The sequence below is a fragment of the Oryza sativa genome, chromosome 12 (genome assembly GCF_034140825.1).
Source record: "Oryza sativa Japonica Group chromosome 12, ASM3414082v1".
NCBI classification, from domain to species: Eukaryota; Viridiplantae; Streptophyta; class Magnoliopsida; order Poales; family Poaceae; genus Oryza; species Oryza sativa.
The window spans coordinates 15,276,056-15,347,416 of record NC_089046.1 but is presented as its reverse complement, the minus strand read 5'-3'; the positions used below and the strand labels follow the sequence as shown (position 1 = coordinate 15,347,416).

General features: G+C 41.0%; 5 protein-coding genes and 1 pseudogene across 10 annotated transcripts; 3 read left to right on the top strand and 3 right to left on the bottom strand.

The window, feature by feature from the left end:
- The first annotated feature begins 2,283 nt into the window (after window positions 1-2,283).
- Window positions 2,284-11,135, top strand: LOC9271031 (ATPase family AAA domain-containing protein FIGL1). 3 transcript variants are annotated; one of them, XR_001541815.3, is made up of 14 exons: window positions 2,284-2,680; window positions 4,332-4,470; window positions 4,773-5,204; window positions 5,953-6,191; window positions 7,722-7,849; window positions 7,918-8,036; window positions 8,116-8,208; window positions 8,665-8,766; window positions 8,847-8,949; window positions 9,231-9,314; window positions 9,384-9,525; window positions 9,610-9,701; window positions 9,888-10,009; window positions 10,604-11,135. XR_001541815.3 is itself a non-coding variant. In XM_066306687.1 (14 exons), the coding sequence occupies exons 1-13, from the start codon at window positions 2,361-2,363 to the stop codon at window positions 9,987-9,989; spliced, it is 2,049 nt and encodes a 682-aa protein (XP_066162784.1). In that variant the 5' UTR covers window positions 2,284-2,360; the 3' UTR covers window positions 9,990-10,009; window positions 10,604-11,135. The 3 variants fall into 3 exon arrangements, 2 of the variants coding, with proteins under 2 accessions (XP_066162784.1, XP_015618545.1); XM_066306687.1 differs by having other exon boundaries at window positions 9,384-9,479; XM_015763059.3 differs by having other exon boundaries at window positions 9,384-9,479; window positions 9,574-9,701.
- A 3,106-nt stretch (window positions 11,136-14,241) lies between these two features.
- LOC4352148 (proline--tRNA ligase, cytoplasmic) lies at window positions 14,242-21,784 on the top strand. Its single transcript, NM_001423494.1, has 13 exons — window positions 14,242-14,511; window positions 14,625-14,679; window positions 14,785-14,867; window positions 15,432-15,524; window positions 15,994-16,110; window positions 16,935-17,122; window positions 17,749-17,815; window positions 18,504-18,626; window positions 18,743-18,895; window positions 19,177-19,461; window positions 20,528-20,746; window positions 21,242-21,335; window positions 21,480-21,784. Exons 2-13 carry the CDS (start codon window positions 14,634-14,636, stop codon window positions 21,542-21,544), a joined length of 1,533 nt encoding a protein of 510 aa, NP_001410423.1. The 5' UTR covers window positions 14,242-14,511; window positions 14,625-14,633; the 3' UTR covers window positions 21,545-21,784.
- Window positions 21,785-22,556: 772 nt separating this feature from the next.
- LOC4352147 (UDP-glucose 6-dehydrogenase 5-like) lies at window positions 22,557-25,753 on the bottom strand. Of its 4 annotated transcripts, none has more exons than XM_015764998.3 (2): window positions 25,546-25,753; window positions 22,557-24,384 (listed from the first exon to the last, which is right to left on the bottom strand). In XM_015764998.3, exon 2 carries the CDS (start codon window positions 24,370-24,372, stop codon window positions 22,930-22,932), a length of 1,443 nt encoding a protein of 480 aa, XP_015620484.1. In that variant the 5' UTR covers window positions 24,373-24,384; window positions 25,546-25,753; the 3' UTR covers window positions 22,557-22,929. The 4 variants fall into 4 exon arrangements, with proteins under 4 accessions (XP_015620484.1, XP_015620486.1, NP_001410425.1 ...); XM_015765000.3 differs by lacking the exon at window positions 25,546-25,753 and adding an exon at window positions 24,933-25,051; NM_001423496.1 differs by having other exon boundaries at window positions 22,705-24,392; window positions 25,546-25,748.
- Window positions 25,754-28,456: 2,703 nt separating this feature from the next.
- Window positions 28,457-31,021, bottom strand: LOC4352146 (UDP-glucose 6-dehydrogenase 4-like). The gene is made up of 2 exons (NM_001423493.1): window positions 30,923-31,021; window positions 28,457-30,269 (listed from the first exon to the last, which is right to left on the bottom strand). Exon 2 carries the CDS (start codon window positions 30,246-30,248, stop codon window positions 28,806-28,808), a length of 1,443 nt encoding a protein of 480 aa, NP_001410422.1. The 5' UTR covers window positions 30,249-30,269; window positions 30,923-31,021; the 3' UTR covers window positions 28,457-28,805.
- A 3,525-nt stretch (window positions 31,022-34,546) lies between these two features.
- On the bottom strand, window positions 34,547-36,099 carry LOC107277776 (vignain-like; annotated as a pseudogene).
- A 14,981-nt stretch (window positions 36,100-51,080) lies between these two features.
- On the top strand, window positions 51,081-53,076 carry LOC4352145 (cytochrome P450 94B3). The gene has a single exon (XM_015763593.3). It carries the CDS (start codon window positions 51,163-51,165, stop codon window positions 52,750-52,752), a length of 1,590 nt encoding a protein of 529 aa, XP_015619079.1. The 5' UTR covers window positions 51,081-51,162; the 3' UTR covers window positions 52,753-53,076.
- The last annotated feature ends 18,285 nt before the right edge of the window (window positions 53,077-71,361 follow it).

Sequence of the window (71,361 nt, the reverse complement as noted above, 5' to 3'; positions counted from 1 at the left end):
GTGTCAACTTTTAACTTTCTCCAACAAAAATTAAATGAAACGGGCCGGCATCTGAATTCGACTGATCCTCATTTTCATTGGCAAAGCACTCACTCTACTGTCTTCTCACTCACCGTTGCCTGCCGTTGGAATTTTTTAGCCCTGAGCCTGTGAGCCAAGGCCAATTAATCGATCAAATGGCCAGAGCGTCGGTCAGGTCAGGATACTATTTCACGAACACACACCAGGACGCCGACCAAAGCTATACAGGCATTTCATACTCCCTCCGTCTCAGGCATTTCATACTCCCTCCATCTTATAAAAAAACGAATCTAGGACCACATGTGACACATTCTAGTATAATAAATTTGGACATATATATATATATATGTTCAAATTCGTAATATTACACATTCGGTAATAAGTTGGGTTTTTATGGGACGGGGGAGTATGTCATATGCAAGCCTATAGCCTGAGTGATCCATTTCCATGAGACATACGTGTCGTGTTGGAAAACTAGAGAGTAGGGATCATGTAGTGCATGGTGTTTATTGGTGACCTTTTTTTTTTCCTGAAACGAACGTGACTTAAATATTATTGTATATATGCAGGCATTCTATGGTAGGTATCGAGAGGGTACAAAAATAGTGTAAAATTTGATCTCAAGACCCGATGTGCTGAAATATACTCCCCCGTTTCAAAATGTTTGACACCGTTGACTTTTTAGCACATGTTTGACCGTTCGTCTTATTAAAAAAATTTGTAAAATATGTAAAACTATATGTGTACATGAAAGTATATTTAACAATGAATCAAATGATATGAAAAGAATAAATAAGAATAAGACGAATGGTCAAACACGTACTAAAAAAATCAATGGTGTCAAACATTTTAAAACGAAGGGAGTAACAGATTTTGCCATAAAAAGAAGTGGAACTAGCCTGTACGTATCTTCTTAAACACCGTAAAGTCCATGTTGTATATATAGCAACAATGAAAAATAACGAGTAGATTGCAACCACGGTTTAACAACTTGCTTGGTGGGGTATGATATAATTTAATTTGAGAATTACGTCTGAGTGGAACAACTTGGTAAGTGAGTACATTCTAGTAAGAACTTGATAATGTAGTATTTTTGGTACAGCAACTTAGCTAAGTATGTGATGTTTTGCTTAACGAGTGCTAGGTGAGTTTTCTCAAATGTCAATATGGCATTACATAGCAATCTTACGGATATTAGAATTACATTGCAAATCCATTTTGCACCACTGGTTTGGATTTTTTTTTTCACCTTCTCAAATCTAAATCGGATTATAATATTTTCTATATAGTAAAGTTTAAATAAGTACTTAAAATTGAATTTGTATAAAAAATACTCATAATAATTAAGTTATCGCATCACCAAAATTGCACCAACTTTACAACTTATCGCTCACTTATAAAGTTCTTACACTAATTACACCCATATACTAAGTTATTGCATAAGGATACTCATTTCTCAAATTTTTGCACCAAATTGCACCCTCGTTACCAAGTTGATGCATCGTGAATGCAATTTATTCACAAAAATAATATAGTATAAAATATATTCAACTTTACGTTTAATGAAACTAAGGTGGTGTTTGAATCTCCTGAACATAAAGATAAAGATAAAGATTAAGTGTTTCACGTAAAACGAGATGGTAATAACGTGTGATTAATTGAGTTTTAATTATTACAAACTTAAAAATGAATTAATCTGATATATTAGAACAACTTTCATATAGAAAGCTTTCGCACGAAACGCACCGTTTAGCAGCTTGAAAAGCGTGCTACGAGTATCTAAAAGTTTATCCAATTTTTATTGAAGAAAAGAACCGGGCTTAATTGGTGTTGGAGATGTTGCTATATTTTTATATAAACATGATCAAACTTTAAAAATTTTGATTTAAAAAAATACATCTTGTAATATGAAATGGATGAATGAGATTTATTTTTCGGGCAAAACAACACTTTCCGTTACCTTGCAAATTTTAATATATTAATAAGTATTTAAAAGTGCACAGAATTAGGAATGCATATATTGGTCCCAAAACCAACAAAACTACCACTTACAGTAAGATCAAAGGTATCGTTATTTTTTTTAAAAAAAAGTATTTTTTTCCTTTTGAAAGTTCTATTGAGTATTTGTAAATTGTAAAATAAGTGTTCTTTTGTTGGATATAAGTATAACTGTAAATTTGTAATGGGCCGGCCCATATAGAAAGCCCAATAACCCATGACTACCACTTAGAAAGCCCAGCTCTAAAACCCCCTTCCTTCCTCAGACGAGCGGGAAGGAAACCAGCAGAGACGCGCGGCGAAAGGAAAAAAAAAGAAAACAAAAAAGAAAAACACGCGAAATGGCGGAGCAGTCTCACGCCGGCGACGGCGGCGGCGGCGGCGCGGGCTCCGGGGAGCCGACGAACTGGAGGAAGGAGGCGGACGATAGGCTGCGGCGGCTCCACTCCCTCCAGTTCGGCGCGGACGTCGCGCTGAAGGGCAAGGACCCCGCGGGGGCGCAGGTGCTCGCGCTCCGCCTCCTCGGCTTCCTCGACTCGCAGGCCCTCCCCGGCGACGGCGGCGCGGCGGGCCACGAGGCCAGCTTCGTCGCGCCCATCCGCGCCGCGGCGTCATCCAGCGTCGCCGCCGCCATCCGCGCCCGCGCCGGGAGGTCAGACAGGTACAAAACCCTACCCCCCCCCCCCCCCCCCAAACACAGCCACGCCACCCCGCGCGCTCTCCCGCATTTTCGCCCAAATCATGCGTTGAGACGGCTCGCCGTGTTTACGAGGGTCTCCTCGATTCGATTCGGGCGAAGAGTGGGAGCGATTTGGATGGATTTGCTTTCGCTATTATTCAGATTGTGCAAATATATAGAGCCATTAGCTGATACTGTAGTATTCACTTAATGTGGTATTTATATAGCTCTAGAAATCTGTGGATTTTGGAGAATTGCCGTGACTAAGATGAACTGGTACCGTGTGCACAAACAAGCAAGCTAAGTACTAGTGCCTCCACTGTTTGTGTTGGGTGGTTCTCGGGAGCTTGCTTTTATTTGTTTCCAAATACATTAAGCCATCTAATGTAATATTAGTATGCTATATACATTATATTTTGCTGGAATGGAAATAAAATAATACACGCTGCTCTTCCTCTTAGCATATAGTGTCTTTTTTATGCATGCTCTATGAAGCAAAACAATATTGACCAGAGCAGGCATAATGGTGCCGAAAGTCATGTGTAATTGTGGGAAAGTAATTTTTCAAAGCAAAGGGTACTCAAAGGTGATGGTCTATCTTCCACCATGATTAGTGGTATGTATATGTTGAATACATGTGGATCACATAATTCAAATTGCATATCCTGTTTAGGATTCGTTGCTCCCTATAGTAGGATTCAACCCACTAGACCTTGACTCAAGTTTAGAAATTGTTGTCTAAATAAATAGGGCCAAGAACATTTTTTCTTCTTATGTTGCACATTGCGTACTGAAATATTTTTGCCTTTTTGTTTGTGCTCATTGTTTAAGTGAGGAAGAAATCACCAGGTTACCACTGCGGCAATGGTTGACATCAGCCTGTGTTTTGGTTCAATTTTAAGGTCCTCAGATCATTCCATGTATGTGCTAAGCATGTTTGAATTGACTAACATATTCATATACCACTACAAGTTAGATTCAGATATAAGTGTTGCAGGACATACACATGTCTTCATTATTAATGTGCTGCGATCTGGTAAATAACGATTGTGGCGTTGCAGAAATCACTGTCAGGGCTAAGCAAGTAAGCATGAAAGTTAAGGAGTGTCATTTGTGAAAATTCCGCAACATCGAACCAAGTTCTGCAAGGATGAATCCAACTTCTGATATTTGTAGTCAAAATAATTTTATAGTAGAGATGGTAGCAGTAGCAGATATTATCAGGGTCAGGACTACTGGACTAGTAAATTTTTGGAAATGTGATTTCTTTTTGGTGGTGGTACGGATACCATATGCATTGGAGCATTAAGTTGCCATCACTGATGGAAACTGAGTGGCTTCTTGGGTTTAATCTTGAACAAATAGTTGTCTATTTCATTTTTGACCGGAAACAGTGAGGGAGGCCCCCACGGTATATTTTTCTTTATTTAAGTCTGAAATTCGCTCCCTTGGGGAGTTGAACCCAGGACGTAGAGGTGCTACTTGAGCAATGTAACCGCTAGAACAAATAATTGTCTGTTAAACCAAATTACTTTAGCTTTGTTCTGCACTGTTCAAGTTTATTTGTGATGCTCTGATGCATACTATCGTGATACTTGGTGTCAGTCCTCACTTTAGATGTTTTCGATTTCAGTGCTGTGTTTAAGCTTGCAGAAAAGGATGTTGGTTGTGTTTTTGCAAAGACAGGAGAAGTTAATATTGAAAAGATCAAGTGTTCAAAGTATTTTCAAGCACTTCTTCAGAAATCCAAAGGACATGCTGCTGAACAAATGGTACAATTCAATTTATGTTGTTAGGCTTTACGTGCTCAAAAGACCTTATTGTTCGTACTTCTCATTCTTAATTTTCTTCCTTCTTGAGGGACATCTAACCATTGCCCCATTTTTCTTAATTCTTTATTTACAACATCATTTCTGAAAGGTGATTTAACTCTTTTTAATGTTTTTTTTGTTGAAGCACCATATGAAGAAACACATAGCTTTCAACTTCCAATGTTAATTGTTTGCAAATTGTCATTGTTTGCTGGCTGATTTTATCATCATTTTCTCTTTTTGTGACATGAACTGAAATACAGAAGACCACTGATTGCCAAGAGTCCACCATTGAAGAAGGTCCGCATGTAGAGGAAAACTCAACTGATATGGAAAATGAGAAGCTTAGCATCAGGGCTTCAAAATTAGTAATGCAAAGAAAACTAACATCACTGCGTAGCCATAAGCCCCTGAAGGCAAATGTTGTACAAGATGGGAATATGTTCAAATCAGTGAGTAACATATCTAATGAGAGTGTTGCTGTCGAAAATGGAGTCAGAACAAATCATACTGATAACAAGTATACTGCTTATATGGATCTTGAAGATGATGACAGACCCCGTGGACTGTTGCAGAATGCAAAGCGAAAGCATGCAGGATTCAGAAGCCCAATCTGCGAACATGCAAATTCTCCATTAAGTAATGATGAAGCCGATGCCCCTGCCAATGAGTTTGTGACTGCCAGGACAAAGTTGGTACGCTCAGTGCTTTTATTCTATATTGTACAATTTTGGTAAATATTTAGAGTGCCTCTATTATTCTATGATCCTCCAACAAAAAGACATCGTAAGCACTAGTGGCATATGATAGTAGGTGTATTTAACTTCTGCATTTACTATTCGTGCCAAGACTCTTTCTATTATTTTAGCATCGCATAGTTTTGAAAATGGGTAGCTTCTTTGTTATGCTCGTTTATGCTTGCTGGTTTGCCACTGTGCCAAATCCTGTGCATTTCTTAATGACCATTGGTTGATGGCAAATCCATATCATTTAACTGTTCTTTTTTTTTTTTTACTTTTCTCTGTCTGCTGCATGCACTGCAGTCCTGAGCATTCTACACGTTACCTAAGAAAGCATCATTAGGTAACAGTTAGCTAAAGTTAGAAATAAAGTTCTACTTATGGCATAGCTTGAAACCATGATATGTATTGCAGCATATTCTGTGCGAATATTTTATTTGTAAAAACGACAATTTTCCAGATCCTTATGGTGTTTCTTCTGAAATCATATAATTTTCAAGAAAACTCTTTTAGCAAGAGAATTATAATTTATTTTTTGGTGCTAAACACACAATATTTGCATTCTGGTGAAACCATTTTTGTGCGCTATGTGGCATCTGCCTTGCTGTGGTATCGTTATTAGGAGAGCTTAGTATTGCCATTCTGGTTTATGTTGAATATTTTGTCAATGTAACCTTCACTAGCTGATGCTTCTGTTTTCTAGGAGATGGATTCTGTGCAAAAGTATGGGCATAATGGTACTCAAGGTGCTTCTGTATCCCCACAATGTGATAACAACCCAAATAACCGGAATTATGGTGTAAGGCCAACCTGGAATTCTCGTCGTGGATTACGTGGTAATTTTGTTCCTCCTATCAGAAATAATGGAGGATCCACTTCCAATATGACCTCACGGGTCATTGGAAAAAATGATGATTCAATGGGAGATTCAACAAGAAAATGGTCTGTATTTCCATCTTGATCATATGATACCATTTGAATTTACTTTTATCTTCATGTTATTGTAACAATTTACATGACATTTACATAGCTATTTATCTCGTTGCTTTTCTTATGTTTAGCATGACTACATCTTTTCCTTTTTTTTCTAAGACTCAGATTTATTGGTACTAGAAGCAAAGTACATGAGATACATTTCTTTGACTTCATTGCCATAATGTGTTTTTTGTTTTGCAATTGAGATGACTAAGATTATCACTATCATATTCAGTATGATTGCCTTTCTTACATCTGTTTGGTGATTTGGACACTGGTTTGCATTTTTTGCTGGGTATCCTTGTTGTAGACGTTGCTTTAAAGTCAATGTAGTGTGTTAAAGAACTAGGTAAATTTCTGGATGGCAATATTACCTGTCACTTAACAATTTCAGAACAAGAGTATGAATTGATCAAGTGGATATAGCAGCATTAGTATGATAATAGATATTTGCTAAATGTGAAAAAAAAAATTAAAAACTACTACTAGTTTCTATTAATACAGTGTGTTTGAAATTCCTTGACCACTAGTGCAAGCTAATCTTGAACTCCCAATGTGAGACAAGCATATGGAGTACCCATTAGGCCATTATTTTAAATAACTCTGTGTAGCCCTGATATAACGGTCATGATCCGGGGGTAGTTGTGTCTGCACAACAGTTGTCTGTGGCTCTATGTACAGTTCCGGGTCCACTGAGGCCTTCTATTTCTTGCTACAATCTGCTGCAGCCACTGTATAGTATGATGTGTAGCGCTTTAAACATATTTTTGGTTTTCATATGATTGATTTGTTGCATTGATTTCAATTTGCATTTTAAATCAGTAATCGTAAGCTTAAGATCTGCATGGAAACCAGGGTTGTTTTTTTGCCACTAAGGAAAGATCGTATCTCACTTTTGCCCTGTGCATTTTGTTTTTGCCACTGGGGCTAGCACAATAAGTGGCAAAAGTGAGATCTTCATACAACTTAAGTCATTTGATATCACAAGTGACAACTCTAACATTATTTACAGCTAGCTGAGAATGTTCCATTTTCTATTATCTATCTACTGTACAAAAAACACTTTGTTACACTCTCAAAACACACTGATCACCAAGTAATTGTTGGATGTTGAATGTGTGAATGAGTTTAATTGTCTTAAGAATCAGAGTGAATGCTCTCAGCCACTGTAATTACTCATCTGTCTAAATTTTGACATTTGTTTGAATCATTTATCTGCATAACTGAAGGCACATAGTTGAAGTGCGCTAAAAGGAGCATGAAAATTACTAATATCGTTTCTTATTGCATAATTCATTCTAGTTTGTCTGATGTGCTCAATAAGGAGCATTCAAATAACTAATATTGTTTCTTTCATTTAGCTTATTTTGCATCAATCATTCTAGTCTGTTTGATGTAGATTGTATATGCATAATTTGAGCTTAATCAATTTTCAGTATTCAACATAATTGGTGTTATTTATGTTCATATCTCACAAATGTATTTCACTATCATCAGTTTAGAAATGCTTTGTGGACCTGATGGTGAGCTTCCTGAGAAGCTGAGAAATCTGGAACCTCGCCTAATTGAGCATGTCAGTAATGAAATAATGGATAAAGATCCTAATGTCCGCTGGGATGACATAGGTACATAATTGCATTCTAGTACTTTCAGAACTTGTGTCTTGTAGCTAATTCATGCCAACCTGCAATAGCTGGTTTGGAACATGCAAAGAAGTGCGTGACGGAAATGGTGATATGGCCACTGCTACGTCCAGACATCTTTCACGGTTGTCGGTCTCCTGGAAGAGGTCTTCTATTGTTTGGACCTCCTGTGGGTATTTATCTCATCTGGTTATGTTGCTCTTCCCCCATTTTATTCAATTTAAAGATAAGTGCATTAATTTCCACAGGGAACAGGCAAAACCATGATTGGAAAAGCAATAGCTGGTGAAGCCAAGGCAACATTTTTCTACATTTCTGCAAGTTCACTGACAAGCAAATGGGTCTGTCTGCTGCTTGTTTTAATTTTCAACATAGTTCCATTTGTATCCTATAAAGTCAAGGCTAGTTACATCTTTCTGGTCTGCATATCTTTAATCAATCATAAAGGTGCTACGGAAAACAAATTCATTTGTTTATATGCTAATAAATCCATCTTATTAATGTTTTCAAAGAATTATAGTCTATATGGATTAGAACCAAGATTTAGTACAAGCGTGGAACATGCTTGTACTCCCTACAATTGTTTGTGATCTCTCTCACTTGCTAATTCTCTCATCCCAGCCTTTATATGCCCTCTCCTCAGAAAGTAGAAATCCTAATCTCTGTCAAACTATGTTTGCCCATTTTGTGCACAGTAATTATGCAATCTTTTTTTTTCAAAAAAAAATACATTATGACATAGAATGTGAAGGCATACCTTTAGATTGATAATGATTGTTAATTCTCCTGCTGTGCAGATTGGCGAGGGTGAAAAGCTAGTTCGAGCACTATTTGGGGTGGCCTGTTGTCGTCAGCCAGCTGTCATATTTGTGGATGAGATTGATTCACTACTATCACAGGTTTTTCTTAGTGAATTGTTTTTGTTATGCACATACATGTTGCATCAGTTGACACCTAACACCCTTACACATGATTTCAGCGCAAATCAGATGGTGAACATGAGTCAAGTAGGAGGTTGAAAACACAGTTTCTAATCGAGATGGAAGGTTTTGACAGTGGAAATGATCAAATTTTACTTATAGGTACCTCATGCGTTAAAAAGATGAAAATATCAAGTGTGATATGCATTAATGTATGTCATGGTAGGAATTACAGGATATTTATATGTATGAGGTTTGAGCATCAACATAGTATGTGCTTTTCTATTGTCCTTGTGAAATGCATTATTGCATATCCATCTTTGCCTAAAGGCCTATGCTTTGAAGTTGTGTTGCATAGTCTATGAGGTGGATGTTAAATGTGGGGTCATAACCAATGGTGGAACTTAGATTGGGCTGATGTCATGGAGAAAAAATGATGGCAGGAGCAACAAACAGACCTCAAGAACTGGATGAAGCAGCACGGAGGCGACTTACAAAACGTCTATATATTCCCCTTCCTTCATCAGGTAATGTTCTATTTCTGTTCTTATGGGGATAACTTCAGGAATCTCATTGTTCCATGGTTTATTTTAAAGAGGCACGGGCCTGGATAATTCGCAATCTATTGGAGAAGGATGGCCTTTTCAAGCTCACAGAGGAAGAAACAAATATTGTTTGCAAGTTAACAGAAGGTACTCATAATCATCCAGGTTTCTTCTTGTTGCTGCTAATTCTGAGGTATCATGCCATCTTTCTGGATATTTCTGCATCATTGGTTATCTGCAGGTTACTCAGGATCTGACATGAAAAATCTTGTGAAAGATGCCTCAATGGGACCACTAAGGGAAGCTCTTCAACAGGGTGTTGGCATAACAAAGCTAAACAAGGAGGACATGCGGCCGGTGATGCTCAAGGTACTACTATTCTAGTCAAATAAGTGCTGGAATCTAGATAGCTAGGCACTTATGATCACTAAAAGGATAAACAATGATTGCATTGTCTATTGCATTGTCAAATAAGTGTGTCCTTTGTTGCGATGAATCATTCCCAAAATGTAGCATTCCGATTTTAAAAGCTTATTTTGAATTTTGGATCTGTAGGATTTTGAGACTGCTTTGCAGGAGGTTAGACCTTCTGTTTCCTCAAGTGAACTGGGAACTTATGAAGAATGGAACAGGCAATTTGGGAGCTTAGCAAATTAATTTGCAGGGAGATGTTGAAAGTAAGTAAAACCTGAATAGTCATGCCAAAAGATAAGTAGTTTGATGCTTTTACTCAGTATATTGGACCTTCACTAATACTTGCACGTGCCCTTGTTATCATATTGTGTATGAGAACCAAGAAAAATGTGAGAAAACATAGGTCCTTAATAGTGATTGGCGATTTGTTGCTGGTAGTAATATTTAATATTCCAATAAAGATAAGTTGGGGAGCTTCTGTACTCCAAAGCAAAACTACACATTCTTAATCATTAGTCTGTTTCTGCTTTACTAATGGGTTGCTGCTTCGTTAGATCAATTACTCATTGCAGTGGACTGTCTAAGTATCAATCACTCCTTTTGTTTTTCCCACTTCTGATTCTTAGCTGGCAACCTTGATGCACCGTAGAACATTTTGTTCTGTCTTTTCGTTTCATTGAGTAAATATCTTGGAATTTTCTTTTAATGTAGTAGTATGTTGCATCCTACCATCACCAATCGAAATGCAAAATGTTTCTTCTGTATATTTGGTTTCATGTAAACTTTTGGGTGGATTTAACACATGAATTGGGATTGTGCAAGTCAAGCCTCTTAAATTCATGATGCTCTACTTGCAGCCTTGAAGGCGCTAGTATGCTTTCCCATGCAAAGCATGCGAAACATATGCTTGCGAGAGTCGACAGAGGACAATGAAGCATACCTTGTGCAGCCATATACCTTCAGACTACTTGTGATCACTGATGCAGGTGTTCCTTGTCTCTCAGCTGAAAGACTTCCAAAGGCGCTGCAAATCTGATGGTTTGGATGCGTGTTATTTTTGCTCAATGTCAAGTATGCTGGCAGTTGGTGATGCTGTATGAGTTGGTCTTGTGGTGCTTCAAAAGAAGCTACTTCGAGGAGTCGCAGGAATTTTCATTCTTTGCAAAGCAAGCTACCAATGTTCAGTAAAGCGGTGTTTATCTGTATGCATTCAGCTATTTTGTTACTATGGTGCTGAATGCATAATGCATATCCTAAATTCCTAATTATGATGTTATGTTTTTTTTTTTTGCTTTCTTGTGGTTTGTTTAATTCTGTCACAGATTCGATGAAACTGCCCTATGCTAATTTTGCCAAAGTCAAAGCGGTTACTCCCTCCGTTGGAAAATACCAAGTGATTAGTTTTTGACATGGTCTTTAGTATTGAACTTTGGCCATTAGAATTCACAGTTTCCATACTCAGATTTAACTGAAATAATGCCCTTGGGGTTGGGTCAAAGTGCGAGGCTATTATATCCTACATTTCATCTCTTGCCGCATCACCTTCACACAACGTTTCTTTTACCAGTTGCGTATCACATTCACCAGTACTTAGGTTAACTCAGATAAATTTGTAGGTACCATTTGGTCACGGTGTGGTATGCCTCGATATTGTATCCAGGGTACTCCCTGATATGGATCTTATTCACCATACATGATACTGTTGATGTAGCTGTATTTGGAGTTTTTTTTCGCGGGTCGGCTGAAAGATTGGCCAATCAAATTTCATTGAGATTGTAAGGGGGTGTTATATGTTATAGCGATTGATCATGACATTAGCTAAAACGGACTATTCATAACAATATTGAAATATGCCAGCAGTTCTCCAAATGGCTATTTCCTCTTTAATATCTCCAGAGCTTCTCTGCAATTGTTTTAACCTCTGCTCGAAAACTATCCCGTTGCGTTCCTTCCAAATGAGCCAGCACACCATCATGAAAAGCATATCGAGCATGTTCATGTAGCTCGCTCGAAAACAAGATTGCGTTTGCTGTCACCATTATGCCACATAGAAGACCTTGCTGACTAGGTGGGTCAAAGGCCACATTGATCCAATCTCGTAGCATTGTCCATACTCTGTTGGTGTACGACACTTGATGAACATATGGTCACAATCTTCCATCTCAGATTGGCACAACGAACAGCCATCCTCTCTTGAGAAGATTGTTAGCCATCAAGCATCATCCTTTTACAGCCAACCACATAAAGAATCTGACCCTCGCTAGCACTCTAATCTTCCAAAATAGTTCACCATAAGGACATTTCATCGTCGCCATAAAGAATAGGTTGTAAGCAGCGTAGACAATGAACTAGCCATTACTTGTCAGCTTCCAAATTATTGAATCCTCCATCCCCTATTGGATGTGAACATTCTAGAGTTCATCCCAAAGGAATAAATACTCTGCCAAGGCTCTGTTAGAGAGCGATCCTTGGAGATCTCTCCCCCATCTGTAGCCAACTATTCCTTGTCCCACTATCAGTCTTGACCTACTGACAAAGCTGAAGAGCGTAGGCATGTTACCAACGATGTTACCTCTCGGTAGCCAGTTCTCGACATGTTACCAGTGATGCTGCCCCTGTTTGGTAACCAATTCCCTCTTCAGAAGTTTGTATCTTGGCCGTTGCCCACCACATGTATCACTGTTGAGTTAAATATGTCTTGGAGATCCTTATTTCGTTTCCATCCTACCATCCTCCACGGCCTCCCCTTCTGCTCAGTTCGTTTGACTTCCAACTTTAAGCTAAGAGCTTTTCCAAAAAGAGCTAGATGCTTTATATATAGACATCTTCTCAATTTACATACAGATTGCTCTTTAAGCAATGAGATAGTACCCACCATTGACTTCCTCTTGCCCCTTGCACAGAAAAACCCTACATATTCCCTCAACATCCTTAATAGCCCACTTTGGTAGTTGCATGATTGACAATACATGCATAGGGATTGCCATCAGTACCTACTTGATCAGGCACATGCCACCATCTGGCAAGAGTAACTTCAACTTCCCAACAGCCACTTTCTTTGCCAACCGGTCTAGGATGGGTTGTAATTCAAGTTTTGTTGGTTCACGTACACATAATGGCAAGCCCAGATATGTAATTAGCACATTCTGAACAAGTTTCTCTGTTCTTCCGAGAATTGGATATGTGTGATGGCGCTTCTCGACAAGTTGGCGTGTAGCCTAGTAGCAATCCTAAATAGGTCAAGTGCTGCTTTGATCAGCACAGTTTTCGCCTTGTATCGACTTGAGGAAGATGACCGCGTCATCGGCGTACATCGAGATATTAGGTGCTCGACTTCTCATATTCACCTTATCAATTAGTCCTACAATAATGGCCTTGTGCCTCAATCCCCTCCTAGGCTTAAAAATGTCGTTATTAACATCATCGATTGCCACCCTTGTCTTATTTCTCATCAGAAGAGTAGCTACCTAGCTTCTCCATTTTTGCTCATACCCCTGTACAACACATGTTGAGACCAAATTGAAGATCTGGGATATATCTAACTTCAGGATTTAGGGTTTGGAATCAATGGTTCAATAATAGGTTCGTTGATGTTATTGTCAACCTTCGACGAGTGATACTTGTAGAACAGATGATTAGGGTATTGGGGTACGTTGGAACGAGGATCTACATATTACGACATCAAGCAAACATAAGACAAGAATTATACTGGTTCAGGCCCCTTATCAGGTAATAGCCATAATCCAGTTTATATGGGATTAATATGGAAAAGCCACAGAATACAATGGGAGTAGATGGATCCGACGATACCGACGAGATCATAGTCGATAGACTCGATGAAATCTCCCGACGATTTGGCTCTGTGGGCTTTGGCTTCGTAGACTATGGTGGGTGTGTTGGCATGAGATTCAATGCCTTGCATCCCTCCCAGGGGTCCTTTTTATATCGTGGATCATCTTGATCTCCAAGTAAGACTTGGAGACATCGGATCCCATATGTTATAATAGAAACTCTATCCCTACAGAGTATGACTTTGTAAATTAATCACTCGACCCGTAGAGATATTTTCCATAATTCATGATGGATTCCTACAACGCATACGAAAACAACCCGTGTACGTGAAGGTATACAATACTCGTATATTCCATAAGCCATAGGATAGGATGTATGTCTGATCCGTAACCTTGACACAACCACATCAGTTTGCTAGCTGCTTCGGCTCTAGGCATCGGGATCAGGGGTAAATAAGACCATTGTTGCTGTGATGTTTACCATTAGCACTATACACAGTAGCAGCTAAACGTGTGATCCATTCCCTCATAAATTAATTTTTGTAGGGGTATATTTATGAATTAAGTATTGCTAAAGGATTCGAATATAAAATTTCGGCCGAACTTGAGGTGCCTTTGCCCATTTTAAAATTAATAAAATTAAATCACCTCTTTGAAAAAAAAAGCACCTTTTGTGTTAGGCCACCAATTTTCCACAATTGTACGAGCAGTACACCCACGTCTACTCCCGTTAACCCCGTGTATAGACTCACTGACACGCCGGGCCCATCCCCGACCTCCTCCGTCCACGTCAGCAACGTCACGTGGCGCGCCCGCCACGCTGTCCCCATTGGCTACTTGCGCCCTACTCCGCCTACTCCCCTCATCTCCTTCCTCCTCCTCCGCCGCCGCCGCCACCACTACTAAAACCCTAGCTGCTCGCCTCGCCCACGCCCTCGCTCGCCTCGCCTGATCCCGCCGCGTCGTAGCAGCAGGCAAGCTTAGCTAGCGCCCGGATCCACGAAACCGAAGCTGTTTCTCCATTTCTCCGTGCGTTTCCGGGGTTTGAGATTTGACTTCCGTGTTGTCTGTCTCTTCGTCCGTGCAGGGCGGAGCCATGTCGTCCGGGAAGGGAGGTGGAGGCGGCGGCAAGGGAGGCGGAGGTGCGGCGTGGTTGGGTTGGGTTGGGTTGGGTTGGAGATTTGGGTGGGTTTTTGCGTTTTGTTCTTCAACTGATGATGGGGGGTTTGGTGGCGGTTGAGTTGCAGGGAAGAAGAAGGAGGTGAAGAAGGAGACGAAGCTCGGGATGGCGTACAAGAAGGATGACAACTTCGGGGAGTGGTACTCCGAGGTTGGTTTTTCTCGCCTTTTCCTTTCATGAGTTTTTGGCGAGGTTTTGTTGGTAGATTTGGGTGAATTTTAATGTAATGTGGGTGCGATGAGGTGTTCATGTGTGGAATTGAATTTAAAGGTGGTGATGTATTCGAGATGCGTGTGACAAGTTCTGGCAGGGAGTGTTGGTAGCTAATCGTTTGAACTTTTATTAACAGAGATTTACTTCTGCATCAGTGCAAATGTTGGTGGTTCTGTTAGTTGCTATTGCTATTGCTGGTTTTCTGAAACTGTTCTGGGTCAATTTACTCTATTCAAATGCTGTTGCTGAAGAGAGAATTAGTAATCTCCAAGGATATGATACTGTTATGTTAACTATATAAGTTATTTCGTAGCTGTTACTGGAGAATGGAACACACAGATTCTGTTTCTAAACTGTTATTGGTTGATTTATCCATTTATTAATCGCCATCCAAAACAAAACAACAAGCTCAAACATTTTTTTTTCAAATTCAAAATATATCTCATTCTTGCTAGGGGGCTTATAGAAGTTTTTTTTTTTTTTTACTTTTTGTTCCTTCAGGTTGTCGTTAACAGTGAAATGATCGAGTACTATGACATATCCGGTTGTTATATCTTGAGGCCATGGGCGATGGAGATCTGGGAATTGCTTAAAGTAAGTTTTTTCTCAATGCCTGCTTAAATTCAATTAATCAAGATGCTAATTTTTATTTATTTCCCTTTGCAATGAAATGTAAGTAGTCATTGTTGCCTGTTGTACTCTTGTAACCTAAGCATCAGTGATGATAACAAAAAGTAATCTCTGTCCACAAGTTGGTCTAGAGTGTTGCCTGAAGTATTTATCTTGTCAACCTTATGCACTCCTTTTCCCTGATTGACAGTTACTGCAAACATCACATTAACAAATCAGCTTTTCAAATGCTAATTCTGATGCCCTTTTGGACTAATAAGTTTATCTCAACATGTCTATTTTATATCATCAGTAACTTCTGATTGAGTTGTGTAAAAGTGTCGTTCTTAGCATCAAGGATCTTGCCTTTGTTTCTTTGTTTGCAGTTTATTAAGTAAAATGGCATTACTATAATCATGTTCTTTTTCCCTAAGTCCTATGCGGTTTGGTGCAGGAATTCTTTGATGCAGAAATAAAAAAGCTGAAGCTGAAACCTTATTATTTCCCATTGTTTGTCACTGAGAATGTCCTACAGAAGGAGAAAGACCACATTGAGGGCTTTGCACCAGAGGTGTGTATTTTCCCATGCTATTTACTCCATCATTCAGTATTTTACCCATTAGGATGTACGTCTGTCATTTGAGCATGTTGACAAACCTTCATGAAATGAAGCTAGCAAAAACTATTTGTAACGATTCCCTTTTCAGCCCGAAGTCTGAACACTCAAAAGATTTTTCTTGCTTGACCTGAGCAATATTTCTCAACTCGTTTGTGAGATAACCCACAATATTTCTCAATTAATTTGTGAGATAGCACATAAATTCATAGGCATGCGAACTATCTGACCTATGAAGCTATGACACTATTCATTCTCTTATTTGATTATTGAGGCAAACTAGACCTCAGGGCTTTGAATGTTTGACCCATAATTTCTCCTGAAGAAACTCCCTGTTTCTCTTATAAAGTTCCTAAAGGTTAGTTCTGGATAGATTTCAAATTCAAGCACCCAAGCCATATGAAATGATGCTCTTAATCACATGAACCACATGGCCTGTAAACCTGTTGTATGACCACCTAACTATTTTTGTGCTAGTCATGCAATTTGTTGGCACAGGCCACTGCCTTTCATGCAACACTTTTTCCTGGAGTATGATCATAATCACTGAGACTGAATAATTGAGTTGACATAGTTGTTAGAACTGTGCCGATGTCTAAAATGTCAAGTAAAAAGAGGTACTATCTATTGGACATGCCACGTGGTAGTGCTGATGACAACTATTATTTGTTCAATAGCATCTGTTTTGTTTGTTATAAACTGTTGCATACACATTTTACTTTTAGGCTATTTGTTGGAACTTGATACAGTAACATAGTCTTTTGTAATTCATCTTGCAGGTAGCATGGGTCACTAAATCAGGAAAATCTGATCTGGAAGCTCCTATCGCAATCCGTCCTACAAGTGAGACTGTCATGTATCCATACTTCTCCAAATGGATAAGAAGTCATCGGGACTTACCTTTGAGGTGTAACCAGTGGTGTAACGTCGTGCGATGGGAGTTTAGCAATCCAACTCCATTCATAAGGTAGTCAATTGTTTATAAACCCCTCCCTGCCCTATTTCCTCTAGTGCCTGGCTTGCAAGCTTTGTCCTCAATAGTGCCTGATTGCCTGCATCCTAACAAATCCGAAAAACTTTTTGCAAAGGAAGAATATGGATTCTTTTATGTGAAATGAGTGGCATGATATGCTTTCAAATATTCTGTAATCCTGGGTCAAGGGTTATCATTTTCTCTTTTCCCAAGAAAATCATGAAATAGCTCTTTTCTAATTGTGCTCGACATTACTTGAAACAAAAGGGACAAAGGAAGATAAGGGAATCTTGTTTTTGCAACTTTGGTGTTCATATGAATTTTTAGGTTAGGTTTTTCTTACATGTCCCACTCTCCAACATGGTTCTGCATGATATCCATGATATCCAATATTGTATATATTCCTATACTGCTCATGTGTTGTCACCTGCATGTTATGTCATTCATCAGTTTCATAACAATGAGTCAGGATGATCTCAATTTTCTTAGTGAATGTAAATACGAGCATTATCATACACCACCTGTTTCCATGATGGCGAATAGGTGGTTGACCTATGCACTAGGGAATAGGGATATATTCATCATCTCTGGCTGACACATTCTGTAACTATTCTCCGCAGGAGCCGTGAGTTCCTTTGGCAAGAAGGGCATACAGCTTTTGCAACTAAAGAGGAGGCTGACGAAGAGGTACTGTACTTGTTTTTGCAACCGCAGTTCATCAGGGTTAACTGCCATATTGAAGTGGGCTCGAATGCATGGATGAAGGGGGGATTCTTAGGAAAATGAGAATACTGTTCCATTATTCTCCCTGTCAGAACTAAATGATCACTAAGAAATTAGCTCTCCAATCAAGATGTGCTAAATTAACCTTAAGCTACTTTTCCAGCACTAGCATTTTTGCTGCTGCCTTGCCATATGAGCAATCTCCATAATCCATGGGCCTCCCTAATGGGCAATCTGCTGCCATTTGCAGCTGGCCATAACTTGCTCAGGGAATTTTTGGTTCTAAATAAGCAGCATCTTTTGTTTAACAAATATTGGTGTTTCTGTTGTAAACTATCTTTAAGTACTATTGTCCTGCTTTTGGCTAGTGTGAAGCAACAGCTGGCCCAATATCAATGCATAGTATTCTAGGAAGAAGATATTATACTGCTAGTGTAAATAGTCGTTTTGACATCAGTAATATTTCAATTTCATTACACTTCCTGAACCTTGTTTTACATTTTCGAATGTGAAAAGGTTGTATTTATCTCCAGTGGTTGCTTGGCACAAAAAACTATTTTGTAGAATATCTGATGGAGCGAACAGAAATAATGAGTAACGTGTTGTTAATTTAAAAGGATGCTGAGTTATTTTAATCCATGACAATGTTCAGGTTCTCCAAATTTTGGAACTCTACCGAAGGATTTATGAAGAATTTTTAGCAGTTCCAGTTTCTAAAGGGAGGAAAAGTGAGATGGAAAAATTTGCTGGTGGACTGTATACAACAAGTGTTGAGGTATTAATATGAAATGTTTGCTTCATTCCACCCGATTAGTTTTTCTGTAGTTACCCTGATGAAGAAGAGTACTTATCTTTATATTTAGTAATAATAAAATTTTATCATATTTGCAGGCCTTCATTCCAAACACAGGACGTGGTGTACAAGGGGCAACATCACATTGTCTTGGTCAAAACTTTGCAAAGATGTTTGATATCACTTTTGAGAATGATAAGGGCTCAAGATCCATGGTGTGGCAGAACTCTTGGGCATACACCACCCGCTCGGTAATTCTCATATATTGTTAAATTTTGGAATGTACCTGGAATTTTCTTCTTGTTTTGCCCTTTTGAAGTGGTAATGTTTTACAAAAGAAATGAGGCTTTTATTGTGAATGAGGAGCTAGCTTTGAGTGCTAAGCTCTCTGGTAATTTTAAAATACAGAATGCGCTAGTTTTTTAAATTATTATTTTTACTTTAATTCTATGTATCTGTTATTTCCAGTTGCTGAGTTCTCTACCCAAATTATGTTCACATTTGTAGTATTGACCCTATGCTTGTTTTGCAGATTGGGGTGATGGTGATGACACACGGAGATGACAAAGGTTTAGTGCTTCCACCAAGGGTGGCACCTCTGCAGGTCATTGTTATTCCTGTTCCATACAAAGATGTTGACACAACAGCTATTGTAAACGAATGCAAAAAGACTGTTGAGACACTGGAGAAAGCTGGTATTCGAGCAGACTTGGATACCCGCGAAAACTATTCTCCAGGATGGAAGTATTCCCACTGGGAGATGAAAGGCGTTCCTCTAAGAATTGAGATAGGTCCAAAAGATATGGCAAACAATCAGGTACAGAGGTCACACCATTTAATTTATTAACTTCATTGATCAGTGGCACATTAATTACTATAATGCTTCTAGGACTCTTCATAAAGTAGTTAATGATAAATTAATAATGCCTTCCATATCCATGATAGAATCCACAAGTTTATTAGTAGATCAGTGTACTTGTATAAATTGGTTTTTCTTGTTAGCATAAGATGAAGTGTAAATGGCTTCTTTGTTCTCTATTCCCTATGGAAAATATGATTAATTAATGGCATCAAAACAGTAAGTAGCTAATGAATATATAAACTAAGGGCACCTTTGTTATCATGCATTTTCCTGAAAACTGCTATATCTTTACTGTTAGAGAAAAAGAGCTAGTGGTGGTGGTGGTGATGGTAAGTCTGCCATACCACCACCATCACCATGGGTTCTGTGCATACATGCACGTGTGTTTCTTTTATCTGAATAATTATATCATTTGCACATGTGGTTCGTAATAATAGGATCATTTGTGAACTGATGATCAATCCGAAGTCTATATATTGTTCTTGAGTTCAGATTTTATATTTATCCTAGATCGTTGCAATGCATGAGTTGGCTAGTTCATTTAATAACCTATTTCTCCTCTTTCTACTTAAAATATGTTAATTTGATTCAATTAAGCAACTTTCACATCTTTTCCAGTGACTGAATGGTGCCCTCAACCATTTCTCATATAGGTTTGGCATGGATGGAGTAACTTTCATTTTGTTGTGCTGTTTAATTTGCTACTATTCCCTGAACCTTTATTCCAACTAATACTCCCTCCATTCCAAAATATAAAGCACAGCTACCCTTAGCCCAAAGACCAAGAAATAATTATTATCACCTTATAGTTTGGATTAATCTAATAAATGTAATTCATGCACCCAATAAAATTAGAGATCTTGATGGTGGAGAATTTAAATAATAATATTTTAGTAGAGAAGATGGGTTAGTTAATGGCATGCATGCATGCATGCCTTATATTATGGAACAACTTTAAAAAGTAGTTGTGCCTTATATTATGAAATGGAGGGAGTTAATGAAAACATCATCTGCTTTTCAGGCCCGTGTTGTTAGGCGAGACAATGGTGCAAAAGCTGATATTCCTACGGCTGACTTGGTTGAGAAAGTTAATGGGTTACTTGATGAGGTTCAGAAAAACTTGTTTGAGACGGCGAAACAAAAGAGAGATGCCTGCCTTAAGGTTGTTAACACCTGGGATGAATTCATAGTGGCTCTGAATGACAAAAAATTGATCCTGGCTCCATGGTGTGATGAAGAGGTACGTGAGACCTTTTTATGAGATCTCCCTCTCACCATGTTATTTTTTTAGCACTAGTTAACTATTTGGAATATCCAGTGTGTTCATGTTCTCTTCTACAAAGTTTTCTTTTGATTGCTGGGGCAAGGCGTATTTGTATATCTTTATTATATCTGTTGATTGTGGAGGGAGAATGGGAAGGTAGGGGTAACACCAGTGACCAATAGAAGTTTAAAGCACCGTCGAGCTTAGTTCAAAGATGGGAGTTAAGTAGAATGGAGAACGAAATGGGATAGCAAGGAGACTCAATGAGGTTTGCAATGTCTTGGTCGAGGGTCACATTCAATAGTACCTGCAAAATAATTTATTGCACTGTGATATCTGGAGTTCTGTTAGTTACTACCAAATATACTCCTGTGTTGCACTAGTTATTAACATAACATTATGAACTATTTACACTGGATTACTAACATTTTCTACTCAACATGGGCATCTTCCATTTTCGTGCTGGTTCAGGAAGTTGAGAAGGATGTGAAGGCTCGGACAAAAGGTGACCTGGGAGCTGCCAAGACATTGTGTACACCATTTGAACAGCCAGATCTCCCAGAAGGTATGCTTTGCAGGCAATAGCTAAAATGCCACAAATAGCCTGGGTTCACAATCTCTTTTGCTCGGTCTTTTACTGCATTTCTTGCAACGTATTCTTCCATGCACTTGTAACTAACCTTTTCTGATGCGGTGCACCAAAATTCAGGAACCACATGCTTTGCTTCTGGAAAGCCTGCGAAGAAATGGTCATTCTGGGGCCGCAGCTATTGATCTGTAACGGATCTCGGTTGTGATCATTCATTCCTGCTGGCGAAGCCGTTGATTCACCATAGACATGTATTGCAGTTTTCATACTAGCAAAGCATGATACACATACATCTATTTACCGTGCAGTTTTGCTGCTTGTCAGAAATCTTGACATTGGAATGTTTAAGTAACATCTTGTTTGGTTCAGAATCTTGTTTACCCAGCAACTTAATTGAACTAATCGTTGACATTGTGTTTTCCGTTACGTGTGGTCATCTTGATCGACCAGTCCTTCAAAATCTGATACACGTGAATGTGGTGCTCTCATATAGGGCAGCATGACAACATTGAAGAAAATCAAACAAAAACAAAATGCGCATAATTCATTTACACGCAAAGGAAAACTGCTTATCCCCTTTTTTTCAGTAAGCTGCAGAACTATGCCAGTCCCACAACAGAAAACACCCGCATAGCATGCTCTTTCTTTACATATCGAACAGACATGTTATGCAGTTGAAACATGTGTGATCTAATATATTCCCATATTTGGATCAACCTGAAAATAAATCCTGTAGAAGTGTGAAGGCCCCGCTGAAGGTTGCAATAGCTTTTGGCACTGAATTCTTGAGAGGATAAAAGTTCCAGCACCTTATGCTCACAAATGCAAAACCTTAACCGATTCAGCAGACCACTGTAACCAAATTTTTACCATACCATCCATTCCTCTTGCACAAATTTTTACAAAAAGCTGGTCGGCAAGATCACAGCAGCACAAAACTGGCTGGACACAGCAATTAGCAGCATCAAAACTTAAAAGGAATCTCTTTCCATTTAGTTACAGCATACTGTGCACAGCCAGTTTATATCTGCTGCCATTCGTTGCTCAGGCATAAAACTACGAAATGACAGCAAAGAAACCATGAAATGAGAGCAAACACGGCTGCTTTGGCTGTGTTTAGTTCAGCGCAAAGTTTGGATTTTGGTTGAAATTGAAGATGATGTGACTGAAAAGTTGTGTGTGTATGACAGGTTGATGTGATGGAAAAGAACTGAAGTTTGGATCCAAACTTTGGATCTAAACACAGCCTTTATTTGGCAAAAAAAATGCATTATTAATCTGTAGCGTCTTTGAAATACGAGAATAAATCGGCTATAAGAAGTTCATGTGATACAAGAGGTATTTTGGGTGGCACTCTTAGATCAGAGGCTTGAGGATTTCAGATCTACAAAGGCGCAAAGCTGCAAACATGAAAACTTCGACAAAGATACTAACAGATATTCAACTTACGACTGAGAAAATGGTAGCTGTCTCCTGCAAAAACAGACTACAGAAAATAGTGGTCGACCGGTTCTGTTTCCTTATCGAATTTCTTCAGCTCCAGCAGAGCGCTCCAGGTGGGGATTCAGAATTATGCAACCGCGGGCATGTCTTTGAGCCATGCATCAAGCGGCTTGCCGATAGAGTAGACAATGAAGCCAATCTCCCTGAGCTTCTCAGGATCGACCACATTGCGCCCATCGAAGACAAATGCAGGTTTCTGCATGTTGTCAAAGATCCTCTGGTAGTCCAAGGTCTTGAACTCGTCCCACTCAGTGAGGATGCACAGTCCATGGGCTCCCTTGGTGGCCTCATACGCATCCCAGACCACACTCACCTGCTTAAAAGCCGTGGGGCTAGTTGGCTGCAGGTGCCTTGGGTGGTCCCAATCAAACTTGGCCATGGAAAGGTCCCGCTGGATCTGATCTTCAGTTACCTGTGGGTCGTAGATGCTGATTTGAGCCTTGTCACCCAACAGGCCATGGCACACATCAATGGCAGGTGTCTCCCTGGTGTCACCGGTGTCCTTCTTGAACGCAAAGCCAAGGACGGCAATCTTCTTGCCAGAGACAGTGTTGAACATGGAGGCCACAACACGGTTGACAAACCGGCTCTTCTGGTAGTCATTAATCTTGATGACCTGCTTCCAGTAGTTGGCAACCTCAGGAAGGCCATTGCACTCGCAGATGTACACGAGGTTCAGGATGTCCTTCTGGAAACAGGAGCCACCAAAGCCGACACTGGCATTCAAGAACTTGGGGCCGATTCTGGTGTCTTTCCCCACAGCATAGGCCACCTCGGACACATTGGCACCAGTCGCCTCACATAGTGCAGAGATGGCATTCACAGAGGAGATTCTCTGCGCCAAGAACGCATTGGCTGCGAGCTTGGAGAGCTCAGCAGACCACAGGTTGGTGGTGATAATCCTGTCCTCAGGAACCCAATGGGCATAAACTTCCTTGAGAGCCTGAACAGCCTTCTTTCCTTCAGGAGTCTCCCGGCCACCAATGAGCACTCTGTCTGGCTTGAAGAGATCTTCAATCGCAGTGCCCTCTGCAAGGAATTCTGGGTTGGAGAGGATCTGGTAGTTGATGCCCTTGCTGTTGTGGGTCAAGATCTTCTCAATGGCCTCTGCGGTCTTGACAGGGACAGTGGACTTCTCAACAACGATCTTGTCAGACTTGGAGACATCAGCAATCATCCGAGCAGCACTCTCCCAGTAGGTGAGGTCAGCAGCCTTGCCTGCTCCAAGTCCACGGGTCTTGGTAGGGGTGTTGACAGACACAAAAATGATGTCTGCCTCAGCGACATGCTTCTCGACGTCCGTACTGAAGAAGAGGTTCCTGCCCCTGCATTCCTTCACAACCTCATCAAGACCGGGCTCGTAGATTGGGAGCTGGTCGCTGTTCCAGGCATCAACGCGAGGCTTGGAGATGTCAACAACCACCACCTCAATTGCTGGGCATTTGAGGGCAATGACAGCCATGGTTGGGCCGCCGACATATCCAGCTCCGATGCAGCAGATCTTCACCATCTTTCCTGCTTACTGCAAACCTGCCATATAAATTAGATTTTGAGGGAGATTGCAGAGTAGTAAACTGAAAGGAATGTGCGCATTTCTGAGTGAACATAAGCAGCCGTGTTTCGCAGATCACAAGCACACCAGCCAGGATCCCGAAATAAACATGTGAAGAGTGCAGGACTGTGAACTCTGGTTCTGAGAAAGCTACCACCCAACTGAATGGAGAAAGAAACAGCAGTAGTTCTGGGAAGACGGTCAAACTACTCCTAAGTCCTAAGGACACAATACCAAATCCATTGCTGCAACGATTCTATCATGACTACACAGCTAAAGAAGGCAAAATCGACAGCAAGCGAAATGACGAATCTAAGAGGTAAACTAAATAAAATAAACTTTGATTCACATATGGGTGAAAGGGAAATGATATCCCCCAGTTCCCAAGACAGTAAGTATCAATATCTTTATGGATCTTCAGAACGAACAGCTAGATCATGGAAGGACATGCCAAACTACAGATGTTCAGAACAAACTACAAACCGAAAAAAGGGATATCTTGAGGAGAAAATCCTCACCAGATCTCACCACTAGACAAGAAAGAAAGGACAGGAAGATCTATGCTATGCAGAGGCACTGCCTAGTTCCCCAAGTTGTCACTTTTGTATTCAGAGGGGAGCAAACCCCAAGCTCTTTATATCATGCGCCCTCCTCTCCACAACCACACAACTCACCACAAAACAACTGGATCTACCCTGGCCTCCCGGTAATTTCAGGTTGGTCAGAGATCACAACGCACATCAACAGCAACAGCAACATCAACATCAACAGCAACAGCAACAGCAGGTTGTCACATTTAGCTGCACAAAGTGCAAGTCACGCAAAGCTATTTATGCATAAAGGTTTATTCCCATCAGTGCAAACAACCAACCAACCAACCAACCTGGAAATCGAATCGGTTGCAACCGCAGACGCAGGAGAGGCTTCGAGCTAACTAACTAACTATAAACAACTAGCCCCCCATAGTAAGAGAAAAAAAAAAGAAGCTTAAAGGCTAAAGCTGCGGCCTTTGAGTGCGCACGAGGCATCCAGTTCTCCTCCCTCGGCTCAGCTGGTAGCCCTCCTGAGATATACTACGACGGCGGAGAGTGAGGAGGGTGGATGGAGGATGGGGTCAGATCGGGAGCCCACCGTGGCGTACGTCGCGGGGAGCGCGGATCAGGATCAAGGTCGGTGTCGGTGTCGGCGCGCGGATCGGCGACGGACGGCGGCGAGCGGATCGAGATCGAGGTTCGTCGCCGGCCTAGCTGCCTCGTCGGCGTCGGCGTCGAGAGCAGCGGCGGCGGGGAGGGGGGAGCGGCTCCAGACCGAGGAGGAGAAATGTTTGGACTGGGAGCTTACTACTGCTCGGCAACTCAGCACTTTTTTAATTATTATTAAAAAAAACAACAATTAGTTTAGGTCATTTTTGTTATCAATTTTTCGTTACCAAAATTTTACTATTTATCCAAGCTTTTCACTTTTAAACTAGATAATTTTGCTGTTTTTCTACTACCTTTTTTCTAAAATATTTGCATTATAAAATTTAGTAAACACGGATAACTATAATAACATACTGAATAAAAGAAAGGTTGGCGCCAATGGGGATGGAAAGATGGTAGGACAGAAGGCAGGATATCTCTATCTGACTAATTGGATGGGTTTCATCTTATTACAAATGCTTTTTTTATATAAAATTTAAATGGTAGAAATACAATTATTATAAGACAGATGTATGGTAGTAGTTCTGATCACCTAAACCACTTCTTGAACACATCAATGACTGGTCTGACGATCAGCTTCAACATGCTTGCGAGCTCCCCTCACCTATGTGCCCAAGCTATATAGTTTGCTAAATATGGCTTAGAAACGATAATCAGGGTGATCCAAAGTAAATTAAAATAACAAAAGTACCTAGTCTGAAATAAAAGGATTAGACAATGGATAAATTTTGGTGATAAAACTTGATCTAAACTACAATTTGGAATTCCAGAGATGAAATACTACTACAATTTATTGACTATTAGACATGCTAGGACTTTGTGATCAACCAGAGTCATGAAAAGTGTGAATACTCTAATCGAAATGCAGTTTGGGCTAACTGTTATAGCTAAAATTTCACTCTGGATCATAACTTAATCAATCCTTTTACTTTTCACCTTGAGTACCTTGTCTTTTTAGAAATTTGGATCACCCCAACTCTCATCTCAAATACATCAACAGTCTAAAGTACAATAACACTTGCACATTATTGTCTTTCACTTACGTGCAAACCACATCAATTCTTTGATAGAGGAGAGAGTGGATGTCACTAACGAAGAAAGTTGAGGTGGTCGAAAGTAAAACACATATAAAAATTTTTAGTCCAAAGTAAAAATATTGAGTGAAGAGCCACCATTTAATAATTATTTAAAGAATATCTATATGCGTAGCCTACATACATCCCTTATGAGGATTTGTTTTAGAAAATAGCATATTTAAAATAAAGGAATTTAATATGAAACTACACGTCAAACTGGTAACCAAATATTTATATATATTTAAATGTGTTATACACATAAAGTCACATGTTATGACCTATGATAAGGATTATTTTCAAGGGATTGTAGGATACTATAGAAGTAATTTGTGAGCACATTTCTGACCTAACTGAGACAATTTGGATTGAAAATTTTCGGATGGTTGTGTGTTAGTGTTGGAAATATGGTCATATATCGGTATATTTTAATCCAAAATATTAAGACAATAAACATGACATGAACAATGTGAGGTGATCTAGTGATAAAATTAAACATAACCAGGAGCATGCTTAAGATAAAATAAGCATCAACATCATTTAGAGAACGCAATAACATTGCGACTAACAGATGTAACAAAAACAGAGATAGCAGTAGGATGGTATACCCTGTAAAGGTCCCTCCGCTGGATTGTGAGACAGAACTGCCTCCGTTGGTGTTGTCGATCGGTGCGACTCCAGTTCCTGGCGCACCTCCGTTGACGCCGCCACCAGTAGACATTGCCGCGACGCATACCGAACAGAACCACCGACGATGATGAAGAGAGAGCAGTTGTACGGAAGCACTCCTTAAAAACCTGATCACCCGCCTACCCGGTGCAGATCTCAGGCGAAGGTGTGGTTTCGGAGGCCCTGCTCGTTCCGATCATTCGTGCGCGCAAGCAATCAGAACCGGGGAAGCAGAAGCAGCACAGGCGCAAGCGTGGAGGAAGAACCAGCGATGGGAGAAAGCGTAGAGATCTGATCGGAGGAAGAACCAGTGATGGGAGAAAGCGTAGAGATCTGACCGGGGGTCTCTATTTCCTAATAGCGTCGGAGAGGAATCCGCACCCGTTGCGGACGCGACGCACGCCTCGCCTCGCCCACGGCCGGCTCGGCTCGGCGCGCGCGCGTGTGGCTTTCCGATCCCCACCTCAACCGGTTAACAGGTAGCCTCCAATAACTCTCTATTTAAGTTGAGATACTCCACTTTTAATTCTCAGGGCGATATTATTTTCTTTAACATTTATTATGGGCCCTTGAGATTTTAATAGAAAAATCGGGCCTAGCCCATTTATTCTAACAGTTAGTTCAGTTAAAAAAACAAGTGGTTATATGTTAGCCTACTGCCCCTGCTCACGTCTAATTGCCGTTAATGTTTTTTTTCTCCTAACATATTTCTATATTTATAGGTCCTTATATACCTGGAACTAAAATTTCATGAAATTCCATGGTACACTTAAATACCACTCGAATTTGCCGTGTTCCCTTTTCTATCACTACCGTCCAACTCCGTTATTTGTTCCGGGTTTTCTTTTCTTATTTGTGAAAACATTTGTGTTAAGTACCAGAGCTGCCCCTCCTGGTCAAGAATTGGGAGGCAAGTTGTGACCCTTGTCGCTGTCTAGCTCCGGTCACCGGATCATCTCCGGCTCTCTTCTCCAGTGGTTGGTCAGAGGAGAGGCAGCACCAAAAAAATTGGACCAATCTTTTCATTCAGTTACAGCATATTACACATTTATTGCCGAGCCAAAAACAATGAAACCAGAGCAAACAAGACTGCTGCAGTTTGGCCAAGAAAAAATTGCATCATTAATCTTTAGCGACACAAGAATACATTTGAAGAATAAATCGGCTATAAGAATTCATGTCATCATACAAGATTGAGGGTGGCACTCAAACGGTAGAGGCCTGAAGATTTCAGATCTACAATGGTGCAACACAAGAAAAACTTGAACAAAGATACTAACAGAAATCAACTTTCTGTTTGACAAAATGGTAGCCTCTCCTGTATGTAAAGACGAACAACGAGCTATAAAAAATGATGGTCAACCAAATTCCTCTTCGACGCAGACTCTCTTCAGCACCAGCAGAGTGTAGAGAGCTATGAGGTTCAGGTGTGGAATATGGAAAATTATTATGCAACCGCGGGCATGTCCTTGAGCCAGGCATCAAGCGGCTTGCCGATGGAGTAGACGATGAACCCAATCTCCCTGAGCTTCTCGGCATCGACCACATTGCGCCCATCAAAGACGAATGCAGGCTTCTGCATGTTGTCAAAGATCTTCTGGTAGTCCAAGGTCTTGAACTCGTCCCACTCGGTGAGGATGCAGACACCATGGGCCCCCTTGGTGGCCTCATATGCATCCCACACCACGCTCACCTGCTTGAATGCAGTGGGGCTGGTCGGCTGCAGGTGCATCGGGTGGTCCCAGTCGAACTTGCTCATGGCGAGGTCCCGCTGGATCTGGTCCTCGGTGACCTGTGGATCGTAGATGCTGATCTGTGCCTTGTCACCCAACAGACCGTGGCACACATCAATGGCTGGTGTCTCCCTGGTGTCACCGGTGTCCTTCTTGAACGCAAAGCCAAGGACGGCGATCTTCTTGCCGGAGACTGTGTTGAACATGGAGGACACAACGCGGTTGACAAACCGGCTCTTCTGGTAGTCGTTGATCTTGATGACCTGCTTCCAGTAGTTGGCCACCTCGGGAAGGCCATTGCACTCGCAGATGTACACAAGGTTCAGGATGTCCTTCTGGAAACAGGATCCACCAAAGCCAACACTGGCGTTCAGGAACTTGGGGCCAATCCTGGAGTCCTTTCCCACAGAGTAAGCAACCTCGGCCACATTGGCACCAGTCGCCTCGCATAGGGCGGAGATGGCATTCACAGAGGAGATCCTCTGTGCCAAGAACGCGTTGGCTGCGAGCTTGGAGAGCTCAGCGGACCACAGGTTGGTGGTGATAATCCTGTCCTCAGGAACCCAGTGGGCGTACACCTCCTTGAGAGCCTGAACAGCCTTCTTGCCCTCAGGGGTCTCCCGGCCACCAATGAGCACTCTGTCAGGCTTGAACAGATCTTCGATCGCAGTGCCCTCCGCGAGGAACTCCGGGTTTGAGAGGATCTGGTAGTTGATGCCCTTGCTGTTGTGGGTCAAGATCTTCTCAATGGCCTCTGCAGTCTTGACAGGGACAGTGGACTTCTCAACAACGATCTTGTCAGACTTGGAGACATCAGCAATCATCCGAGCAGCACTTTCCCAGTAGGTGAGGTCAGCAGCCTTGCCTGCTCCAAGACCACGGGTCTTGGTGGGGGTGTTGACAGATACAAAGATGATGTTCGCCTCGGCGACATGCTTCTCCACATCAGTGCTGAAGAAGAGGTTCCTGCCTCTGCACTCCTTCACGACCTCATCGAGGCCAGGCTCGTAGATCGGGAGCTGTTCGCTGTTCCAGGCATCAATGCGAGGCTTGGAAATGTCAACAACCACCACCTCGATTGCTGGGCATTTGAGGGCAATGACGGCCATGGTTGGGCCGCCGACATAGCCAGCTCCAATGCAGCAGATCTTCACCATCTTCTCAGCTTAGTTCTGAAACTGTGATAATGAAAACTGATTTTCAGGAGATTGAAGAATAAGCACTAAAAGTAATTATATAGATCAGAACTTGTAAGCAGCATTTTTGAGTTAATAGAAGCTATCTAGATACACAGTTTACAAGCACAATGACCAATATGTCAAAAGAAACATGCAAAGACTGCTAGGCTGTGAAATACATTTAGTCAGGTTCTGAGGAACACAATTAAACTGATAAACCAATGAGCAGTTCATGATAATAATATGTGCCTATTGGTGTCAAACTGCATCAGGAGAATGACAGATGGAGATCCGTCACCACAACAACACTAACAAAAAGTTTAGCTAACGAATTCAAGTTACGAGCAGAATAATAATGCCTCTAATTCATCAACGACGACAGCACTGTAGCAAGCAGTAAAATAAAAGGAAATAGTTCCAAACAGGGGTGAAAGGAAACAAATTTAATGGCACAAACACAGAGTAAATCAAGTTACTGAATCTAGCAAGGGATCATATATGTGCAAGGCATGAATCTCAAGCAAATTCAGAGATTCACAGCATTAAGTATCTTGAGATGAACAACTAAAACAGGAAACCACACAGCTTGCATGGTCCATACTCGAACTACAGATCAACCGCAGAAGTATGCACGAGATCATGAAGAATCTTACCAGATCTCAAGAACTTAAGACAGATCTTGAGGAGAACACCGACAGAGAAGAGAAATGGGAGGCAGCCTCTTGTATGCAGAGGGAAGCTGCCTACGATATGCACTCAGAGGGAGGCCTCAGCTCCTTATATGCCCCTTCCCACAAACCCAGCAGATCAGATCTACCCCCCCTCCGAAAAATTTACCGTGTCAAGGCTGGTCAGAAATCTGGAATAAATGAGCAGGTGTGAGTTGGTCTTATGCTTTGCCAAGAGGCCACCAAACCTCCACTAATCAAAAAAGGTTCCCATGAGTCCATGACACACCACCAAACCTCTTTAAGCTAACCAATTAAGAAAAAAGAACAGCTAATTAAAAAATGGTTGCTTTGTCATTATGGTATAATTGAACAGCATGTGATCAGATTTGCCACCATCTTACGCATCTATCTCTACTGCCATTCGGTGTACACAACTAACTAAAGGTCAGACATGGGGAACCGAAATGGCTGTCTACATGCAACCCATGAAGCTACATGTAACAGCATCATGTAACAGCATCATGTACAGCTTGGGATAAGTAAATTAACAGCATTTTAATATTCCATAAGTCAACTACAGCAGCAGCCAACTAATTATTGGGGTCGGTCAGAACAACACATGATGCAAAAACCCAGGCTGGAAAAAGTTACCGCGTTAGATTGGGATGTAAGAAATGGTAAAGCTGTATCCATCCATCAATCCATCCAGTGGAAGCAATAGAATGCTTCAGAGCTTGGACACCGTCAAATTCAGCAAGTTGATGGCTTGAGGCTGATGCCTTCTCCAACCAAACCAAAGCAAGTGTATCATAAATTTTTTGCACTGGTATGATAACTGGTTAAGATGCAGAGACTGAATCTTCCATAGCGAAAAAAAACTCCAGCATCCATGGTAGCAAAAAAGAAAAGAAAAGAAAAGAAAAGAATAACTCTGAAGAAAATTCTGCAGAAAAACGTGTGAATTCCCGGAGTTTCAGGTCGCTGTCATCTGATTGCTGCAACTAATAATAGACCAAGAAAACTCCCGTTTTCTTTCTCCCATTCACATAGCGGGAGACGTCGGTGGCGGCGTGGACACACCATCAGGGCAGAGGGTCGCACCAGAGTGAGGAGGGTATGGAGATGGAATTGGATCGGGAGCGCACCGTCGCGTGGGGAGGTGCCGGCGGCGCGCAGATCCGGGTCCGGGTGGGCGTCGGCGTCGGCGTCGGCGGCGCGCGGATCGAGGCGGAGATCTGGACTCTCTTGCGGCGCGTGGCTGGCCGTGAGGGTTGCTGGATGGGTCGGCACCGGCGGGTGAAGAGACGGCGGCTGCTGCGGTTGCGGGTGGTGGTGGTGGTGGCGGTGGTGGTCGCCGGCGGCGGCGGCGAGCGAGGAGGCAATGGAGGCGGGCCCGTGGTGGGTTAGGGTAGACGAGGCCCAGGCTTAGGTAAGGCCCCGAGAAGGCCCAATAGGCCCATAGGTGGACTGTGTCTGGCCCAGCTTGCCCAAACAGGAAATGGGCCCATCTACCTAATGGCCCAGTTCTTAGCAGAAGAAGTAAGAGCGAACTCTAATGGGCTGCCTATTTATACCTCCTTAGGAAAAAGTACACTGAAAAATCATCCCTCAACCCAAAAATCAGATATATAACATCCCTTAACATACAAAATTGGGTCACTCTAGGTCCTTGGGTGGTTTTGACCCCGGTTTTGTCCTACGTGGCAGCTGAGTTAGCATGGGGCCCACGTAGGTCCCACATGTCAATGACTACTTCCTTTCCTCTCTTCTGGCAATCGGTGGCGTGGGAGGACTGAGAAGCGTGGCTGACGACAGGCGGGGAGAGGAGCGGAGGTGGAGACGGACGCGGCGGCGGCGCCACCGGCGATGGCCTCGCCCTCACCTCGCTCTCCTCTCTGCTCGATGAGAGGCGACTCAAGCGCTCGCCCACGTGTCCCCCTGGGTGCTGCGCCCTCCGCCGCTCCCAACTCGGCGGTGGTGGCCCTCATTGGAGGTGCCGGCCGACGAACAGGATCTGCGCAATGGGAGAGGAGGACGACGTCGGGCAGCGCAACTGGAGAGGAAGACAACATTAGACGGCGCCGGCTTGTAGATGAAGCGTGCCGCCCTCTCCCCGTCGGTCGCTGCACCAATCCCAACGCTCGCTTCCCACCGAGGACGGGCTTGAACATGGCGGCGGCGCGGCCAGTCGAGGACCGCCCGTGGTCGGAGCAGCCGCTACTGGAGCCGTGCAAGCAGCGCCGCCGCTGAGAGCTTGAGGGGTGGGAGGGATGGCGCAAGGACGGAGGAGGACGGCCGGAGCGGCTGCTCATTAGGGCTCGACTTCGACGACAATGGCGAGCTCTTCTCCATGGGTCGCTCTTCCACTGTGGCTCATATGGGCTCGCTCTTCCACTCATCTCCCTGTCCGTCACCGCGTGTCTCTCGGCAGAGCTGCAGTGGGCGCCAGGTCACGGCCGGAGCGGGCGAAGTGGCGACGTCGGCGGGCGAGCGCGGCTACGGAGCGGCGACGGTGGGTAAGCAGCGGCTCTGGACGTGGGTGGAGCAGAGGAGCGGGCGAGTGTGGCGGCGGTGGGCGAGTGGCAGTGGTGGGCAATACCGCTCTCGGCGCGCCACCTTGTGCCAGCGCTCCTCCTGCTTGCGCACGCTGAGGTGGCCTCTGACCGAGCGTGGCGCCTCGATGCCCCCAAGCCGCCGTCGTCCCCCGTGCCAGTGAACCTCGCAGAGCCCTTCCCGTCGCTTGTGTCATCTCGCCAAGAGCGGTCTTGACATCTCACTCGCCGCTGGTGCGTCGCCCCTTCTCCGGTGTTGCCGCACCACCACACCACTCGTCGTCGGCGACCCTTTCCTTCCTCGCACCCATGGTCGGCCCGTATGAGAAAACTGGGAAAGAGAGAGAGGAGAAAGGGAGATAAGATGAGGAAAGAGATGATGATGACATGGACACCCTGACTTGTGGGCCCACGCGGGTCCCACGCTGAGTCAGCTTTCACATCGGACAAAACCAGAGTCAAAACCGCCGAGGGACCTAGTTTACACTGGTTTTGTAAATTAGGGGATGCGTTGTATCCGGTTTTGTGTTTGGGGGACGATTTTGCAACTCGATGACAAGTTAAGGGAACTACGGTGTACTTTTTCCTACCTCCTTAAGCTGAAAGTTAGCGAAGAGAGTCCAACTCAGCCTCTAAATAGCGAAATCGCTTTCGCGATCAGCCGCCGGCCCGCACGCACGATCACTCTGATTCTTTGTTTTTTTTTTTGGAATAAGTTCATTTGACATCCCTTAACTTGTCAATGAATCCGATTTTCGTCTTTCAACCGAAAAACCAGATACAACGGGTCCCTCAACTATCAAAACCAGTGCAGATGAGGTCCCTCGGTGATTTGGATGGCGGTTTTGGCTGACGTGGCGCTTACATGGCTAATTTGACTCGGTCTTCATCCGATGTAGCATTGACATGGCGCTTACGTGGCTATTCGATCCGAAAAATAATAAATCTCATGGGACATGTCAGTTTAAAAAAAATGAATTAAAAAATGGTGGGTAGCATTCTCACCCCTCCTCTCTCCCCATCTCTCCCCTCTCCTCTCTCCAGCGCCACGGGGTCACGGGGGAGGTCCGGCGGCGGCGGCCGACGACGCGGGGAAGGGCGGGGCGTCAGTGGCAGGAGTGTTGGGGGACTCGCCGTAGCCCACCACGGTGACGCCGTGGTTGACGTCGGCGGACGGCGGTGCACGGCCCTATATAGACACCGCTGCCGTAGAGCTGGAATATGAAGTTGCCGGCGTCGACGGTGACGGACACCGGCTGCGCCGCCACGGCCCTCGCCAGGTCGGGCTCGCTGCTGGGTGTCACGTTCCGGTAGCCCACGATGCTGACCGCGCTCTGGTTCAGCTTCGCCGCCTGGCACGCACCGATCGTGGCGTGGTATGGCTAGCTCGCCTCCGTGGTGACTGGTGAGGCCGTGGTTGCCGACGATGAACTCTAACAGCTCATGTACCTGCCGCCGCACCCCATGGCCTCGTCGTCGCAGTCCACGAGCTCCTGCTCCAACAGCGACACCAGCTCGCCGTTCTTGTTGATCCCCTCTATCGCCGCCACGGCGGAGAATGCCCAGCAAGAACCTGCATCCACACAACACCCAGATTTCCATCGATTAATCTCCAACATTTTTACAGGTTTGAATCTTTCTTTACCATGCTATTTCTCACACACCACAATCTTCATGGTACTTCACTTCCACCACTGCTCCTTTCTTCCTCCAATCTACGCTCTTCGGCAGAATATCATCACTGCTCTCTCCAGGCATTGCTCTGAGGAATTGCGACATGAGGTCTGAACCCCAACATCTTGGCTCTGAACTCCTCGTTCGTCAGGTCGGCGAACGTACTTGTTATCAGCCAGCTTGTAGCCATTGCCCATGGAGTTGAACTTCTCAACAAGCTCAACGTTGCTCCTGTACACCTCGAACCTCCTCTGCTTCTCGTCGGCGGTCGTGCAGCTCCCGGCACCGCGCTCGCACGAGCTCAGTTCATCGGAGACGGGCGGCGCCGCGGCCCCGATCTCCTCCACGAGCCCCCGCGCGGAGTCCGCGCCGACGCCGTGAGCGAAGACCCAGCGCTCCCGCCGCCGACGCCCTGCCCACTGCCCTTCTCCCGCGTCGCCGGCCGCCGCCGCCGGACCTTCCCGTGGCCCCGTGGCGCCTGGAGGGAGGAGAGGGGAGAGATGGTGAGAGAGGAGGAAGAAGAGGAGGGGTGAGAATGATATGTGGGGCCACGTGGGCCCCACCATTTTTTAATTTATTTTTTTGGGTGAAACTGACATGTGGGTCCCATGAGATTTATTATTTTTCAGATCGAATTGCCACGTAAGCGCCACGTCAACCCTACGTCAGATGAAGACCGAGTCAAATTAGCTACGTAAGCGCCACGTCAGCTAAAACCACCATCCAAACCGCCGAGGGACCTCATCTGCACTGGTTTTTCAGTTGAAGGATGAAAATCGGATTCGTTGACAAGTTAAGGGACCTCAGATGAACTTATTCTTTTTTTTTCGCCCGCGCTATTTGGGCCACATTTAGTTTTTGCGTGTTTAACGATCAAGCTTTTTTTTTTATTTTCTATATGGATTTTGGCAGTTTTTAGTGTTTACAGATCATACCGAATTCGAGGGAGGTTAGCCCACCTGCGCGTTTTTTTTTTCAAAATAAATTTTGAATTTTTTAAGATCCATAAGTATAAAGTTTATTTATACGTGCAAAGTTCGGATATAATGTTACAGTAATTAATTTTTTTTTCTAAGTGCCTTTATGTTTTAAATTTGTACGTAAAAAAATGTACGTATATATGCGTATACTACTCATGTATGAATTTTCCATATATGTACAAAGTTTATACATACATTGTATGCATAAAGTTGTCATACATATAAAATTTCTGTGTATAAAATATACTCCCTCCGTTTCAAAATGTTTGACACTGTTGACTTTTTAGCACGTGTTTGACTATTCGTCTTATTCAAAAAATTTAAGTAATTATTAATTCTTTTCATATCATTTGATTCATTGTTAAATATACTTTCATGTACACATATAGTTTTACATATTTCACAAATTTTTTTTAATAAGATGAGCGGTCAAACATGTACTAAAGAGTGAACGGTGTCAAACATTTTAAAATGGAGGGAGTATTTACAATAACTTTGGACCAGCCCAACACATTGGGCTTAACGCGTACAAAGAAAAGGGTAGGTCAGGGGGGGAATAACGATATATGCTCTAAGACGTGGATCAAAGATGTGGCCGAATTTAAACTTAAATTCAGAAAATAAAGGGTCTGTTCAGATTATAGTCAAATAAACCTTACCAAATTTAGCATTGTCAAAATTTTGGCAATATTGCTAAGTCTTGGTATGATTTCTTATGTTTTTAACAGAGTGGTAAAAAAAAACTAAATGGATGCACATATTTGATAACTTTTAAAAAAATAGTATAGTTTGAAATGACATCAATATGAGCAACTCCAAAATCTAGCTTATGTGCCTAGGTTCAAAAGCTAGTTAGCCCAAGTTCTACAACCTAGTTGAAATCCTAACAATTCTAGAACAAGCTAAATATTGAAACTAATAAGAATATCAAGTGAAGAACAGAAAAAGAGATATTGCAAACACCAAGGCACAACGAGTTTTTCCTGAGATATCGGAAATTCGGCAATCTCTACTAGTCCTCGTTGAGTACTGTACACAAAAGTCTCATGGTCATGAAGTCGAGCACTATCGAGAGATAGCTAGCTCTTCTCAACTTTGGATAGCGAGCTCCAAGCCCCACACGTCACCCGAGTCTTCCACAATATTCTTGAGAGATCACAGGAACCACCTCCACAACCGTTTAGGCGCATCGAGATGCCAACAATAACAAGATGATGCTTCCTTGTATTAACACTATATCTAGAAAGCTAGAGGGGAAGTCTAAACAATTGGGTATTTATAACCCTAACCACTCAAACTAGTCGTTGCAAGTGTGTTGCAAAAAAAAAAAAAGCATAGATTTAGATAGTCCGATGTATTGTAGGACTGTTTGTCCCTTTATATAAACTTTTCAATCATCACATGTAACTAGCCGTTAGACCATAAAAAGCCGGACAATTTACTCATATCAAAACTATATATCCGACCCATGTATAAGGCAGACTATCCGGTTGCATACCAGATTGTCCAATCCATATAATCCTTAGGCCTCCTCCATGTGATTTGAGTGGATTGCCTGATTTTCACCATACTGTCCAGTAAATGTAATGTCTTAACTCAGACAAACACATTGTTTGGCCACACGATCCGTCATCTGTCGGACTGTCCGATCCATGTGCACAAACACGGTCAGGACCAACACATGGTCTGGTCGAACGATCCATCCACCAGACAGTCTGACACGCAGTTGGATTCTCTGGACCGTACACACGGTATGGCCTGGATCGACACATGGTCCAGTTGGAAGAAAACATGCTGGACTATCTAGTCAACAACGGCCTACCTGACACGTACACACAATATGCTTTCATCAACACATGATCCGTTAGACGGACTGTTTGATGTGGCACTGGACCGTCCGGTACACTGAGACTCAAGGACAATTAATGATTCGCAATCCAAACTTTGCTCCGGCTCAACTCCACTAGGGAAAAAGCATAGATATTGTGCTAGAAAAAGGCTTAGGCTATGTTTAGTTCACACCAAAATTGAAAGTTTGGTTGAAATTAGAACGATGTGACGGAAAAGTTGAAAATTTACGTGTGTAGGAAAGTTTTGATGTGATGGAAAAGTTGGAAGTTTGAAGAATTATTTTGGAACTAAACACGGCGCTAGTGTGCATCACACCTAGCTGTTAGAGACCCTTAGAGACCCACTTCTCTAAGCGAAATTGCAACAAATATTCAGTACAACTCTTTGTTTGGTGGAGAAAATGGGAAGAAGAAAAGGGATATAAGTTCTAGAAGGGGTTCTAGAACTAAGGGGGTGGAGGTAGGAGGAATGGTGGAGAAGAAATCGACAAGGAGCCCACCGGCCTTCAGGTCGCCACCACCGCCGCCGTCCGGTTCTTCTGATCGATCGATCCCCTCTCCCTGACTGATGCTTGTTCTTTTGTATTGTCATTCTTCCAATCGGATGGGCCACAGTGGGCTAGTAGCTTCAACCCAAGGTCCAGTAACATGAGTTACTAACACTAGCTTCCTGGACAATCTACTAACTTTACCCCTCTTTATAGTTTGGAGTAAAACCCTATTCAATGACTACATCACTCCCAACTCCTTCGATGTGGTAAACTAGTGAATAGGAGTCCTTAATCTTCACTTTGCTTGTTGAAGACTGGATAATTACCTTTAGTATGTATCTTAGACGCCCATTTATTAATCACCGGGATGAATAACTTCTTGATGGATGAATCATTATATCACATTTAATCATCGGCATTGAAATCCTTCCGCACTTAGCAAACATGGTTAATTAGTCCCAATGATCATGTTTTCATTAATTAACCTTACCAAATTCTGGTACTATCAAATTTTGGTAGGGCAACAAACAAAAACACATATTAACCATTGCTATATATGATGCCAAAATTTAGTACTTCTGAAATCTTTTACTCTTAAAACTATACCAAAATTTAGCAACTGCATCAAACCAAACACATCCCAAAATTACTTGGAAATGCCAAAATGGGCCAACATTTCGCATACCAAAATTTGGATACGGTTTGTTTGGCCAACAAACCAAACTAGGCCTAACAAATATACCAGGTGTACTTGTTTTTGCTATCCTTTTAGTCTTCAATGATTTATCCACAAGTTGAAATTAGACTAACTAGCTGATTTTCTTGTAATTATATGTGAAGATATATATTCAAAAGTATAACTGAATTATATACATAGTTCTTGCTTCAGCTTATTATATATATCCACTTATATTTGTATAGTTATGTCGATTATAATCTACACCATCATAATCTCAACCAGTTACAATTAATATAACAGTTCATATTGTTTATGCTTTTGTCTATTGATGTTAGAGCGTCCTAGCTTAGTAAATAATAAATACATGACATATATAAATCTTGGAGATTTGATTCATTATGAATGCGTACTACCTACTGCAAAACAATCCTTTATATATATATATCTAGGATTGTCAATATTTTTTCAAAGATTTAAACATAAAAAACAATCACACTTTAACATGTATAATTTACACTAAATTTTACAAATATTGGTTGCATGAAAGAAATGAGACTTTAAAACATGTGATCATCTTACTTGACTCTTAAAAAAAGAAGATATTAGTGTAAATTAATGGATATATAAGTAAAAAAGAAAACCAAAACAAAAGTTAAGAGAGAAGAGCTGAGGGAATGAATTGAGATATGAAAATAGACTTGTGCACACTGGAACATCGTCGCCGAACCATTGGAGCTCGTAATTCTATATCTAATAAAAAAATGTAATAAAAAAAATGTAAGGCTTCCGTGATTTTTTTGTCCGTCGTATTTTTTCACTCTTTTTTCTTTTTGTTTAACCCTTTTTCTTTTATTTTTCCGTCCGGCCTTTTTCTTTCGACCTTTTTCCTTTTTTTTTTTCCGTCCGACTCCCTTTTTTCAGTCCAATGTTTTTCGACGCTGTTTGTTCGTTTTTTCTGTCCGCTTTATTTTCGTCCTTTTTTTCTTTTTTTTCCACTACCTTTTACACATCATTTTTTTTGCATGTTTTTTCGCCTTTTTTTCGGTTTTTTCATAAGCTTTTTCTGTCACTATTTTTGTAGTCATATTTTTTTTTTGCACGCGGTGAGGATTAAGTTTTTTAATCCACTTGGTTTTTTTTTCCGTCGCTAGGATTTAATCTCAAGCTGTTGCTGGGCCAAACCCTAGCAAGCTGTTGTCCGGCCAAACCCTAGCGCCGCCGTAACATTGATCAGTCTCTCCGTGCGTTTCCTACCCTAATTAATTGCAAAAATTGATTCCCCACTACCCCTCATCATTTGATTTCCTCCTACAGTTCCATTTTACTTCACCAGATTTAATCTCCATTGTTAACGTTTCCCATGATTTCCCCTTTCAATTCGGCTTTAATTCATTAGATTTAAGCTTTGTCGGCCGGCGATATTCTCTTAGCCATTTTTATCACGAGTTTATGGATTCACTCCGATTTGGGAAAAACTGAATTAAGAGATTAAGTGGATCAAAAGCCCTCAATTAATTTTAGGAGATTGAGAAATATTCGGCTAGATTTGATGGGATTATTTGCTCCAGCATTGGACGGGCACTAAACTGTCTTCCGGAAGTTAAGGAGAGGCAAGTAAAGTGAAGGGAGGTAGAAGGCAACACTTTTTCAATTATAATGTATATAGTGATATTGATGTTTCAATTTATTCCTCGGCTCTTAATAGCTGTTGTATCGCTAAAAAAATGCATTTATCCATTGCAACGCACGGGCATTATTTATAGTATGCTAAAAAAAGTAACTAAAATTGCCTAAACAAATATGCCAGCATTTTCTTTTACCCAAACCATTTATTTTTCTTTTGGTCAAGTACCATTCTTGGTTGATCCATTGTTATCAAGCAAGTTATTGTTTGATGTTTTTCCTAAAAAAAAGTTCTGGTCTAAGGCATGCCACATAATGCACCACCTTCTTAATTGCTACTTGACACTTTCAGGTTTCAGGGCATATACATTTGCAGCAGGTACATATACCATTTTCAGGGGGTATTAACTCGTGATAAATCTCTCTGTTGTTCCTGGTAGTCTATCCATGTCAATGATGTCATACGACAAGACAAGTCTAGTGTAAGGTTATCAGTATCCCGATCCGTATCCTATATCTTACGATACTACGATCCTACTAAGCACGCTATTATTCCCACCTAGTATCTTAATTTTCATAGCATCCCGATTTACTACTTATTTACACACCATTCTACGAAATCTTAAGTAGTATCATGATTCTACGATCCATACGATCCTACAAAATATTTTTTAAAATAAGGTGGATTGAAAATAATATGAATAAATATACTTAAGTTTACATTAAAAACCAGTTAAATTTATTAAAATCAATTTATATGTTTTAATTTATACAACATATTATATATTTTACATAAAAATATATACTTTGTAAAATCTGGAACTATCCAGATCTTATGGTAGTATCCCAATTCTATAATACTACAAATAAAAAAAAAACAATCCTACCTACTTCCTTTATTCCATAAAAACCAAACTAGTACTAGTACTGGATGCTACATTCTAGTAATACGAATCTGGCTATATATGTCCAGATTCGTATTGGTCTAGAGTTCGCCACATAGTTAAGTGTGGTTTTCCCTTAATTGCACGCTTCTTAATCTTAATTTGCATGTGCTAATCCGTACATGAGATTTATAATTTCGTTTGCAGGTCGACCGCTAGCGCTGTTCCATTTCAAATTGTGTCGTACACATGATATAATGTCTCCATCTGGACTGATCGATGTAGACACAGCTCCATCGTTTGCTTCTTAAGTAAACTTGACCGCAACCAAAATTTAATTTAGAGTTCAATTTTTTCATCGTAATTTAGCATTGGCTTTTAAGTTACTAAAACGTGTATATAAAAATTTTACTCATAAAATATTTTTTTTATCGCTAATAAACTTACAACGTTTTTTTTTAGTTATGCAGCTTTGCATACTTTGGGAGGCTTCATCATGATCAATTAGCACATGAGGTCTGTGGATGAAAGGCTGAAAATTAAATCTGGTTAATGTAAATTCAGATATTTATATCCAGTAGCTAGGATGTGTGGTTGGCATGTATTTTAGGAGTACACACGCCTGCGCATTCAGTGGATATGTGCATGACTAAGCTATGGGGTGTTTTTAGGAGTACACACTAAGCCCTTGACAATATTTCAAGCGTGTACATATTAAGGATGCACACGTGTGAATGCTTGTGCTGGACTGCTAGTGTGATCAGAGTGATGTGATTAGGGTCTATGCCAATTGTACTTGCTAGAAAAAGAGAATATTTTGTACACACGACTAGTGACTTTTAGTTTACCAACAACTTGGTATATATAGTATTTCCATGTAATTAAATTATTGCTGAATAGACAAAGGCAAGTTGAAAAGTCCAAGTGTATATTTATTCGGTAGTTACATGCTGAGTATAACTTAAACTTGGAAGTTGAGAAAAAAAATCAAGTAATGCATATTATGGAAAACTAAATATCCAAATAATATGTTAGGGAGTAATTTGTAGACAGGCGGTTTGATTCACAAAGTGCACTTATACATAAAAAAGGTAAATTATTTAGTACGAACTACATCTATTTTTCAAATAAAAATATACTACCTTTGTTTTTAATATATGACACGGTTAACTGTCCAAAATCTCATTAGTTAGAGGAGAAGATAGGGGTAATATGAACGGTGTTATTAAGTTTAAGGGTTGGTTATCTGGTTTTAATTTAGAGGTGTTGGATGAACTTCCATTTAAAGTTTAGTGGGTTATATATATGAAATTTTTCATATATTAGTTTAGGTAATAATGATCATTATTACGGTGAAATTTAGTCGAATATCTTGTTGCTGATGACACTCATGAGTCATGTCGGATCTCTATCTCATAACATCGCGGTTTCTGTCTCGTTCCAAAAAAGTAACGAAATTGACATATCAGTCAATTGAGGGCAATTAATGATGTATTCATCATATTATTTATTTATGCATGGGCACCTCCGGTGATCATAATATTTAATACTAAGATTTCGCATATATGATTGTGATTTATCTACATTTTTCTGTTGGATCATTTAGTTGAGAGTGTGAAAAAATATATATTGCTAAAATTATGTATTGTGCGCATGAACTAGCAGGAAAGGAATCGCTCATAGTTAAGCTTGTTAATTCCGTTTTGGTACCACGTACCGTTCTGTCACTAAAAAATATACACACCAGGTGGCATACTGTTATGTTTTTTATGATATCATAGTTATTAAGTCCGGATTGATGAATAAACTAAACAAGCTCTCTGTTAGCTGGTCAAGTGGTTAGATAGTCGGTAATAAAATATTTGCTACCAACAGAAGCGATGAGACGGTGGGTTAGCTAGCGCGCATCTCTCAGCCCCTGCGACCTGACGATGAATCCCAATGGTTAGGCATATGCGCCTTGAGAATTGAATTGGGGCCTCGACCAGCCAGACCAACAAAGAGGCTCCGGTTATTGTTGACCGTTGGTCCAGTCCAATCCCCTTCAGGTCTTGAAGTGAGTAGCCTAGAACAGAGCGATGCTTTTCTAACACATCTTTGAGGTTGGAGGTCTCGTCAGTAGACAGCTTGTCGCTGATGGTGACGGGCGACTCCGTATCACCATGCAAGAAGGTATAAGGAAAGCCTGAAAGAAGAGATTTGAGCTCATCTGGAGGTCATGAATGTGGATCAGTTTTGGGTAACTCGATCATCTCTCTATGATCGTCCTAGCTCCTCGACGAATGCATTGGCATCATTTTCGAGGAGGGATTCGGGGGCCTCAAAAGGAGAGATAGCCATCACTTCCTCAATTGGCTCGGAATCAGGAATGGGTTCCATCATAGAATTTTTCAATCGCAAGATCAAAATGAAAAACACCATTTTCCCGAGTTTAATGTCAAGGACTCCGGTATGCGGCACATCAAGGAGAAGTTTCTCTATGGGATGGCCAACGAAAAGATCGAAATAAGAGACTTTCAAAACATTGAAGTCGAGGATAGCTTCGACATCATTGTGCTGGATCGACACTCTACGAAGAATCCCATAACCTTCGATGATGGGACTAGAGGGGCTCCAGAAGTTTTTGTTTGTTGGCGCAAATAGTTCGCCCCCGAAGCAATTTAATGCAAAGGTTGTAGACATAATGTTTGCACCAACAGTGGGATTATATAGAGTTTGCACCATGGCCTCTCTCATCAGATATGGAATAGTTAAGGACTGGGAGCTAATATGAATTACTTCAGAAGAAACCTCCATCTCCATTAACCACTCATCACTCATGATGGTAGTTAATTTCTGCACCGTCTCTTTGAAGAGATTCTCATCGAGTGGTGCGGGAGAATTACACGGGACCGGTGGTCTCTTTTGGTAGGAATAATTTGAGGTGTTTCCATAATGTTCAAAAAGATCATCATCAAACTGGAATGGGAATTTCAAAGGTTGAATTTCTTCTACCTTCAGTTCTCGAGGTTTGGGTGAGAATTCAACGGTCGAATCCAATATCGGTCGTCGATGGTTCCTCACGTGTATTCTTTATTTTCAAGACGGTTTCACAACGAACGAAGGAGGTGTTCTCTAGGATACAATCCAAGAGCTCCCTACTTTCTAACGTCGTTTTGTGTGCGAACGAACCTCCGGTGGAAGTATTGAGATACATGGCAGACTCCTTATCTAAACCCGAGTGAAAGTGTTATAACAACGCATGATCGGGTGCAGACAAATCTAGGCTGTCTTGAGTTAACAAGAACAAAAGAGCCCATACTGCACCATTGGATTTTTTTCTCATTCTGTCAAAAGTTGAGAACCTCCTTATGTATAGAGACTACACGGGTTAACAGGAAGAAATCAAGGTAGAACCTACCTTTTGATTCCTCCCATTCACCATGCAGTTTTCTTCCGGTATGGGTGTACCATTGCTTTACCCCCTCTATAAGAGAGAAGGGAAACAATTTCCAATTTAAGCTTGTTTGTGTCATGCCCGCGATTGTCAAGCATGAGTACAATTGCTCAAACTAACGCAGATGATGGTAGGGATTTTCGATTTCACGTCCTAAGAAGGATTGTTCCCGAACCATGGCTATAAAATCAGTATGGAATTTATAGCTAGATGAATGGATAGGTTTTGAAGAAAAAGGTGACTCACATAACTTGGCCCTTGGAATAGAAAGATTTTGAAAAGAAAGGTGCTCCATGGTAGGTAAGAAGAGAAATGAAAAGATACGAGGATGAATCAGGTTCGAATATGATATAGCAACCGTTCCTTGGCAACGGTGCTAGAAATGTTTGTTGGTATTTGATACGGCACAGGTCAATCCGCAAGCATATGGAGACCGCTGTAGCACTTGACCTCAGAGTATTTTAAGGGTATTGAATCACAGGGAACGTGTGTGTATATGTAAGAGTAGAATTCTATTCAAGGACAACAACTAATGATGGGCTAAGGCTAAAGAGGATTCCTATGGGTTAATTTACTAGACTGGAGTTAAAGGTAAAACCCTATCGATTGCTTTGGGCACTGGCTCTCCCCTAGTCTGTCAATCTGAGTTCGGCCTATGACTCTATGATGTAACTGAACATGGAGGGATGTAAAGGACGGACAAAGCTGTCACCACCTAGCACCTACCTCACTTTCCGTGGACCACACAACAAATGAATGTAACCGCTAACCTAGACACCATGCCTAAGTTATTGATTACTACTCTAGCCTCGCATAGGAAGTTAGGAACTTCCTTCTTTATCCAGAGTCCTAGTACTAGAGCACTTAATAATTCAACTAAGCGAGGAACCCATAACGATGTGAATATGTCTCACTCAAGCAAATAAATTAGATACCATAAGGAGATCTCGAATACTTATTTTATTAAAAGAAGCATCCGTCGAGGAACAAGCTTGACAAGAAGGCCAACAACACATGCGCTTCTCTAGAATTCCAGTGGAACAATGTCAACGAACCCGGCACTCCTCCGGACTTCCCAGAGAGAACGTCGATATTTGGGACACTCCTTCTAGAGCTTCCCCTTACTATCTACCTAATTCCACATACTAAAGTGATGCCTAAAATATGAAATTGAGTTGTACTTCACTTGAGTTGTGTGTTTTGGATGTGAGTTGAGCCTCTCCTTTTATAGCCTCCATATAACGGTTGGAATGACAGTTGTGGAGGTTGGTGCACCCACAACCACCATCAACAACCAATAGTGGGTCGCCAAGTGCAAGGAGGTGGCGGGGAGAGGGGAGGAGGGTGGTGCCAACCTTGGTTTGGTCGAACCCCTCGTTCGATCGAACCAGGCACACCGCATCTAGCCACCCACATTCTCTAGTGTATGCCAGGTGAGTGATTATGGCGGTTGGCAATGGATTAGCTCAAATTTAGTCGATTTTGACTGACATGTGGGCTCTCCGATCCTTGTGCTTACGTATGATTGGTCAGAGGTACATTTAATCGCATGACGAGTGTGTTTTCCTTCAGAAATCAACTACATACCACTATTTACCAAGACTAGAGGAAATAGTTAGTAATAAACCCCTACCAATAAGTTTGATATTATATTTGGTATTCTTTTATGTAGGAGTTGATAGTGAAAGTTCGCACTTAATGACCATCAACAATAATCACAGATATCCAATTAAACAACCCAAAACCGATTCCAGTCAGAAACCAGCCAGTTAGATCGTCAGGCTGGTCGGTTTGACCGCACAACACACGCCGGTCTGACCGGCCTAGTCTATCCGGCCTGACCAGAGCACATAATTAGCACCAAACCACTTCGCCAATAATCTCCAAATATCAAAACCAATAACCTACCATGCCAATTGTTCATCATCAAAATATAATCAAAACACACATTGATTTTACAATAGAATCATGTCAGATGATACAAATTGATCGATATAGTGAGATGATAGTGTGCACATGTAGGTAAAAATTAACTATACTACGCAATTAGGTTAAGAAACCACAATAATAAAAATCATAAACTTGTTGTGAAAAGATACTAATGAAGCTAAGATCATAGGGGTTCACTAATATGATCCTCATTCAGGCAGTGTGCTGAACATATGACATGCACATCTGAAAATATTTCCATGGAACAAATGTAACAGAAAATTGAATCATCCGACAACATATGGTTGGATCTACAAAGCAAAGAAGAAACAACTAACTTTAAACAATCAAATGGTCAAATCGAACAGTGTAAACAAAAGAAGCACACATGAGCACTGCAAATTAAGGAGGAAAAGGTCATTGGAGGTGGTGGTATCCGAAGCTTAGCGTCAACATATATGGCTACTGTCTGTTAGCAATAAGGTAATGCATGTTGTTTTTTCATCAGGCCAGTGCCACACCACGTGCGAGGCACGCCAGGGCACCACTTGCCATCAATGGAGAAAACCAGCTGCCTCTAGCACCACAACTCCACAAGGAGACCCTACTAATCAAAGAAGAAACCCTAAGTACTTCACGTGGTACATGGGCCTCATGTGGTGGCTATTGCGTTTTGTTCATCCAACGCCTAAAATGTAATCTAATCTAGTGATCCAACGGCTGAGAATTGATGATGACGTGGAACATTGAGGTTTGAGATTTAGGGTCTTAATTGCATTTAGTGTGTCATAACTTTATAAAGAAGGGATTTAGTCATTGGAATATTATATGCACACAATTGAATGTAATAATGATAAATGTCTGTTATTTTATTAAACTCTGAAATGGCACATCGATATCGGTTTGTCTCAGAAAGTTCCATCCCTAGAAATAAATCAGAATAGCCTCCGAAATGGGAATGATAAATGTTGACAGTCAAAAAATGGAAGTTCTTGCTAGAACCTTTGGCTGCACAAGTGGGGAGATGCCCTTCACTTATCTAGGTTTACTAATGGGGACCACAAAACCAAAGATTATTGACTTTGCCCCTCTGGTTGACAGAGTGGAGAGATGGCTCCCATCTATAGCTGCTTTTCTCAATCATGGTCAGAGACTAACAATGGTAAATTTTGTTCTATATGCTCCCCCTAATTTCTACATGTGCACTCTTAAGCTTCAAAAAAAGTGATTCAACACATAGACAGAGCAAGAAGACACTGTCTTTGGAGGAAGTCAAATGATCCAAACACTAAGATCCACTCCTTGGCTACATGGGACCTAGTATGCCAGCCAAAGAAGAAAGGTGGTTTGGGCATTATAAACCTGGAACTGTAAAACATTGCCCTTCTGACCAAACATCTGGACAAGTTCTTCAACAAAAAAGACCTGCCCTAGGTAAAACTAATATGGAACAAGTAATACTCTTTGTCTGACTCTCCTCATGCTCACACATAAAAAGGATCCTTTTGGTGTAAGGACATTTTTAGATTGATTCCCATCTTCAGAGCAGTCTCAAAGATCACTATTGGCAATGGGGACACGGCCCTTTTCTGGAAAGATAACTGGTCTGGCAAGTTTTTACAAGATGAAATGAACTCCCTATTCTCTTTTGCTAAGAATAAGGACATCTCCTGTCAAAGCTTTTTAGAGCTCGAGAGTTTAGAACAGGCTTTTCACATTCCTCTCTCTGTTCAAGCTTTACAGCAATGGCATCTCTTGTCCAACCTCATTCAGGAATTGCGCAACACACAATGTTTGGATCAATGGTCATATCAGTGGAATTCGCAGCATTTCCTCTCCAGGAAATTCTATAATTTGTTCTTTGCTCAAATCCAGCATGCTGCACCCATCTCTTGGATATGGAAAACAAATGCACCCTAAAGCTGAAAGTATTCCTCTGGTTACTTTTGATGGATAGATTAAACAGCAAGGACCTCCTACAAAGAAAACATTTCAATACCCAAGGAAATGATAGATGTGTAACTTGCAACTCCTTGACCACAGAAGACTCATTCCATCTGTTTTTCACCTGCAGCTTTGCTCAGCAATGCTGGCACAACATTGGCATTAATGGGAATTTTCACACAACCTTCATGGACATGATAATAGAAGCAAAAGAGAATTTTCAATTTCCTTTCTTCATGGAGACTTTTGCAATCTGCTGTTGGAACATTTGAAGCAGAAGAAATGATTTTATTTTTAATAATGTTCCAGTCAATTTTCAAAGGTGGAGATCTGATTTCAAGGAAGAGTTTACTCTACATATGCATAGAGTAAAGAAATCTGAACAAACCCTCTGGCAATCATGGATTCAGCCTTTTGATTAATTATTTCCCTTCCCTCTGTAATTCTCTTCTGTTTTTTTCTCCTTTTGTAAATTGTTCCCTTGGTTTCTTAACAAAGCACAGTAAGAGCCTCTCCTGTTGTTTTACCCGTAAAAAATGGGAGTGATAAGTTTGATCACTCGACAAGTGCTATATGCTCAACGGCTCTTAATTACAGTTTTACTTCTGTTTAAAACAAAATTTAGATCCATAAAAACTCATGCAATTTCTAGATATAACAGTATTTTAAACAGTCATTTTTAGACAAGAAAAAAAATTGAACTTTCTTTAATGTGCATGCTTGGATGGGGGAGGAGTGGCAGCGGGGGAGAAGGAGGGAGGACGGTCGAGGGGGTGGAAAAGCGGTGGCGGAGTGGATGTTGTGCGCTCGGTCAAAAAGATAAAGAGGAGGAGGGGCAAGATGCCTACCGGTTTTTTTAAAAAACCGACACCTATGCATACTTTATAGGTGTCGATTCTATTAAAAAACAATAACTATAGTATTGGTATCAGTTTTTTCTCTATAACTGACACCTATAATATAAGTATAAGCGACGATTCTTTTAAAAAACCAACACCTATAATATTGTTATTAATTTTTTCTGTAGAACCGATACTTATAGTATTTAAAGGTGTCAGTTCTATATTTTTTTCAACATGTGAAAGTGGAAATAGGTTCATAGGTGTCAGCTTTAAACTGACACCTACGAAGGATTAGTAGTGATTGGCTGGTGTGGCTGATGCGTTATACATCAAAAGATGTATACGCGCGATTAATTTAACTGGTCAAGCCCATGACAGCTAAAAACAAAACCTTTCTTGGACAATAGAAAACGAAAACATCCGCCTCTGCCATATAAAAACTTGACCAAAGTCAGGCATGATTATGAAGCACTAATTAGTGCACATGATCTAGGTGTTTGGTCTCCCTAATCTCACAAAACAAAGACATCCACGACCATGAACACGCAAAACAGCTCATGCGACATTCTGTCCAAACAACATTATACACGCAGACAGCCTATGTACCACATACACACATACAGGAAAGCAAATCATATTAATTAGTCACGGATGAACAATCACAACATCGACCCCTGCTGATGGTGATATTTTACATGATGGCCATCTTTCAGTAACTTCATCTACAGGAAATTATTATTTTTATATAATTTCATGAATGGAATATATGCCCCCAGTCCCCAGATATATATATATATATATACACACACACACACAATGAAAATTGTTTTTTATAAGATTGACAAACATGGTACAATATTAATTTGACATCCCTATAAAATTTTCAAGTCTAATATAAACACACTTCTACTCACAACTGAATTAGTCTTGTTTGTGTGGTGATAGATTCCCCACATAGATCAGAATCCATTTTCCATGAAGCACAGGTGCTGATTCACATGATTTTCCATATAGGATCGAGCATATTTCTGAGCAATCAAAGATATAAAGATCAAAAAAATACCCTGTTCCCCAAACCCAACAACTACGTAAATGCATGTCCCTCTCAAAACCTCAAATTAAAATTGACTCACCCCTAAAAGTTTTCCAGCCCCCTCAGTGGGCCCCACTACACACGATCAGCATGAAGTGAACACATGCTTTCACACACCATAGTCTCTCTATATACATCTCTCTCTATATATATACGCACTAACACCAATAGCTAATGATGCATGTAAAATACATAACCCTCACTTGATCATCATCACCAATAATTCCCCATTTGCAACACACACCATGGATTTGGAGAGCTGCAGCTACGTGCTGCCATTGCTGACGTGCTGCCTCTTCTTGCTCTACTCCATAACCTGCTATGCCTTGGCGGCGGCGGCCGGCGGCGGCGGTTCTTGCGGCGGCTCCGACGATCACGCCGCTCCCCGGAGCTACCCGCTGGTCGGCTGCCTGCTCGACTTCTACCGCAACCGCCGGCGGCTTCTGGCGTGGTACACGGGCCTCCTCGCGGCGTCGCCGTCGCAGACCATCGTCGTCGACCGCCTCGGCGCGCGCCGCACCGTGGTCACGGCGAACCCGGTGAACGTCGAGCACGTCCTCAGGGCGAACTTCGGGAACTACCCCAAGGGGAAGGCGTTCACGGACGTGCTCGGCGATCTGCTCGGCGGCGGCATCTTCAACGCCGACGGCGAGCGGTGGTTCGCGCAGCGGAAGCTGGTGAGCCACGAGTTCAGCGCCCGCGTGATGAGGGAGGCGGTGGGCGTCGCGCTGGAGCGGGAGGCGCGCGCGAGGCTCCTGCCGGCGCTCGACGCGGCGGCGGAGGGTGGCGGCGGCGTGGTCGTCGTCGACGTGCAGGAGCTGCTCAGGCAGTTCGCGTTCAACGTGATCTGCAGGGTGGCGCTCGGCGGCGGCGGCGGCGAGGTGGCATTGGCATTGCCGCTGTCGAGGCTGGCCGCGGCGTTCGACGCCGCCGCGGCGATCAGCGCCAGGCGTGGCGCGGCGCCGGTGGCCGCCGCGTGGAAGGTGAAGCGCGCGCTGGGCGTCGGCTCGGAGCGGCGGCTCAGGGAGGAGGTGAAGGTGATACGCGACGCGATCATGGAGTTCGTCCGTGACAGCAGCAGCCGCCGGCGGCGGGAGCAGCTGCTGGCGGCGGCGCGCGGCCGCGACGACCTGGTGTCGCGGATGGCCGCGGCGGGGTACCCCGACGAGGCGATCTGCGACATGGTGGTGAGCTTCATCATGGCCGGCCGCGACACGACGTCGTCGGCGCTGACGTGGTTCTTCTGGCTCATGACGCGCCACCGCGACGTGGAGCGGGAGGTCCTGGACGAGGTCGACGCGTGCATGGGCGACGGCGGCGATGGCGGTGGCCTCGCCGGCGTGGACCTCGAGGGCTCGCGCAGGGCGCGGGTGCTCCACGCCGCGCTCTGCGAGACGATGCGGCTGTACCCGCCGGTGGCGTGGGACTCGAAGCACGCGGCGGAGGACGACGTGCTCCCGGACGGCACGCGCGTGGGGCGCGGCGACCGCGTCACCTACTTCCCCTACGGGATGGGCAGGATGGAGGCCATCTGGGGCGCCGACGCCGGCGAGTTCAGGCCGGGGAGGTGGCTTGCGGCGGCGGCGGCGGGCGGCGGCGTGTCGCCGTTCAAGTACCCGGTGTTCCAGGGCGGGCCGCGGACGTGCCTCGGCAAGGACATGGCGTTCGTGCAGATGAAGTTCGTGGCCAGCGCCGTGCTCCGGCGGTTCGAGCTCCGCCCCGTGGCGCCGGAGGGCTCGCCGGAGTTCGTGCCGCTGCTCACCGCGCACATGGCCGGCGGCCTCAAGGTGACGGTGAGGAGGAGGCAGCGGCAAAATGGCACGTGCGAGACATGAAGCCAATTTTAGTATTTTTCTTAATAGGTTCTTAATAGATGACGCTGTTAACATTCGAATATACGTTTGACTAATTATCTTTTTAAAAATTTTTTAATGTAAGTGTATAAGATATGAATCATGCTTAAAGTATTTGTGAAATATATTGTATATGGTAGTTAGATATTAATATTTGAGTCATAATATCTTATACTGCGAATATTTGACTCATTGTGGATTCCTTCAGTTCTTCCATATCTGTAATTTTTCTTTATCTTCTTCCCATGTACTCCTATATGTACCTGCCTCCGCAGGCTTAATACAATAAGTCAAATATTCACAGTATTCCTTTCTTCCTATAATATTCAATATGGTATCAGAGTGGGCGATCTAGCGCCGCTCGAACGCTTCCGCCACTGCTGCCCCTCCTCCCCGGCGAGGAGTAGCGATCTCCAAGGGCGGCCATCATTTTTCCTTTATTTTTTCCATCGTCTGCACCGTTGCCTGGAGGAATTGATTAGAGTCATAATAGAATATGATTGATTTGTGTGTGGACTCCTTCATATATGTAATCTTTTCTTATCTTCTCCCAACATACTTCTATATATACCGGCCCTATAAAGGCTTAATAAAATGGGTCAAATATTCGTGGTATTTCTCTCTTCCTATACTATTCAACAGGATAAAATAACTCACAATAAAATAGATAATAATTAAGTAACTTTTTAATAAGATGAATGATCAAAAGTGTGTTAAAAAATCAACAGTGCCATCTATATTTAAAAATTGAGGGAGTACTTATTGTATATCTATACAAATATTCTCCATTGTTTTGATTTGAATAGATATATGTACCTATGGTGACTTTAAGTTGAATAGATATATGCATTATTTTGATTAAATTTAACGAAATTTCTACTTTTTATTTTCTGAAGTGCCGAGTATTTCTAGTAAAATCATTGGGTTAAGTATTACGATCTTTTTAAAATAGAGTAAATTACACCTATGGTACAATAAGTAGACAGGTGGGTGCGATTTAGTACAAGAATTTGAGAATGGGACGTTTAAGTGCAATAACTTGGCAAGGGTGCGCTTTAATAAAAGAATTTGGTACTTTAGTATTTTAGTACAATAACTTGGCTAGATATATGCTATTTTGGTTAATTGGTGCTATGTATGTTTTTTCACGATGTTAATTTGTCATCACGTAGCAATCCCGAAGTATTATCTTATAATGTTTGATGTAATCTATAAGAATATATTGCTCAACTAATTTGCACCATCGATTTAGATTATTTTTTTTCACCGTCTCAAATACCAAATAGAAAATTTCTACGCAGTATGACAAAAAAAAAAGTATGCCTATACAAATCTACATAAGTATGTCAATAACTGAATAACTGTGTGTACGTAAAAACTGAGTTCATATAGTTAAAAATTCTCAAAATAATTAAATTTTTACACCACTTCTCAAGTAGTTGTACCCATACGCTCATTTATTAAATTCTTATACTATGTTGCACCCACTTATCAAGTTGTTGTACTACCATACTCATTTATCAAGTTCCTACACTAAATTGTATTTACTTGTCAACTTGATGTACCATGAATATATATAACTAAACTATTCTTTTAAGTATGTGTATTATTTCACTAAGGAGAAAACGATGGGGAGTGGCTTAAATGACGCCAAAGAAAAACAACAGACAGAAAGTAGAAGATAATGTTGGATAGTATAGGAGAGGAGATAACACCATAGCTAAGCATTATTAACACTTACGTTATGACACCAATATCTCAATTTTCTAGATTTTCCATTGACAAGATCGTCATGCAAAAGCCAGTGGTGGACTGATGGATGTTATTGTGTAATTTTCGCTATGTTTTGCCCTAGTACATATGTTAAATGCTTTTGTGTACATTTTTTTTTCTAAGTTTGAATATCTTTATCTTTATTTGTAAATATTCCTCAAATCAAAATTTATTCATTTCTCGTCCATTTTCTAGGAAAGGAGAGTTAAGTTTGGTCTATAATGTAGGATATATAAGAGGAGCGTGATGAGGTTAAATCATCACTGGAAGGGTGAGAAAAGCGATCGACCAACGTAACCTTTTTTTCAAGTACCGGAATAATTAGACATACGTAGTTCAAACAGTATTTTCAAAGCTTTAAAAATTAAAACTCTATATGTTTAAAAACGTGGTATCCACTTTATGACCCATATTCACTTCAATGTCCTTCCCACGTACTCCCTCCATACTCGTAAAGGAAATCGTTTAGGACAGCGACACGGTCTCTAAAACATAACTTTGACTTCTTATTGCTATAAAAATATTTATTGAAAAGTGATATATGTATACTTTTATGAAAGTATTTTTCAAGACAAATCTATACATATAATTTTTACATTTTCAAACTCAACAACTTGAGAGTTATTCATGATTTATATTCGTAAGGTTTGACTTAAACATTGTCCTAAACGACTTCCTTTATAAGTATGGAGTAGTATGGCGGTAGCTCCACATGGCCAACATTTGCCCTCTCCATTATGAAAATACTCCCCCTGGTTTGTATGTCAACTTAAACACAGTTAACCACAGTGACGGTTCGCTAGGATGTACATAAAGAAAGGGCTTAAGAGTCGAGTCTTGGGGGAGCCTAATACACTATTACTTAGTTTAACTATTTAATTAGTTACATAATTATATGTGTTATAAATTTGTTGGTTTGAAACGGGAGGTAGTATGCCAAACACTACGTTCAATGCAAATTTGATCAATGCTTTTATGATAATATATTTGCAAAACATTATGACAATATTTTAAAGATATTTATTCATATATTATTTTCATGCATATATCCAATAAAACTACTGAAGAAGTCAATAACATCTTCCATGACAAAAGGGTGCAACAGTTTTTTTATTGTTCAGGAAGGTCGTCATTTGTCTTCTTCAATATACGCGCATGCAAATTATTTTGGGAACATCTCACATGCTTATTACTATCAATACCTTTGGACCATTATTGGAACATAAACCAGGAGATACCAAACATTTTTATAGAAAAACAAACTAGCAGAAGGAGTGTGTCAATTATACAATGACAAATATATTGGCAATATATAGGCAGTTAGCCATGAGGAGATTATAGGCCTGTTTGGTTTGATGTGCAAACATGCAAGCTTGCCAAAAAAATTGGCAACACCAATTTGGTTTGATGTAAAAAAATTGGCATTGCCAAAGTTTTGGTGGAAAACAAAAAGAGCTGAAGAACTAGAAAAAAATTGACACCAGACCAAACTGGCCTAAAAGAACTTCATCACTGCCAATTATAACCAATCCGACAGCGATAGCCGGGTTTAATTATATTGCCAATTTGTGGTAGTGATAATAGTACACAACAAGTTGATGAATGACATGGTGTTCAACAACACAGTACATGGCACATGTTTTTCACCCGGTCATATATAGTATATTATCACAATCAATATGTATGCAAATGTCTGCGTCGGAATCTGCTAAGTACATCCTGCGTTCCGATATAACTAGTGTATATATAGTCGCGCATTCATGCGACTTTAACCTTTCTCTATGCTAAATATCTCTACATATATTATTTATATGGAAAGCGGTTCAGTTTTCTTTTGGTTTTAATCTTTCACTTAGTATATCTCATATTTTTAATAGGTGGCTTTTAGGGGTTGACAAGAAAAATAGTAAACTGATATTTGTCGGAGCTTCGGCCATTTGTTGGGCTCTATAGTTGAGTAGAAATGATATGGTTTTTGACAAATCACCATCTATTTTCTTTATAAAGGTAATTTTTAGGGCAACTCATTGGCTCCGGTTTTAGGTACAATTACAAAGGTGTGATGAAGATGGAGAATTTCTGAAAGTTGCATGTCGTAAGTTGGAGACGTCGGTTATGCAACTTTTTGCCAACTATAGATGGAGATTCACAAATAGGCTTGAATAAATGTGATCTTCTTATTTTGGATTTTCCTATTTAAATGTTTGGTGTGTTCTATTTTATTTGAACTACACTTTTATCTCGAGTGCTACTTTATAATAATTGGTTGTAGCTCTTCTTGAGCAAAGGTTGAGATATTATATTGCATTATCTAAAAAAATATAATATTTGTAGTAATAAATTATATTTACTATATGCCTTAACCTTCCTCTATATTGAATGCTTTTATATGCTAGTTGAACTAATTAATTATATTGTTTATAGATACACTAATAAGGAGGTGGATTTGTGATCTATTTAGTATAAATTGAGGATTCATTTGTTTTTAACACTAAACCAATATCCATTCACTTGCTCATGATTCATCTTAATTCTTACTTATGTTTAGTTAGTTAACCTATAAAATTTTGTAAGTTTTGTTTTATTTTATTAAAATTTTAGGTAATCTAAATTCATAATTTTTCAGTTCAGAAGATCTGCTCATTGCCAAAAAAAATTGAGATGGTTAATTTTTGTGCTGAACAAAACTGGAGATCGATAGTTTATACTCCCTCCGTCCCTTAATATAAGGGATTTTGATATTTTGCTCGCACTGTTTGACCACTCATCTTATTCAAAAAAAATTGTGCAAATATAAAAAATGAAGAGTTATGCTTAAAGTACTTTGGATAATAAAGTAAGTAAAAAAATAAATAATAATTTCAAAATTTTTTGAATAAGACGAATGGTCAAACAGTGCAAGCAAAATGTCAAAATCCCTTATACTAGGGGACGGAGGGAGTACAATGTAAAAAATAATTGTAAAGAATACAATTTCAATAGTAAGACCAGTCATAAAAACTCCAAACTTCCAAAATTCTAAAAACAATGAGTTTTTAATTGTACGTAAGGTACATTTAAAAGGTTACCAGTCCTGAAAACTCAAAACCTCCAGTGTTATGTAGCACCATCCTTGCCACTCTCCCATTGGATGGCTGAGATTCATTCTACTGTTTTTGTCCTTTTACCAATCCTATGCTCATTATTTACTACATTATGTGGCTCTTTATGCTTGCATTATCAGATTGTCTTTCACTTGTTAAGATTGTTACCGGTGACCAGTATTGTTGTAACTTTGAGACCACTATTATTTTTAATTAATTAGATTATGATGCAAGAAATTTTAATAGTATGCAATATACTTCAATAAGATGACATCTATTTGTGTATTTAGATTTTTGAAGAAAATTGTGAATGGTTAAAGATTAACTGTGAATACCCTGCAAAAAAGTTTAAATATGAATAGTGGTTAGTGATAAGTACTAACTCTATCCTAAAATATGAGAAATTTTAGAGTTGAACACGGGTATTAACAAAGTAGGTGAAATTAAATGGGGGAGTTATGTGATTGTATGAGAAGAGGAGTATAAGAAGAATTTGAAGGGTGGAAGATTGTTATTGGTTGAGAAGAGAATGTATAGGTGGAGAAGTTGTTATATTTTGGGATAAATATTAAATGTTAGAAGTTGTTAAATATTTTAGGATGGAGTGAGTAGTATACAAAGCAGTAGTGGAAGTATATATATGATCATACCGAGAAGAAAACTAAGCTACACATAGTGTTTTCTTTTTTGAGAGGGCACATAGTGTTTTTTCTTTAAAAAAAAACTCATTAGATACACGTAGTTAACAGCGACACAAAAGAGAAAAAAAATAAATGTCACTAGCCAGATCGATCGGTCGGTCGTTTCCACACGTGCGCGCGTGCGGCCCGGCCACTTGCGCGACGATGTGCGTGTGAACATGGAAATTAATCGCTAATATAAACGAGTTTCTAGCTAGCCTTCGCGCTCGAGCCACACTGTCGTGAAGAAAAAACGGTTTTAATTTCGTAGTAGGTTCATATAAAAACTTACTCTAACAATAATATTTCTCACGTGAAAGGTAAGGACCACGTGCCATAATTAAATCATGCTAATGAATAATTTGTACACACGACTGACTTGTAGTAGTACTGAACTAGCTACTACTCCAGCTAGGAATAGAGTACTGGATAGCTACTGCGTGAATATGTACGCGTCGATCGTCTTGTGATGACTACCAGGTCGTCTGTTGACTGATCGATCTATAGATAGATAGATACAGTTTGTTTTTGACGGTCAATGTATACGTGCAAAACGCCGAAGAAGCTAGTGGACTGGTGGTTAAACTTGAACAAGCACGTTGCTTAATTAATTACTCCGTCCGTTCACATATGGTATCCTCATCATCCCGTAATGTATGAAACTACTGCAGAAAGGATCTTCACAAACGGCCAAAGCTAGTTTTCATATCAGGGAGCTCCACTCAGAATGTTTTTTTTTACTTTTTTAGACTTTTTTATGTTTTAGTTTTATTATTAGACCACTCCCAAAAGTATTTTCGAAAACTGAATCTTTTGATTAGGCGTGCCAGCGATGTCCTGCCACGTCATCAGTGGTGGCGTGACAAGAGGCTGGCGTGGCTGGTATGATAGAGTTATTTGGCCACACCAAGGGGCTGGCGTGGCCAAATTAATACTTTTGGAAATGGTCTATTAATAAAATTAAAATATAAAAGTCTAAAAAATAAAAAAAAATTCCTCCACTCTCAAGTAATAGGTGTGAGTTGTCTACGAAAATCGGTATTTTAACGTGCGAGCATCACATCCGGATGTAACAAATAATTTTCACAGATGGACATCCTAAGGAGGTCATTATAAAGACCCGATTTTTCCAAGTAGCCAAATAAGGAAGCAATTATTTTTTTCAAAAAATAAAAAAAATAAAAGAATTCCAAAACCCTAGCCAGGTCATCGTGAGGCCACCGCCGCAGTCCACACGCCTCAGCTCCTCCGCCTCCATTTTAACTACGCTGCCCTTCCGCCTCCTCTCCGTCGCGCTAGAGCCTGCGAGCAATGGATCCGCCCTCCCCCCCTCCCCCCGGGTTGGGGGGGAGGGGAGATCAGCCGCTCTTAAGCCTACCGACGGTGCTGTGGTCGTGGACTCGTGGTCACTGCTCTTGGTGCCACGGTCACCACTACCGCCCCAAGCCCGAAGTCCGCCATCGCCATTCAGAGAGGCAAGGAGGCTAGTCGACCCATTGGGAGAGAGAGAAGAGTAGAGAGGAAAAGTAGCAGTGAGTGAGGGGAGTGAGAGTGGGAGTGGGAGTGCGAAGGAGGAAATAAAAGAGAGGAAGAGAGGGAATGCAAAGGGGAGAGGAAAAGAACAAAGATATTAGGATGGGGGAGCGTGCAACAGGTAGGAGGAGAAGAGAAACCCCCTTGTGAAAATCAATTTCGTAGACATATCTCTTAATCAAGAGATCTGTCTATCAAAATAGCTATTTTCTCAAAGGAGCCTAGTAAGAAACTCGTCTGCGAAAATCGGTTTTGACAAACAGGCCTTGATCGAACATCATCAATGAATTTTTCATATGGATCACCTTTCAAAATAAAGAGAGGTGTCCGAAAAAATACCTTTATAGTTGTTGCAACGTGTCAAACAGAAAGAAACAAGGAACAGAGGGAGTATGAAGAATCATTCTAAGTTAATACGAAAGTATAACAACATCTCCACCATCAAATTAGTTTTATATTAAATAAAATATTAAGTATATTTTTATGATATATTTATTTTACGTCGAAAATATTTCTATATTTTCTTCAAACCTGATTAAATTTGAAAATAAAAAATTGAAAATGTCTTATAATATATAAAACAGATAGAGTATGAGTTACGGAGACGTCTAAATAACAAATTCTAGAGTTCTAACAAACTCGATCGGTGGAACGTGACATGTTCTAGAGCTCAGACTATTCGTCGCGACATATATTTTAATCTTTTTTACCGCATTGCTATTTGCCAGCGAGATCGATCGGACTATACATCTTCCGAGCCATAGCTAGAGGTGCTGGTTCGGCAAGTATGTTTACATGCATGCTTATGATGAATGCGTCGTATTATATATAAACACGAGCCTATACGTACGTATGTATACACGTTAGTATTCACACTGCAAGTGTGGACATATTTTAGTATTTCACTACTAGAGAAACCATCGTCCAAAATCCATAATAGTCCCGATTTGAATAGGAACCGGGACTAAAGATGATTTTTAATCCCGATTAAAAACTTTTTGATCTTTCATCCCGGTTGGTAACACTAATCGAGATTAAAGATCATTTTTAGTCCTGGTTTAAAAAGTTGTTGGGATGAGTCAGGGCTCCAATTATCTTTAATCCCGGTTGGTATAAACAACTGGGACTAAAATATCTTTTGTCCCGGTTGCTTATACAAACCAAGAAGTTCACCCCGATCTGCGCGCCTCGTTCTTGATCAGTCGCCGTCAATCTTATCCCCTCCTTCTTCCTCTCTCCTCCCCTCCCATTAAATAATTAACACCCTCTTATCTCCATCTCAGTCATCTCCCCTCTCCTCTCACCTTCTTCCTCCCCCTTCCCCTCTCCTCCCCCTCCCCGCCTCCTTTCCAGGCGGCCGAGCCCGGTGGCGGCAGTTGGCGCGTCGGGCCGCGCGAAGCACGGCGGACCGCGCGGAGGGCGGATGGGGCGGCGGCGTGGCCGCGCTGGCGAGCGGATGGGAGGGCGGCTAGAGCCGGCGGCCGGCAGCGCCCTCCCCTCTACCAAAGGGGAGGCGGGAGGAAGCAGCCGGCAGCGGCAACTCGATTTTGTTTTTTTTTTTGAATTTTTGATACATTGGATCTGAGAATTTTTAGAAGTTGTCATCCATTGGATATGTGATGTATTTCTTTTAGAATTTGTATGTATTTTTTTTGAGAATTTGTGATGTGAATCTATGTTTGTGATGATACTTTGATTTTGATTTGAGGATATGATTGGGGATACAGGGAGCAACTCGATTTGTGCGGTTACAACTTGATTTGGGAAAAAATAATAAAAAAAATAGTGACTAACCGGGATTGGCGTTGCCACCAACCGGGACTAAAGATGAATTTTTAATCCCGATTATTTTACCCGGTACTAAAGATTTCCCGGATACTCCCGATTACAAAACTGAGAGTATAGGGGTTATCAACCGAGAGAAAAAACGCTTTCTCCAATAGTGATTTTACACTTTCGTGTACCGCCGAAAGGACGATCCAGGTTTCAGATTTAATTCCTCCAAATTAACTCTGTACGTCCTTCTAAACTTGATTTTCTCGAGCTATAAAATTCTCTTCCATACCATAATTATTGCGACAATCTTTAAGTATCTCCATTAGTATTTTTCAGCCGTAGTTCATGCAAATGAGATGCGATGGCATGCGAACTAAGCAACTGGTTATGTTCGTGGATCAGATTATATTTGTCCGTGACAAATACTAAGACTATTTTTTACCAAACTACAAATACTAGAATTAATTAGTATTATTTATGTCGACTAATTATCCATTTAATGATAGGCAGTATATTGGATACACAAGCTTTAACGGATAGGGTGCGTATTATTGCGAGTAGAAAGTGCGAGAGAGATTGAATGAAAAGAGCGAATTGAGTCAATGCGGTACATTTTATAGATGGGGAAGGGATGACAACCGTAGATGCGATGGTTGGGACCATCGCGTCCGTTGCCAAGGAGCGCCGAGTGTAAGAGGCGTGGTTGCCTTATACAGATGAGATCACCATGTAGTTTCTTAACACGTATGTTTACATGCGTAAGTGTATATGCGCGTCTCGTTCATACTGTGGTATATCTTTTAAAAAAAGAAACGGAGAAAACTTGCGCCCTTAGGCAGCAAACTTGGTAGCTAGCCATTTGAACACACCCCTAAAATCCTCATGCAAGTTATTTGATTATGAGACGCTATGAAAATTTTGGCCATTATTTCAACACCCGAAATGCTGTCCAGCTTTTGGATACTTATGATGCCCATATCCAATTTTTCTGTGCCAAAATATTTTGCACCAAGTCGTCAATTAAACATTGATAATCGATCGATTAGGATAATACTAATCGCCAACCCGTAAATTACACAGGCTACTGTTATTTATGTTATAAAGATTTAAAATTTTAATTTGTGTGAAATACATCGGTTATTATAATTAACTTTCATGTTCGGAGGACAAATATAACTGTTTCATAACTCAATGGCTGTCATATTATGATCCATTTAATCAATGGCTAGATGTGTACATGAGAACTCATAGGAAATATCCAATTAGTATTTGGTATATAGTACGAAGGCTAATCGGTGCAGCCGCGCTAGAAGCACACACTCATTATATTTTGATTTTTTTAGACACTCGTACTATCTAAGAGCAGACACTCGCTTAAGCCTATAAGCACACACTTCAAAAGAAAATCTTTACATACATGTGTACTATCTAAAAGCGCATACTCGCTAGTAACAATTTTTAAGCAATTTTTCTATAAAGTGATTTATATTAGATTGAAATTTATCTAAATGAACATTTTAGAAAGTTATTTTTGATATATTTTGATTTTTTTTGAAGACTTACTCAAATGGAGTACAATTTTTCTAATATACCATTTCAACTGAAAGGTCATTTCAAATTTAAAAAATCGAGTAAAACTTCTACTAAAAATTTGATACCTTTTAACTCCTATATCAGAAAACCCTAATTTTTAAACTTTCAAATAAAAACTTACAAACTTTCAACTCAAATTAAAAAGTTTTAACTCATGAGCTAAAAAAACCCAAATTTTAAAACTCTCAACTCAAAATTCGAAACATTTAATACAAAATTTAAAACTTTTAACTCATATTTTAATACTTTTAAGTCAAGCCACCAGTAGCTAAGTTAGTTGAGTCAATCTTGTCCAAGTGTTTACATTAAATTTATTATTCATCTTTCATTAAATTTCTTTCTACATATAGCGAAACTCGATGCAATAACATTTAAGCTCTTGTCAGCAATTCTATTTGATGGATCTGTAAAAAAGTGTCAATACTATACTCCAAGAAGTATGTAATTTTGGTAAAGTCCATAGTGATGACTCATAATTTATAAAAAAAATCATATTGATTTGGTTAAGCATGTACGTACAGGGGTAGTTTTTACAACAAAACTAACAAAAAAATAATTTATACAGTGAAATGTCAAAGTGACTTCTGGGGTGATTTTTTAATTTTCATCCTACATAATTCACATAATATTTCAATATATATCTCCATCATTTTTTATAATATCCTATATACCTACATAGTTCATCATCACTTAATTAATGCTATTTTTCTATTCTTTTATTAAGCCATATCACTTCAATTGTTTATAGCACTTAGATGATTGATTTATGATCCAAAATATCACCCTTCTTTTATTGTCTCATAAGCCATATCACCTCAATTGTTTCTAACTCTTATATGATTAATCTATGATCCAAATTATATCCCTTCTTTTCTTCTCCCATAAAACCACATCATCTTACTTTCATATTTGAATCATCATTCTATATAGTATTTAAATTATCATAAACCAAATCAACTTATATAAGATTATGTTGTCTAGATATTTTACACATTATTTCTATTTGTTATTATCATACTAAACTCACACAACAACTTATGTAGTTTCACATGGTATATACAGATGTGCTAACATTGCTTATAATCTGAAGAGACCGAGGGTATGTTATTTTTTTCTATTTTCTTTTGCAATTAAATTGAAGGTGACACCGGGAAATTATAGGATCGAACACAAGTAACCAAACCTACTAGAAATGGTAAATGGTAGATTACGTTAGTGGAAGTCAAATAATCGAATCTTGATAGTTCAAAACACAACCCAATCTTAAAAACCAATGGAACACCTGTCCAGTGGTATATCCGACCTACTAGAGTCGGTGTGACCGAGGCCTGGCCAGTCTGACCGCATATCCTCTCGCGGTCTGACCGTCAGCCTAAAAAACAGCACGACAAAACTTATGTAAAAACTCGATTTCTCTTAAGCCAACTGTTGGATCGAGTTACAAACTTAAATAAATAAACTAGACAAACCAAGAAACAACGCCACCAGAGCGATTTGCAAACTTATATATGGTTTAAGAGAAAACACCCTCTCGAAAGTCGGCTGTCTTAAAATTTCAGCAAATCTGAACAAAACCTAAAACTTAAGCAAATTCGAATTTAGCAAGATCCAATCAACAAAGTATTAGAAAGATTTTGGATGAATTAACTTCAACAAAATCGTAGAAAATTGAAGAATAATAATTCCAAAACCGTTTACGAAACCACGTCTCTCGTGATCGTGGCCTGCTAGCCATCTAACAAAGCTACCATGCACACATGTACAGCACACATACATCATACATGCACGTACTGCATGATACAGTACCTTCGCTACACCAGTTTTTCTTAACCAATTTCCTCCGTGAACATAGTATCCAATTTCGTCACCAGCATCCTTGATCATCTGGACTCAACTCCTCCTTGAGTCTAGTCCCGATCTCACCGTTGATCGAAGTTGACCTCCAAGAACCTTAACTCTAGTTACCTTCTCACATGGTATCCCAACCGTACTAGAACTTTGCTCCTCCCCGCGCATAATCCCGGTCCTCACTATTGATAAGTCACATGCACACAATCAGACAAAATAACCATTTCTGTGCTCAGATATCACAACATGATCGACGCACATTACCCACACTCACCAACATCCATGCACAGTACATTCTCAAAACAATTTCATCGAATAAATCATTTGTAAAGCCAATTGTTCATCACAAATATTAATCATGATAATAATTTTTAAAAAAATGCATAAGATCATTGTCATATCTTGTCTCATCTTGAAATAATATCCGTGGTTAATTAATTAGTCTTTGCCCCTCCTCCTGTAACTAACAGCTAACGCACGTTTCCAATGTGTTTCCAAGCTCTATTGTATTCACACTCAGCTATCTGCTGCATATGTGTTGAGATATGGAGTAGTCCATTAGCCTATACAGTCATTAGCATTAGCCATTAAGCTTGACTAACCTTAGATTTTTGTTAAGGCGCTTTCACACACTTATATACGCCCTATCACACTGTCACTATTCCCCTTGTGCATATGCGGATGAAATGGATAAAAATGGCCGAAGACATTTCTAAACTGCACCTCATATTCTCCTTGATTGATTATTACTAAAATGATCAACGAGTTTCACTTTACCCGACTAGTCATATGCATGGATGCCTGCGTTGAAACGGAACATTAAAACCGGTTCAATTTTTTCTACCCTTCATCGGGATTTTGGGGGGACATGGTTTATTTTGTTTTCTCGCTTGGTTAGTTTTTGATCGAGGCATCGTTTTTTTCCTCGGTTAGTTCTTTAGAGCAAGTTCAATAGTATAGCCCACTACTAGCTCTAATTTATCTATAGCCAATCTAATAGCCAATTCATACAATAGTTGCTTACTATACTATTGATATATGGTCCCACCTGTCATACACACATTCCGTCTTGGAGTCCGTACTGCAGCTGGCTATAAATCTGTAGCCCGCTGCTCTTCTCTCTTATCCACTGGTGGAGAAACCATCTTTGCTCGGTAGCCCAAAATCCACAATAGTCCTGGTTCGAATAAAAACCGGGACTAAAAGATGATTTTTAGTCCTGGTTAAAAACTTTTTGACCTTAACCGGGACTAAAGATCATTTTTAGTCCCGGTTTAAAAAGTTGTCGGGTCGAGTTAGGCCCCAACTCATTTTTAGTCTTGGTTGGTATAAACAACCGGTTATTTATACCAACCGGGATCAAAAATCAACCGAACCGCGCACCAGTCCACCGTCCTCTCCTCTCTCATTAATTATCCCTTATCCCTTCGATCCCACCGTCCTCCATCCCTTCGCTAGCTACCTTATCCCTCTCAGCCTTAGCCTCCTCCATCCATTCTCCTCTCCCCTTCCTCCCCCTTCTCCTCTCTTCATCCTCCTTCCACGTGAGGCCGGGCGGCGGCGGCAGGGAGGCGGGCGGCCGAGCAGGCGGCGGGCAGCCGGGCAGGCGGTGGGCGGCCAGGCGGGCGAGGCCCGTGAGGCGCCGGGCGGGCGAGGCCAGCAAGGCCCGCGAGGCGCCGGGCGGCCAGGCGGGCGAGGCCGGCGAGGCCCACGAGGCGCCGGGCAGGCGAGGCCAGCGAGGCCCGCGAGGCGGCGGGCGGCCGGGCAGGCGGCCGACGGGGCCGGCGAGGCGGCGCTCCCCAGGTGGGCGGCGGTGCTCCCGGGGCAGCGGCGCTTCCGGGGCGGCGGCGGAGCCCGAGGCGGCCGGGCGGGAGGCCGGTGAGGCGGCGGACGGCCGGCGCTGATCTCTGTGATGTTTTTTTTCTTGATCTGTGTGATATGTGCGGCCGATTTGTGCGATGTCGATTTTTTTTTCGATCTGTGTGATGTGTGATGTGTGAATGAATTTGTGGAGATGTTTTTGTGATTTTGTGAATGATTTGCGATGTATTTGGGGATAAAAATACAGCTTGATGTATTTGGAGATTTTGTGAATGATCTGTGATGTATTTGGGGATAAAAATGCAGCTTGATGTATTTGGGAATTTTGGGAAGGATCCGTGGTGTTAAAATGATTTGTGGATAATATGAATGGTGGTGCTCGAAAACATGAAAGCAGGAAAAAAAAGAAAAAAGAACATTAGTCCCGGTTGTTAACTCTAACCGGGACTAAATCTTTAGTCCCGGTTTTTAACACTAACCGGGACTAAAGATCCATCTTTAGTCCCGGTTATTTCAACCGGGACTAAAAATAGGTATCTTTAGTCCCGGATTCATAGTCCCGGTTGTATAACCGGTACTATAGGGGGTTGCGAACCGGTATTAAAAAGGGTTTGTCCACCAGTGATCGTTTATCTCATTAAAAATATATTTATAGCTGCTCTTATGCACCGGTTTCTTGGAACGGTTTGTTATACGTGGAATTTGAAAATGGTTTTTATTTTAATACTTAGAATTGGTGAGGATAGGAAAGAAGGACGACTGTGCTTGTGCTTTAAAAGTAGTAGATACTACCTCCGTTCCATTTTAATAATAGTTGTGGTACCCGTGCCTAACGTTTACTGTTTATCTTATTTAAAAAAATATGAAAAAAATTAAAAAATAAGTCACGCATAAAGTACTATTTATGTTTTATCACCTAATAACAATAAAAATACAAATCATAAAAAAATTTAAATAAGATGGACGGTCAGACGTTGGATACAATAAACCCACAACTGCATTTAAAATGAGATGATGTTTTTTCTTTCTGGCATATAGTATTCGGTATTTCATGACAGCAGAAAAAAAATCCATCTTAACACAGACAGAAAAACTGCATACATATTGATGAATTGTGCTTAGTTTTAGACCACATATTTCCGTTGGAAACAAAAGGATCATCTACAGATTCTGCTGCTCCTTCGGAACACAGAAATCCACATATTCTTTCTTTTTTTTAAAAAAAAATACAAGTGTAATTAATAGTTTTTCCCCCAAAAGATTATCGCATTACCAAAAGAAAAATGCTACGCATAGGATCATTTTCTTATGGTTTTGATACGATCAAATGAAACGGCACAGACTGTAAGGGAACCTAACGCGAGTTCACGCGCACGGGGCAGTCCAAGAGCATTCATGGGCCCTAAAGCTCAATTCACCTCTTTTCATCTAACTTTACATCTTTCTTTGTTGAACCCTAAACCTAATGTTCCCTATTCCATGGTTTCATCTAATATGCAAGTCTGCAACTAATTCAGATAGCATACGCCATCCTAAGACGAAGGTATGTCATCTTATTTGCTTGATTTCCAGCTTGACAATCATCTTCTTTGGTGCACTAGTCTCTCTCTTTTATGTTCCTAGGCAATCTCCATGGCCATAAAATGATTGTATTTTTTTATTATAGATTTAATCTGAAAATTTGCTTTGCAAGACATGCCATTATTTTCAATTTACCAGTTTCAGCAATGAAGACCAACTTGTCTACTAATGAAGTACAAGATGACATTGCCAAATCTGATGTGGATGATTTGCTGCTGAGGGGGTCCAAAATGAATCAGATGACACATGATAAATTCAATGTTGAGCACCAAGTACAAGTACTATATAAGATATGATTAGGAAGAAGATTGCTTTGGTTGGTTGTGCAATCAGGACAACGAGATAGCAGCCCAAAACGTCGGGAGCTTGTGTGACATCTTGGCCCAATTAGGATGAGACCTGTGTAGCTCATGTGAGTTGTCTGCGCATGTTTAGTACCACCTTACTAGTTTAGCACGAGTGGAACCAACTTATAAGGTCTTTTCTCTCCAACCATGTCACTCCCAAGTTAACCCTTTTACACGAAGCGAGGACGAAAATGTAAGTGGAGTTGTATGTGCAAGTGGGTCCGCCCATCGGTTGGGCTGGCTACGCGGCGTGCGCTATGCCTGTGTGTCGGTTGGGCTGGCTGGAGGGAAGGCTCTTACAGCTTGGACTTTTTACACGAAGTCCATGTCAGGTTAACCCTTTTACACGAAGCGAGTACGAAAGTACAAGTGGAGTGGTATGTGTAAGTGGGCCTACCAAGCGAGGACGAAAGTATAAGTGGAGTGGTATGTATAAGTGGGCCTGTCCGTCGGTTGGATGGGTAAGTTGGACCGACGGGGACGTCGGGTCCTTTAAGGAGGGGTGTATGTGACATCCTGGCCCAATTAGGATAAGGCCTGTGTGGCCCATGTGAGCTGTGTGCGCATGTTTAGTACCACATTGCTAGTTTAGCATGAGTGGAATCAACTTATAAAGCCTCTTCCCTCCAACCATGCCAGGTTAACCCTTTTACACGAAGCAAGGACGAAAGTATAAGTGGAGTGGTATGTGTAAGTGGGCATGCCCGTCGTTTGGTCTGGCAACGCGGTTCTGGTTCTGGAGGGAGGGCTGTTACAGCTTGGACTTTTTACATGAAGCGAGGATGAAAATGTAAGTGGAGTGGTATATGTAAGTGTGCCTGTCCGTCGGGACTTGGACTTTTTACATGAAGCGAGGACGAAAGTGTAAGTGGAGTGGTATGTGTAAGTGGGCCTGCCCGACTGTTGGACTGGCTACGTGGTTCTGGGGGGGAGGGCTGTTACAGCTTGGACTTTCGATATGGGCTCAACAGTGAAAGGCGATCTGTTTTATCGAAAAAACATTAGGAGAGAAACGTTTCATCATACAACCATCGTAGAAAATAATCATATGTACAACAATGCTCTTTTCTATGAAAATAATCATACGTACAACAACGCTCTTTTCTATGGGTACACATCATGTATTAGTGGGACTATTTTTGCCCCTAAGCTCAAGTGCCAACTAGATATGGTTGGGCTACACATTTCAGAAAAAAAAGGGGTATGGTTGCATTTGGGCTTGTTGGGCCTTACGGAGGATCAAATCTTTTACCAGCTTGATACATGTAGATAGAAATAACAAGGTTGATTATAACCGATATAAAAAGACGATTAAAACCATGTTGGTACAATAGAAGATAATGTATAGGGCACCACAAGAGATATGAACGTGTATAAGACATTATCTACCAATAATGCTCGACATTATTGAAACACCATAAAAGATATGAACGTGTATAGGGCACTATCTCCAATACCATGGCAAATCTACAAGTTGGAGTCACCAGAAAAATCAGTGATCCAAACACCAAAGCTGTTGCCACTGACCGGACAATCCGCAACCTGGTAGACAAACATTCCTAAGTCTTCATCAATGATCCAAATGCAAACATCAATAAATAGATAGAAAAAGAAAGTAAAAAACTCTAGACAATGCTAGCTTCATAGACATCATAAAAGACCAATCATAATCTAACTAATATACCTAAATCTTCTAAATACTTTATTTGGAAGAAACCTAAAAACCTTACTGGAGTAAGTCGAAAAAGGGTTCCCTCCCCTTGTCATTGGCCAAACACTAGAGACAAAGGAGAAGGGGAACGAAGGCTAATGGCAGTTGAGGCCACCCTCAGCGATTACAAGTAATGAAATCTTGTGGAAACATTTTTTCTTCAATTGAAAGTATTGCACATTTTAGTTGAAAATAATTTGTTTTGAAGGTGAATTTAGCATTTATAGTTGAAGGTGGCATTTGTTTAGTTTGAGTTATGTTGTATTTTTTAGTTGGAAGTTTCATGCAGTTTTTGATATGGAAGATGAAATTACATTCCTAACTTCTACTCCCTCTAGTTTTTAATATTTAACACCATTCACTTTTGAACATCCATGCACCATTGGTCTTATTCAGAAAACTAGTGCAAATATGAAAAAAAATATGTCATGTTTATAATATGTTTAATAACAAAACAAATCACAATAAAATAAGTAATAATTACACAAATTTTTAATAAGACAAATTGCCAAATGTATGTCCACAAGTCAACAACATCAAACATTATAAAAACTGGAAGAACTATATTATAAGATGAACTCAACCAAAAGTTTCCTTATGATATATTAAATTAACTGTTTTGGAGGTATGTCATGAGGACCTTCGACTAACCTGCCGAAACCACCTAAGCCATCAAAAATATCGGTCAAGTCTTTTGGGCGAAACCCCCGGGCGAAGCCGTAGGGCGAAGACCAAGGGGTTCGTCACTAAGAATCGGGCAAAGCCTGGCGATGAAGATCAATGGGTTCGCCACCAAGCTTGGTGACCGGCCGAAGGCTTACCAAGGACGAAGGCCGTCAAGCGAA

Coding starts and splice junctions, on each gene's coding strand:
- LOC4352146 (NM_001423493.1), bottom strand. CDS start 30,248: ATGGTGAAGATCTGCTGCATTGGAGCTGGCTATGTCGGCGGCCCAACC.
- LOC9271031 (XM_015763059.3), top strand. CDS start 2,361: ATGGCGGAGCAGTCTCACGCCGGCGACGGCGGCGGCGGCGGCGCGGGC. Junction 5,205..5,952: donor TGACTGCCAGGACAAAGTTG/GTACGCTCAGTG, acceptor TCTGTTTTCTAG/GAGATGGATTCTGTGCAAAA. Junction 8,037..8,115: donor TTCTATTGTTTGGACCTCCT/GTGGGTATTTAT, acceptor TAATTTCCACAG/GGAACAGGCAAAACCATGAT.
- LOC4352147 (XM_015764998.3), bottom strand. CDS start 24,372: ATGGTGAAGATCTGCTGCATCGGAGCTGGATATGTCGGCGGCCCAACC.
- LOC4352145 (XM_015763593.3), top strand. CDS start 51,163: ATGGATTTGGAGAGCTGCAGCTACGTGCTGCCATTGCTGACGTGCTGC.
- LOC4352148 (NM_001423494.1), top strand. CDS start 14,634: ATGTCGTCCGGGAAGGGAGGTGGAGGCGGCGGCAAGGGAGGCGGAG. Junction 18,627..18,742: donor TGTATACAACAAGTGTTGAG/GTATTAATATGA, acceptor TCATATTTGCAG/GCCTTCATTCCAAACACAGG. Junction 20,747..21,241: donor CTCCATGGTGTGATGAAGAG/GTACGTGAGACC, acceptor GTGCTGGTTCAG/GAAGTTGAGAAGGATGTGAA.